Source organism: Dendropsophus ebraccatus, chromosome 10, assembly GCF_027789765.1.
Source record: "Dendropsophus ebraccatus isolate aDenEbr1 chromosome 10, aDenEbr1.pat, whole genome shotgun sequence".
NCBI classification, from domain to species: Eukaryota; Metazoa; Chordata; class Amphibia; order Anura; family Hylidae; genus Dendropsophus; species Dendropsophus ebraccatus.
Genome location: NC_091463.1, coordinates 83,964,182 through 84,035,871, shown reverse-complemented (window position 1 = coordinate 84,035,871; position 71,690 = coordinate 83,964,182). Strand labels below are relative to the sequence as shown.

Genomic DNA, 71,690 nt, shown 5'->3' with positions numbered 1-71,690 from the left:
GCAGCCAGACAGCACTGGCGGCAACTAATCTCTCCAAGAACAAAAGGGTAGGGCTGCAGAAATCCAGCACACCCAACCTTTTTCTCTATCATCTGTTTGTAGAGACTAGGTAGGCGGCCATTCACCTTATACTGTCGGCCAAACCCACTGGCTGTGGCGGGTTTAGGTGACTTTAGTATAAGGTGTATGGGGACCTAGAAACAGGTTCTGCATCTTCTATCCAACCACCACTAATCTTAGTTTTGTTGCCTCTCTGTGGTCGCAGTCCTTATCATTCTTCTTCAGTCCCCGGAAATGTCTCGGTATAGTGGTACTCCCACAAGTATTCCTTCATAGCCTTGGGTATGGGAAGTTGCCCGATTCTCTCATGTGGGATGGCAGCATTGATGGTCGCTCGGCAAAGTTCCTGGAGACTTAAGGGGTTGGTGCGATTTAAAGGCATAGACAAGAGCGGCTCGAAAAATGTGCAGGATCTGGGGTCATTGTAATGTTCCAGCAGGTGGCGGATGGAGGGAGAATGGAAGCTGCCCCAGTGGAAGCTGAAATGCTGGCCCCGGTACTGGACACGGGCATGACGGGTACGTCCTCGTCGGCGGAAAGTGACAGCAAAGGCGCAACCATCCTGGGAGGAGTTTCGTAGGAGGAACGTCCCGTCTGGGCGGCCCAGTAACAGGATATCTGCTTGGTACTTATTCAGTGCTCCCCAGTAATAGGGCAAACTGGTAGCCGCCAAGAGATCTGGGATGGTGGGGCACTTGAAATGGATCTTGAAACACGTGTAGAAGCCATCTTCTTCTTCTCCATCCTTCTCTCCATGCTGGACGGCTGCTGGAGGAGACATTCTGACAAGACTCGGTCACCAGTCAAGGTTATTATCCAGACAAATCACCATCCTCAGTGCAACCTGCGGCAGATTACACATTACAATGAGAAACCATGTATAGATCAACCATCGTGTTATCAGGAGCGCCACCTATAGGGGAACCCATGATAAGCAGAATAAAGGAGGAGGAGCGGTCATTGGCACCATGCATTAGTGACACCCTCATCCTTGTGGTTGTGCCTGGTACTACAGCTCAGCTCTGCCTATTTCATTCTAGACAGTGTCATGCATTAATGGGGTACTCCAGCAATTTTTCTTTTTTATTTAAAATTTTTTTATTTAAATTTTTATATATGAATAAAATTTTAAATATAAAAATATTTTTTTCTTTTAAATCAACTGGTTTCAGAAAGTTATATTGATTTGTAAATTACTTCTATTTAAAAGTCTCCAGTCTTCCAGCACTTATCAGCCACGGTATGTCCTGCAGGAAATGGCGGATTCTTTCCAGTGTGACAGAGTGATCTCTATCCCAGACAGAAACTGTCCAGAGCAGTACCAAATCCTTATAGAAAACCTCTCCTTCTCTGGACATTACCTGTCATGGACAGAGGTGTCAGCAGAGAGCACTGTGTCAGCCTGGAAAGAATACACCACTTCCTGCAAGACATGCAGCAGCTGATAAGTAATGGACGACTTGAGATTTTTAAGTAGAAGTAAAGTACAAATGTAAATAACTTACTTAAACCAGTTGATTTGAAAGAAAAAAAAAATTGCCAGAGTACCCCTTTAACGCATCATTGGGATACAGACACAGCGATGGAGCGTCTATACGGCTATTAATGTAAAATCCACAATATCAATCACCATATAATCAAAAGACGGGGACTTTCTATTATACGTTGTTTTTCCAAGATCTCTGCTTGCTTTAATGCTTTGTCTATACCCAAAAGTCTATGCAAACCCAGGGAGTTCTCGGATGAAGGTTTGCTACAATTGATTCTCCATCCTAGGGGATTGCCTGGACTGGATGATGCATCAGCAATCTCTCCTCTGCCCTTATATAGTGCTACAATGATACCATTCACTGACAGCAAGCAGGGAACTTTAAAGTGATCAGGAACTGAAATTCAAAGGAGGGAATTCTTTAAGGATCAGAGTATTATTGATCAGTGGTAATGTAATGATGTGCACCAGGTGTAATTACAGGGATTAGTCTCTTAATAATCTGGCACGTCTTTCACTGTCTGGAAGTCACACTCTAAATTTATAACTGGCATGGGTGGGTGCTCAAGTCCGATCGTTCGCCATTTGAATACTGGTGGCTGAAGTTGGAAGTTGGGAAAACATGGATACAGCCATAGGCCATAGGCTGCATCCCTGCATCCTCTGAAAAGATGATCTTTATGGCCGCAGAGTTCTGATGCGGGCGCATCCATGCGCGCCCGCATCAGAACTCCCCACAGCACACTATGGACTGGTTCCGGCCGCTCGCTTCACAGTGTGCACTGACACGGTTTTCTACGGCTGCTATTCAATGAATAGCGGCCGCAGAAAAGTGACATGTCGGTTGTTTGCGGCGCCGCTAGGAATCCCGGCCGGAGCGTATACTATGTGTATACGCTTCAGCCGGGATCTCAGAAGGAAAGGTAACGTATATTCTCGTAATAATCACGCCCGTTGTACAACGGCCATGGTTTTACGAAAATATACGTTGTGTGAACATAGCCATGGTTATACTCACCTGCCCTGATCCCCTGCCATATTCTTCCCCCATCCCTACTGAGCGCCATTTCCTGCTTTCATTTTATAGCAGCTTCACCCCAGACACAAATATATTGTGGGAGGAGACATCCCTTCAATAACTTTATTGATGTTCTTCTTAACATACCTTGTCTTCTGGTTCCTGATCATTCCAGAATACTTGTTAGCTGCAAAGAATAAGAACACACGTCTTATATGGAGAGCCTGAAAGCCATGCACATACTCTATATACAATCCACAATCCACACAACGCTCAGTAAGCTCATCAGCCTGGACTGATACATTGTAACAAAATACCAGAGAGGGATGAGTTCAGCTGATTAGCTTATTTATGATGAGTGTTCCTGTTGTCCTTAGCAACCAATCACAGCCGAGCTTTCACTTTATCAGAGCAGTAAAAAACATGAAAGCTGACTGGTTGCTATGGGTAACGAGGCCTAGATTTATTCTTGTGTTTACATAGGGGGCAGATTGTGTTGTGCAAAGCAACCAATCACAGCTCAGCTTATATTCTGTGTTCTGCTTTTGGAAAGTGAAAGCTGTTTTGTGATTGGTTGCTATGGACAACCAGTGTCTGTTGCTAGGGCTGCTAGTTGCGTTGGTAACCCTGACCTTAGGGGCCTATTCCACGGAGCAATAATCGGCCAAATCGAACCAATTCGGCCGATTATCGCTCAATGGAATAGAGACAACGATCCTCGGCTGATCGTTTATTTAGGTTCAAACCTAAAATCATCGGGCACCGACCACAGATCACTGCTTTGGAATAAGCACCATACTTTACCTACACATGTTGCAGGGCTTCTCCTGCGCTCCTTCTTCCTCCCGGTCCCGCGCGCAGCATCAGCTTTGGTGCGGCCTGTCTCAGCTGACCGCCGCGGCCAGTGATTGGCTGAGCGGTCTGTCAGCTCAGACAGGCCGCACCAAAGCTGCTGCTGCGCGCGGGACCGGGAGGAAGAAGGAGCGCAGGAGTAGCCCTGCAACTAGGTAAAGTATGGTGTAAGCGATTATCGGGCCGTGTAATAGACCCAGTAAACAAGCATTGATCTAGCAGATCGGACGCTCGTTTACATTATTGATCGGGCCCCCATCGGCCCGTGAAATAGGACCCTTAGTCGACGTAAATCAGGTTGTCAATCTCCGATCAATGATTCTGCAGACATGACTGACTGCTGCCCTGTGACCTTTGCACCCTAATATATTAATGTGTTTATTGCAGCACTAAACCCAGTACTTATGTTATCATTACATAAACTGTATACAGAGTACAGGTCTGGTCTTTGTTCAGCACAGTCTAAACCTTAGGTTTTGGTGGGTTTGGTTAACCATAGGCCTCCTCATAATAGGAGTCAGCCATTTTGGATTTTTAATTGCAGGTAAATGTGTCTGGCAACAGTTTTCTCTTCTCCCTCTCTATGAAGAACACATGCATGCGTGGTACAGATGGGCATACACATATATAAGGGGATCAGGAGAGAGTGAGAGTTTGGTGACAGTTATCTTATATGTATCGCAACCTTAAAGGGAACCAGTCGCTATAATATTGCTATCTAATTTATTGACATCATGTTATAGAGCAGGATGAGCAGAACAGATTGATATATATCCTTGTGGGAAAATAATTAATATACCCTGTAACTCTTTGATTGTAATCTGTATGTTTAGGAGTCCAGGGGGAGGAGAGAGCTTGGATTTGAATCAATAAGTTACAGGTTTTACTAAACATTTATGTACAAAGTTATATATCAATCTTCTCAGCTCCTCCTGCTCTATAACATGATGGCGATAGATTAGATGGTATTTTCATGGTGACCGGGTCCCTTTAACTTGTAGAAACACATAGTGCCAGTCACAGTGCCCTGCAAACCAGTGACAGCCCCAATGCTTCTTCTCTTCCCTGTGGCTATCATGATGCCATTGGTAATTTAGAAATGGCAGCAGGGAGTGGCATATATGTACACCAGGACAAATGCCAGCTCCTGTCGCCATAGGGGAACCCCCAATGGAACCTTTCAGACATTCCAGGAGACTAGACAGGAATATCTAGATTTGTCATTTAGACTAGACAGGAATATCTAGATTTGCCATTCAGTAGGTTAGAAAAGCAGGGTGACCATACTGCTGCCACTACATCTCCCGCAGTGTGTACCACCCAAATTTCCAAGAGTATAGATAAGTAAAATTAAAAACCTTACGGAATCTGTAAAAGGAAACAAGATCCTAAAAGGACATGGTGTTATCCTCTATATCCCCAGTGTACAGATATAGCAGAGATATAAATCCGTATATTCCAGTCATACATGAAAAACAACAGAGTACACATTAACCAGGTAACAAACCCAGCTCTGCTATGCTGACAGTGTCAGCCCTACTACATCTGTATATAAATCTATACTAATGAACACTCAGCGTCTGTGTAATATCCTATGGATGAAGCAGGGGTACTCACCAGCAGCCATGGAGCGGAGGACACATCTGAGCTGCTGACAGTCCTGCCTGGTAGTGAGCAGGTTGAGCTCTGCACTCAGCTTGTGGTGTAGTAATTATTATTATTATGACTAAACTGTCAGAGCAATGATAAAAATATACAGAGGGTGTGAGCGAGCGGCGTACCTGCAACATGTGATCAGCCTGTACCTGGACACTCTGTATCATACACACCTGGAAAGGGGAGAGGGAATCCATCTGTTTATGGACGTTGTTCCCAGGAGACACGTGGAGTATTCCGCCCATTCCCTTAGGAAGATAATATGAATTGACGTTTAACCCCTTCAGAACCAGGATATTGTTATGACCTTTAAGGCCATCCAAAAATGTTCTATTTCTATATTGCCATTTCAGACTGTTACCATTATTGCATCATTGTAGCAAGATGAAGTTTAGTTTTTTAATTTAGAATTTTTTTGGACCCAAAAAGAGATATTCATTTTACATTCATATTTTCATTTTTATATAGTAGCACACTTACGTATAACAGTATATTGTGCCTGTAAATAGAAATTTGTTAGGCCCTATTCACACATCCGTAGTTCTATCGTAATTGTGCACAGAAAATAGGACCAATAGATTTCAATGGCCCTGTTTACACGTCCGTACATGTCTATGGGGCCGTGATCAGTGCTGCAAAAAAAAAAAAAAAAAAAAAGGATTTCAGTTCCTAGTGTGGACCCAAAATTGCGGCATAGATCACTACCTTGTGTGCAGTGTTCAGATACACATCCATAGTGTGATCCGCAATAACGGATGTGTGAATAAGGCCTTAGGGTATACCACTGGGTGTCCAAACAAGATTGTTCAAGTGATATCCCTGGGGGAATTTGCTGAGTCCCAGGTTGTCTCCATTAATAAGGGTCGTAATAGGGTATAAACTGTGGAACATGTTAAAGGAGAACATAATAAACAACCAATGCTTACCTCTCTTCATGCCTGCGATGCGCCGCACGACAGGCTCCTGGGCCAGTGGATCAGTGACTGCAGCAGTGAGTCCCACCTCAGTAACGAAGTGGCAGAGCAGGCAATCCATCAACCTGGCTGTGATGTCGGCTCTGAAGAAGAGCCCGGCGAGGGTCCAGGAGCAGCAATCCAGCACTGCAAAGGCATGGGGAGAGGTAAGTAATGATTTTTTTATTATGTTCCCCCCTGTTCCCTGCCATTTAAACATTTTTTTCACAACACCTGACTTTTTCTTTAAAGGGATTAGTCAGCTGTATATCATACTTAGAGCTGCAGATATGGACAGATAGCTGAGGGGAAGAGAAAGCAAATCATACCTGATGGCTGTTTGCAAAGTTATAAAATCATGTTTTTCTTTTAAGCTCAAGAGTCAAAGAGTTTGTGCTGAGCCGTAGAATGCGTGCCTCCTACCTGCCCCACCTCTCTGTGCTTGGCTTCTTGCACTGAGCCCTGTACATCAATCATGCAGGCCAGGGAGTGGAGGCATGCATGCTGCAGCTCAGCACAACCTCTATGATACTTGAGTTTAGAGGAGAAACATGATTTTATAACTCTGCAAACAGCCATTAGCTAAAAGACGCATATCATTTGCTTTACCTCCCATGTCTGCAGCTCTGAGCATGATATAGATTCCTTGTATCTTACAGGTCCCACCTCTGAGACCACCATCTATTAAAAGAACCGGGACCTTGAATGCCACCTGCTAGTGTAAAACAGCCATCAACTGCAATGGCTTCAGTAGAGATGGAGACACATACATGACCCTCCATTGGAGAGTCTATGGGAGTAGGTTTTTTTTGGAGCCACACACAGCCAAAGCATCTGCCCCCCCCCCTCTTCCCTAGGCTCTAGTATGTCCTAACCATAAGCTGCTTGCTGGACCTCTGTAGTCATCATCATCATCATCAATCAATAAAGGGTCGATGTGGGTACCTGTAGTCAACATGGCAACCATGAACTGTGAGGACATTTGCTGTTGTCATAAAGATGGCTCTATAAAAGAAAGACATGCTTCCTGCATCAGTGCCATCTTGGATGTGCCAGAGGACTTTGATCTGGAGTGTCATAGAGGTCTGGCCAGGACATTGACACTTCAGAGCAGCGATGTAAAGTTTTTAGTTTTTTTTTAGGTGACTGCGGCCCTTTACAACGATAATAAAGGTACGTAAAGTCTCCCTCCTTACATAGCTATGTAGCAATGTAAGCAGTTTGATGCCAGTTTCCCTTTAATCTATGTTGTGTTTGTATTACCCTCTAAGCCTAAGAAAGGGGCAACTCATGGCTTTATCGAGGTTTCCTCCACAGGGGGTTCTTTCTCACCTGGGGGGGGGGGGGGGGGGAAGGGGGATGGGATTTTAAATAAAATTGTGACTATTTGACACCTGATTACAATGAATTGTGTCTTTATTTTGTGTTCTTTGGTTTGATTCATTTGGCTTGGGAGTTGCAAAGTCGTAAAGCAGGACATCCACCTGCTAAACGGAACCAGCACCTGCACAATGAGCACATTTTTGCCTTTTCAGGGCAGCAGGATGGAGCAGTGTACAGTACAACTCCTGTACATGCTTATTAAAGGGGCACTAAATTTTTGAATAATAAAAAATTGTGCTTTGTTGCAGCTCTTTAGTTCTGTAAGCATTATAGGAAACATAGTGCAGATCATATTGCGAGATTATGTCATGAACCGGCTCCGCTGCCAGAACCACGGGGAATTATTCTAATTGACTTTGATCCCCTTCCTTTTATGATGATGCCGATCCTGCTCGCCGTCCGCCGCACCTCCTTCCTCCACCTCCTCGCTATGTCTGATTCACACACAGCATTCTTTCTTTACAAGACAGTCATGGCCAATATAAATCTCCCCATACGCGTGTTCACCGTCCATAAAACGTTATATATCTCATCAGGATCACCCTCCAGCAGTGACATCTCCTGCCAGGATACGCCATGAGTGAATGCAAACAGCCGCAGATGTGTTTCTGCATACAGAGAGTCCCTGAACATAGCAGCCATTTATACAAGCTCCAAATGGATTATTCTTCTATACTCTCCATGGCTGCTTTCATTCAAAAACAGCACCACACCTGTCCTTAGGTTGTGTGTGGTATTGCAGCATTCAAAAGAACTGCAATACCTGGCACTGACTGAGAAGAGAAGTGGCGCTGTTTGAGGAAGAACAAGGCCATGTTGTGGTAATGTAACTTCTATGACCACCAAACACTGGAGAGGTGTCCTACATGTTGAGCAAACTTACCGAATGTTCAGGTTCGGAAAAACCTGTACGCTCACCCATAGTCTGTATCCATTTTTTGGCAGCTTTTTGGCCATCTTCTCCACATTCAGGTTCACTAGCCATAACTATCAGCCCTTATAGTCAGGTGCCATTATTTTTGAACCGCCAGGCAATTCAGAGATTGAATTACATTGGCCCACCATGGCTTCTATGTAAGACACTATGGGGCAGGGCTAGCTACTATATAAGAGACTATGGGGGAGGGCTGGCTACTATATAAGAGACTATGGGGGAGGGCTGGATACTATATAAGAGACTATGGGGGAGGGCTGGCTACTATATAAGAGACTATGGAGGAGGGCTGGCTACTATATAAGAGACTATGGGGGAGGGCTGGCTACTATATGAGACTATTGGGGAGGGCTGGCTACTATATAAGAGACTATGGGGGAGGGCTGGCTACTATATAAGAGACTATGGGGGAGGCTGGCTACTATATAAGAGACTATGGGGAGGGCTGGCTACTATATAAGAGACTATGGGGGGCTGGCTACTATATAAGAGACTATGGGGAGGGCTGGCTACTATATGAGACTACTGGGGAGGGCTGGCTACTATATAAGAGACTATTAGGGAGGGCTGGCTACTATATAAGAGACTATGGGGGAGGGCTAGCTACTATATAAGAGACTATAGGGAGGGCTGGCTACTATATAAGAGACTATGGGGGGCTGGCTACTATATAAGAGACTATGGGGGAGGGCTGGCTACTATATGAGACTATTGGGGAGGGCTGGCTACTATATAAGACTATGGGGGAGGGCTGGCAACTATATAAGAGACTATGGGGGAGGGCTGGCTACTATATAAGAGACTATGGGGGAGGGCTGGCTACTATATATGAGACTATGGGGGAGGGCTGGCTACTATATAAGAGACTATGGGGGAGGGCTGGCTACTATATAAGAGACTATGGCGGAGGGCTGGCTACTATATATGAGACTATGGGGGAGGGCTGGCTACTATATAAGAGACTATGGGGGAGGGCTGGCTACTATATAAGAGACTATGGCGGAGGGCTGGCTACTATATAAGAGACTATGGGGGAGGGCTGGCTACTATATAAGAGACTATGGGGGAGGGCTCGCTACTATATAAGAGACTATGGGGGAGGGCTGGCTACTATATAAGAGACTATGGGGAGGGCTGACTACTATATGAGACTATTAGGGAGGGCTGGCTACTATAATTATCTCGGGTTGTCTCCACCTTCCATACAGAACGGGAAGATAGCGGGAGTCAAATGCCGATGGTTCGTGTGAATGCGAACCTCGGCCCCATTCACTTATCTCTAGCAGCAACCAAACCTCATATGGAATCAGCACAAAGACTGTGCCCGCCGGGAGCTTCAGGGCATGGGTTTTCCATGGTTGAGCAGCTGCATGCAGGCCTTACATCACTAGCACGATGCCAGGTGCTGGATGGAGTGGTAAAAAGCCGCTGCCACTGGGGTCTGGAGCAAAGGACACGTCCTGTTGAGTGACTGATCACACTTCTCTATCTGGCGTCTGATGGATGAGGTTGGGTTTGGTGACACCAGGAGAACATTACCGGCCTGACTGCATTGTACCAGCTGTACAGTTTAAATGAAGAAAGATAATGCTATGCTGGTGTTTTTGAGGGGTGAACAGCTTACAACTTGGTCACTGTAGTACATGCATAGACATAGCCTACCAGGGTGACATCCGTGGTTGTTTATCAGTTCTTGGAGGGGCGCACTATTATTTCTGCAGGGGGGCATTGGGTAGCACAGTATTAGGGGTAGTGGCCTGAAGTAGAACAGAAGGTCACTATGCACCCTCAAAAGCTGTTGGTCCATTTTCCCCACATTCATATCATCTGCCAGGAGGTCTCCATACACAATACACAGTCAGCAGGTTGGTGGGCTCTTCTCTAACGTATATGAAGGCCTACAGATGGTGGAAGGGATAATGGAGAAGGAACCTAAGATGAGTCACTTTTATAAGCTGCATCATGACGGTCTAGGCCTATTGGAGAAGATGAGGAGGTTTGATGTATAATATCCGTCCAGGGCATCTTCCATTCCTCACAGTCCTATCACCTCTCAGGGTAGGCTAGATCTCATGATGGCGGTAGATCTCCAGATCTCTAAAGCTCAGGCCCATAGCCCAGTACTAAGTGACCTCAACAACACGAGGCTTTTATCGTCTCCGTTGGGCTTTATCCTAATAAAATATCAGCGAAGAGACAATGGTGTCCCTTCGGTTTGGTTACTGAAGTGTCGGACCATCCTCCGGGAATCCTACTCCGTGCTTTCCGCATGAGTCAGATCTGTGGTTAACCCAAAAAATGTGCAAAATGACACAGTGAGAATTTTAGGTCAAGAACACGTAGGGTGAGAGAATGAGGCCATTGTCTAAGAGCAGGGAAAGAAGCGAAAGAGAAAATTCTGGTGGCTCCAGAGGCCAAAGGGGAAGGAGAACTGGAGATGCCAGGAGGAACAGTCCAAGTCCTGGGAGGTGGGATGGGGAGAACAATAGAGCTGCCATAGACTCCTATTATCTCCACTGTCAGTTCTGTAAAGGAGTTTTTATTGGTGGACTATTACCAAAGTAAGATGTCTGTGACCAGAGTCGCAGCGCCCCCTTCCCCCCTCAAACGCACAGATAACAGAGCTGGAAGCAGTCATCTAGTACAGTGTGTAGTGGGGTCGATAGCAGCTAGGCTGCAGTAACTTAGAATGACCACTATACAATGCATGGAGCTCTCTGCTTCCTGCTCCGGCCTAAATAAACCATGAATAAAAAAAATAATAATAAAAAAAAAGTCCCAAAACCAAGTCGTTCAACAAACCAGCTATGACTACAAGGTGTGGTTGCAAGTTCTTTTGTCTCACTGCTCTTACAGCAAAGAACCCTTATCTAAATCACGGTGAAACTTTATTTCTTCTCAATGTACTGGCGCCCCTAATTGTACACAATGAAACCTGTGGTCGGCGACTAAACATGTGACTTATGTAACTGCTATAACCCTCTCCTCCTATAATGTCGGCACCTGTTCATCAGATCTGGCATCACCTCCGTGGCCTTACTGACCGGCCAGGAATGTACAGGGATATTTTATATGACAATTAAAGGGAGACTGTGGTGAAACCTATAATTTCCGAAGTCCAGTCTATAATCATCATGTCTGAGGTCACTGCTTGTAGGGTTTAATGGTTAAATATCAGAATCTGGCTGGGTCATTGCACCAGGTGACAGCTACGTACCTACGGCCATATCCATGTTTTCCAGACAGACTTGGGGTGCGTTTACAGAGAGAGATTTATCTGACAGATTTTTAAAGCCAAAGCCAGGAACAGACTATAAACAGAGATCAGGTCATAAAGGAAAGACTGAGATTTCTCCTCTCTTCAAATCCATTTCTGGCTTTGGCTTCAAAAATCTGTCAGATAAATCTCTGTGTAAAGGCATCCTTAGGGCTACATCCAACTTTTTCAGCTGTTGCTAATCGAATGTTGCTTGCTTGGGTTCGCTCATCCCTAATAACAAGTCATTAGGGTGGACCCCAGCAGCTTCTGCTCTCCCCGCCAGACTTGACTACCCTGAGGAGCACCCCCATAACCCTCAGTTCAGTCAGTATGAAAGTGATTAGATGTTCCCTTAGACGCAGCCCCCGTCATATACATACAGCCCGTATTAAAGGGTTACTCTGGCGAAAATCCTTTTATTTCAAATCAACTGGTGTCAGAAAGTTATACAGATTTGTAATTTACTTCCATTTTAAAATCTCAACTCTTCCCATACTTATCAGCTGCTGCATTTCCCGCAAGAAATGTTTTCTTTTCAGTCTGACACATTGCTTTCTGCTGCCAACTCTGTCCATAGCAGGAGAGGTTTTCTATGGGGATTTGCTGTTGTCATATACTCGGAGCAAATAGCGAAGAGTATATATGTGGGTGCATTGGCATTCGAAGGGTGTTTATATAGATTAATGGTTTGGTCCAGTCACCCCCACTCCTCACATAAATAATTACTATGGTTTCTACCTAGGCAGTTGTTCATTTACAGGTACAGGTAACCGTTAGTATCTGGGCAGATATTGGTAAGTATCTTCAGGATTAGCCAGATACCGGGATGACGTCAATAGCCAGTTCATTAAAACCGGACGCCGATGAAACAGTTATAACAGTTTCTTCAAGACACCGAAGAGATTCCCTCCCCCCCTTCCCTAATTTCTGTCACGGGCTTTATTCGTCAGTAATGTCACTTTGTGGACAGGTTTTTTTCTTTTGGTGGGTGGTCCCAACAGGATTAATTGGGTCGGACAATTTTATATATGTGGTTTTTGGTTTGGATTTATTAAAAGTTGAATATTTTAAGTAAAGAAAAGAGGACAAAGGTTTTAAGTATTCTAAAAAATTTTTAAAAGAGTAATATTTGCATATGTATATGTTTAAAGCTTATATGAGTAAATTGAGAATAAAGACCGTGGCCATAAGACTCCACACTTTAAATGAATATGACTCTGTTCATTATTTATTAAATAAGTTTTAGAGTAATTGCCATTTGCACCCACATGCTCTGGACAGTTCCTGTCTCGAAAAGAGGTGGCGGCAGAGAGCTGAAAAGAATACACCACTTCTTGCAGGGCATACAGCAGCTGACAAGTACTGGAATACTTGATATTTTTAAATAGAAGTACTGTAAATTTCAAATATATTATACCTTTCTGAAACCAGTTGATCTGAAAGTAAAAGATTTTCCCCGGAGTACCCCTTTAACCATCCATCCTTTTCTTTCACTGCAGCTTTAGGGACTGGACACACAGGCAGCTTTTGTTCCGCAGCCTGGGGGTCTCAACCAGCAGCGTTGCAGGCTATATCCAGCCTGTGGGCTGTGCACCCTGGTCTGTGTAACCCCATCGTACATGTACCGATCAGAGCCGCTGCCTGCAGACAGATTCCTACCATCAAGACACATAACTGGCCTATTATCTAAAAGGTAAGTAATGGATGGTATGGGGCAAAACAGATGTCTGGGGTGGTAGGAATGAATTTATATACCTGCTGCCACTTATCCTTCTGTAACCGACTGATACAGCATTATCCTATATATTACGCCTAATGCACAGCCATGTACACCAATGTATCTGAGGATCCTTCCATTGATACCAAGACCTGTAAGCTGAGGATTATTCCTCTCTCCCTTTACACCCAGTTCTATGCAGCAAAGTGATGGAGGAACCTAGGAGATCACCGATAGGACAGGACCTCATCATCCTCAGCCCCCATACATACATATATACACATATATACATACACAACCACTGGGCTCAACCCAAACTCCTGGAAAAATTTTATTCAACTAAAAGTATAATACAAACAAATATGTACAACGCGGCGGCGGCTCCCCGTCATGTGGGGGCTCAGTCACTGTCACTACCGTCACTAGATGCGGAGCCCTGCTCGCTGCCGCTCTGTTCTTCATTATCCTGCTGGGAGCGGTCACTCCCGAATGGACTACTGCTGGCGCTGCGGCTCCGGCTCCTTCTGGGTTTCTCCTCTTCCTCCTCCTCACTGCCGCTGTCCTCTGCCTCACCGCCGCTCTCATTCTGTGCATCGTCATCACTATCATCATCATCGCTACCAAAGATCTCCTCCTTATCTCGAGCAGCTCTGTCCTCCTCGCTGCTCTCCTTATCCTCTTCTTCATCTTTCTCCTCTTGTGCATCTTCCCGCTCACTTTCGCTGCCGGAAGCCTCACCGGCGCTTCCCTCCTTCTCGCTCTCACTGCCCTTGTCTCCATCTTCTGCATCTGTGAAAAGGTGAAGCAAATATCCAGTCAAGTCATGTTTGAGGGCAGCTCTGCAGCTTTACCTAGGATGTGCTGACCTATATCGCCCTCTTGTGGCAACAAGCTCTAACTGCAAGGCACATTCAGCAAACTCCAACAAGCTGCAGTGTCAGAGATATCCAGCATTAGGCAATGTTCACACAACAGCCGTTATTTCTGAATACGGCCTTTGTTTTTACAGTGTGAACATAGCCAAGGCTATGTTCACATGTTTTAGTTTTTTTTTTCAAAGAACGGACGCTGATCGCAATGAAATTAGTGTTCTTTTCAGCATCATTGCATTGAATTTAATGCAATGCCGCACGCTGTGTTCCCACTTCAGTATTTTAATATCCGATCTTCAGAATGGACATTAAAATAATAAACATGCCTATTATTTCCGGATGCAGTTTGCCGAACAGCAGCTATTCACACAATGTAAAGTACAGCCAGCGGTCATACTGTACATTGTATCGTTTGCATAATCGTTAACGATAAACGATCCAAACGACCGCTATTACGAAAGACTTGAAATCGTTCACCCATTTACATGGAAAGATAATCGTTACTTATGATGGTTCTTGCGGTCGTCTTGTCGTCGCTATTGTGGTCGTCACTACTGCGAACGACCAAACAACTTCTTATTCAATGCGAACGAGCAACGATAAAAATAGGTCTAGGTCTTATTAAACGTTCAACAATTTCTCGTTCGGTCATTAGTCGTTAACTGCTATTCAAACGAACGATCGTTTAGATTCAAATGATTTAACGATAATCTGAACGATAATCGTCCGGTGGAATAGGGCCCTTAGACTGCTGCTCATCTCTCCACCCCTTCTGAAACATGCCTGGCTGAACCAAACAGCTGACAGCATACAGTATTCACATCTTTATGGTCAGCTCAATACAAGGAGGATAAAAGGTAATATAGAAAGCTATGATAAGACTAGTCAATACAAATGCCAGACCGGAGAAAAGAGGGTTGTGTTGGGTTATAGCTTACCGGATCCTTGATTTTCATGATCCACCTCAATCTCCTCCTCTTCCTCCTCAGGCTCATGGTTCTCCAGCTGAGCTCGCCGGGCTTCCTGCAAGACAATCACAGCCCCAGAGTTATACAATTATTTTATCAGTTTTCTACAGCAGTGGTCTGTAATCTGTGCCAAATCTACAACTCCTAGCATGACCTGAACAGTCTATGGGTATTGATGCATGCTGGGAGTTGTAGTTTTCTTTCCAGCCTCATGCATACCTGAGCCTCCAGCTCCTTCTCATTCATGTCTCTGTGTTTCACCACCAGCACAGCATTTGTTCCAGACTGGACGCCGGCCTTCACCCTCCTCTTGCTGAGACGCACTCTGTAAAAAAGGAAGACACCTCCGGGGATTATAGTTACAGTCCGCAATCAAAGATGTCACACATACCAATACCTGAGCCATGAAGACTCAACAACAGATAAAGGGGATTAAACCTGAAGTTGGCCATACACATTGAAGCGCTTCCGATTTCAGACCATCTAATGTATATGGGCTCTCCTGCAACAGGAGATGTCAAGGGAATACAGGGGCAGCCATGGTGAAATTCAACATGCCCGATCCTTTTGTTCTCTGGGAGATTAGCTGTCAGAGGAGTGTCTGCTTATTCCAGAGTCTTTGGTGCTTATATGGAGGAGCTGTGGTTCGCTGGTATGTATCAGCATATACTTTCTACCATGTGAGAGGACCAGAGCTCTGACTGTTATCATGGTCTGTGGTAGAAACTATAACCTAAAGGAGCTGTACAGTTATGATTATAGAGCCGCGTAACCCATTATTTCCATCCTGGTGAATGATTTCCAAGAATAAGCAATTACACAGGATTGTCCGGCATTAGACAACTTGTAATATCTTGCTGCTGTTATGTAGAAAATAATAAAGAGCTTATTCTTATCCTTCCATGCTCCCCTGGTGTCCCCTGCTGACTGCATTGCCCAAAATGAGTTAGTCTCTGAAATGGGGACGCAGCAGTCAGCCGGGGACACCAGTGACACCGCAACAGGACACCAGGGGTTCGGAGGGATAACAACAAGCTCTTTATTGTATCCTACATAACAAGCAACTTTTAATACACTGCTGCTAACACCGGACAATCCTTTTGATGCAAATATCTGCGACTCTGTACTGGCGCTCACATCCTGCACCATTATAGCGGACCTCTCTTTTTCCAATTTACTACATACATTTTATATTCATCAAAAAATAAATCTGGAGCATCTTCACTTTGGAGCGGATTCACCCTGCATTATTGTTTCCATTAAGTCCTATATATTAAAAGGGGGAAAGGGGGGGGGGGGGGGGGACAGGCCTTAAAATGGAAGTAGTAAAAGTGGATGCTGTTGTAGGCCATACTGCAGGATCCATTTCCTATTGACCTATATTACATAAAAAAAAAATATATAAAAATACGGAAACAGATCAGTTTTTTCAGAGTAGTTGACCACATTTTTCTGTAGAATAAAATAAAATGTACAGAAACAGTAAAATGGTAAGAAAAAAAAATGCAGCATGAACAAAGCCATAGGACTCTGCATTGTACTTTTTCTCTTTTATCTATAATAGGTGTAACCAGGTAGGGGGGTTTGCCCCAGCACAGTCTAGTGGTGGTCAGTGACCTATCAAACATCACATCTCTCCTTCACCCTCCACATACACTGTGTGCTCTATGGGAAGTAGAGGCGTAGGCCGCAGCCAGACTGTACTGGTGGTGGCTTATTTCTCCTATTTATCTTGTTGACCACTGTGTAGGGATAAAACCCTCAGAGGACACCCAGTTATCTAGTTATACATTTCTAGGAGGAATGACTGAGGAAAAGAAAAGCTGAATTTTAGGCAATGATTGTCCAAAAGTTATTCCTTAGTAGAGGTGAGTGAACCTCAAGCATGCTCGGGTTTATCCGATACAAGCGTTCTGTTGCTGAAAAAAAAAATGGATGCAGCCCTAGGGAGACCTAAAAAAAAAAAAATGGATACAGCCTATGGCCATAGGTTATATATCCATTTTTTCCAGGAAGCCTTAGGGCTGCGTCCAACTTCTTCAGCCATCGGTAGTCAAATGCAGAGCGCTTGGGATCGGAAGAGGTTCCCTCATCTCTACAACTAGCTACTAAAACGGATCAGACGAGCAAGGAAAAAAAACAAAACAAAAAAAACCACAAATGTCCCGCACCTGGTCTCCAGCTCATTGTAGTAGACGCCGTCACCTTCACGGAAGATGAAGAAGTAGTTCTCCTCGTATCCTTTGCTGGCTTTGTTTTTGACGTTCCAGTTGTACTCTCTGGCGATCTTGTAATCATATCTGTAGAGAGAATGTTATCTGCTTAACAGGAGCTCTAACCATAAAGTAGACAATTCCTCCAAACAAGGACCGGGAGGAGAAGATTATCAGTGTAATACATGGAGGCTGGCAGTGATCAGCCTCTCATCACTTACATATCCTCCGCCATGTAGTCCAGACCCTCCTCCTGGTCTCTCTTCCTCTTCCGCATGGTGTCGTCACTTGGAAGAAAGTAGGCCACAAACTGGTTCCCTTCCTCATCCATCATACCCCTATGGACAGAGATAGATACATGAATGGTCTCACAATCTTCTTACCGGCAGCCATAGACATCTGCTGCATTATATGGGGAGATGTCTTCACCTGATCATGGCCTGTGACATCATCTCCAGAGCCGCCGAGCCCGTTGTTTCTTTAGGAGCAGGATCAGAGTCAAAGATGACCTGAGCGCAGGGATTGATCCACATCTGGAAACAGGGAGAAAGCATGAGTGACAGGTTCACGATGAACGGGGGGAAAACGGGGGGAATACTGAGAGTACCAAACCAAACATCTCCATACCTTGAAGTCAGGGAAGACTGGCATGACCTCCACAGGGGTGACACGTGGCTTGCTGTAATGTTGACTAATCTGAAGGAAGGAAATGAAGAGTTAATATGGACATAGTGTAGAGAGCCTTCAGGATCATCTTATGACAAACTTCTGGCCGTCCAGCTGCTGCAAAACTACAATTCCCATCATGCCTGGACAGCCGAAGCTAAAGCTTCGGCTGTCCAGGCATGATGGGAATTGTAGTTTTGCAACAGCTGGAAGGCCAGGAGTTGTACACCCCTGTTGTGTAATTCTGCTTTGCACTTACAGGTTTCTGAGCATCTTCAAAGGTTTTCTCGATAGCAGAGATCTGGCTGTCCCTGTCCTTGTAGATGTCCTCCTCTGTGAACTGCTGCTTGACAGAAACTCCGATCCTGAGTACAACAACACAGCATGCATGTAAGAAAAGCCGATCACTATCAAACCCCGCAAGATGGTGCCCAAAACCAGAGAGCGAGGATGTTAGTAGCATTACATGTTCTGATGGCTATAAAAGAATACTGTCAGGGGCAAATAGAAGGGAACGATGGTGGGGGGATACATTATTACAGTGTTAAAGGGGTACTCCTTTTCTTTCAAATAACTGGTTTCACAAAATTATATAGATTTGTAATTTACTTCCATTTAAAAATCTCAAGTCTTCCCATACTTATCAGCTGCTGTATGTCCTGCAGGAAGTGGTGTATTCTTTCCACTCTGACACAGTGTTCTCTGCTCCCACCTCTGTCCATGTCAGGAACTGTCCAGAGCAGTAACAAATGCCCATGGAAAACTTTTCCTGCTCTGGACAGTTCCTGACATGGACAGAGGTGGCAGTAGAGAGTACTATGTCAGAATGGAAAGAGTACACCACTTCCTGCAGGACATAAAGCAGTTGATAAGTATGGGAAGACTTGAGATTTTTAAATAGAATTAAAATTGCAAATCTATATAAATTCTGATATCAGCTGATTTGACAGAAAGATTTCCGCCGGAGTACCCCTTCAAAAGGACTGGCCTACTAATAGCATTTATTGAGCATGCACATGATAAAACCCCTCTGAATAAGAAAAAAGCATTCCACTGTGTGAGCACCATCAACACTATAGCTAACAATGCCCACAGCCGATAACAGAGCAGTGGTCACACTTTAAAGCGACTCTGTACCCACAATCTTACCCCCCAAAACCGCTTGTACCTTCTTATAGCTGTTTTTAATCCAAGATCTGTCCTGGGGTCCATTTGGCAGGTGATGCAGTTATTGTCCTAAAAACAACTTTTAAACTTGCAGCCCTGTGTCCAATTGGCGTGGCCTAGAGTGTGTGTGCCCTAGGATTGCGAAGCCCCTCCTCCCCATTAGGAATGCCCTCTTTACCATTTTCCCTATTCATCGCCACACGTCAGAACACTACACAGGTGCCTTAACGATCCAGCTCATGTGCAGTGTTCACACAGGTGAGGAATAGGAGAAAATGTTCCAGGGGCATTCCTAATGGGGAGGAGGGACGGAGGGGTGTTGCTATCCTAGGGCATACACACTCTAGGCCACACCAATTTGACACAGCGCTGCAAGTTTAAAAGTTGTTTTTAGGACAATAACTGCATCATCTGCCGAACAGACCCCAGGACAGATCTCGGATTAAAAGCAGCTATCCGAAGGTACAAGCAGTTTGGGGGGGAGGGGCAGATTTGGGGTATAGAGTCGCTTTAAGGGCTGTATTACATGGCCCACTTTTTTATGTAAACTTGCTTCCTGAGCCTATTACACAGCTCGATGATCATGCAGCCCTTGGGGACCCTCAGTTCTCCTGATCAGTAGCAGTCTTGGCAAGTGGACTTCCAAGAAGCAAACATTTGTGATCCTCTTAGGATACGTAATAAATGGAGTCAGTGGGCCAAACGCTTTACAATCGGACAGTACATACGTCAATTCCTTCACAATTACACACAGCATCCACTCGTTTTATGGTGAGCGTAGCGACCAATGTCTTTGAACAAAACCGCATGAGTTTACCATGAACTCTCATCGTGGTTTTGCACTAGCTGAGCTGCCATCGCGACAGCAGATGTACAGACGGAGGACCGACACACAACATATCCCGTGTCACTTACTTGACTTCAGGCTTCTCATTGGAGACACCGTATCTGTTGAACTCTGTGGAGATATACTCAGTCTTCCTCATCCAGGGGACCACTTTAGCATGCTGCTGAGATCTGCGAGAACAACACAGGGTTAACATGGAAAGGAGTATTGTTCCACTGGGAAATCTTCTAAATTTAAAGGGATGGAACAGTAGGATGAATAGGGACTCTACGTTTACTGTTCAAATAGGAAACAGGCCCCTGACTCTACATTAGGGGTATATGCACACTGAGGAAAAGGAAGAGGCTTGAAATTCCTCCCGTAAAATATGTGCAGAGCAAAGTCCCATTGTGTTCAATGGGTTTTCTGCTCTGTTGTTCACATTGCAGAATTTCCGAGCAGAATTTTCTGCTGTATATCTGCTAGAGGAATCCTATAGAAGTCAATGGGGGGCTTAAATTCTGCCTGAAAACTTTCTGCTTCAATTCCTTGAGAATGGCCCTTAGGGTATATGCCCACTGAGCAATTCTAGTGGAATTCCGCCATTAAAAGAGGGCGGAATCCACACGTGTAAATGTAACATTGCTCCTTTCCATAGAGAATAATGGGATTTCCGACTGCCCGTGCACACAGAGTAAATTTCCGTCCGGAATTCCAAGTTTCCGGCCAAAGAATTGACATGTCAATTCTTTGGGCGGATTCCGCTAGAGGAATCCTATAGAAGTCAAGGGGCTTGAAATTCCGCTTGAAATTCTACTTGAAATCCGCTTGCATTCCGCTTAAATTCTGCTCCAATTCTGCCAGAGCAGAATAGGCGAGGAATTTTAACCAGAAATCTTTTTAGCTACAATTCCTCGAGTATTGCTCAGCGTGCACATACCCTAGAAGTGCGAAAGCCAATTGTTATTGTCTTACTTCTACATTGAGCCATTGAAGTTACTGGCCCAACTGTGATTCTGATGACACAATTTCTGTTTATGATTCCGGCTACTGCTGTTAATGTGGATGGTGAACGGGAAACCAGTTAAAGGAGAAGTCCGGTAATTAAAAAAAAAAAAAAAGTCCGCCAGCAGGAGCCAGGGGAACATAATAAACACTATCCCCCTCTCCCTGTGCCTCTGCAGCACAGGCTTGCCCCTCCAGGATCTCCTTCAGCAACAGCTGGAGAGCCAAGGTTCCCTAGCCTAGAGATGGAGTACACCGGATAAAACATGGGAATGACCTATATATCACCACTAGCTGCAGTACTTACCTCTTGGAGCTGCTGGGGGCCTGAATTTCCTCCTCGAGAAGTTTCTCATCGGCGATATCCAGAAGACCTGAAATCAGAGAAGACATTATATTAGTCTATCACCCGACCGCCCCCATGAGACTCCAGCAGTGCTGCTCCCAGTCTCACCATTTGCGTCTATACGGTAAGTATCAGGGTTGATGAGGTCGATGGTGACCCCCAGGTCCGGCTCCGTCAGGAGGTCGTGTTTGTGCTGCTTCTCCAAGGAGGTGGCTTTATACTGTACAAACCTAAGAGACAAAGAAGTGGTGAGAGGAGAGAAGACGACCATTACCCAAAGTGCCCAACATCACCCGTACTTACCTGTTCTGGTCAAAGGGGTAAGTGATGAATTTGGGATCAAAGGGAATATCTGGAAGACTGTTACAATACTTCACTCGGCAGACCACTCCAGACCTGCGGGAACAGACAGCGAGAAGGTCAGGAGAAGAAGATAACCAGCTGATCACTGGGGGTCTGACCGCCGGGACCTCCACCAATCCTGAGAATAGGGACATATCTGCACTCCATTCGTTTCCTATAGGTGAAGTGGGATCAGCTACATTAGGGACCTGAGGCAAAGGGGGTCAAAGGCAGTGCTGAGGGTCTTAGGTTAGATGAAGAAAGGGGGGCATTGGGGGACTCCTGTAATGTGATGGGGGGGGGCCTTAGGCAATGCTTAAAGGGGAACTCCGGCAAAAATCTTTTTCTTTCAAATCAACTGGTGTCAGAAAGTTTTATAGATTTGTAATTTACTTCTTTTTAAAAATGCTCAGTCTTCCAGTACTTATAAGCTGATGTATGTCCTGCAGGAAGTGGTGTATTCTCTCCAGTCTGACACAGTGCTCTCTGCTGCCACCTCTGTCCATGTCAGGAACTGTCCAGAGCAGTAATAAATCTCCATAGAAAACCTCTCCTGCTCTGGACAGTTCTTGACATGGACAGAGGTGGCAGCAGAGAGCACTGTGTCAGACTGGAAAGACTACAGCACTTCCTGCAGGACATACAGCAGCTAAGTACTGGAAGACTGGAGATTTTTTAAATACAAGTAAATCACAAATCTTTATAACTTTCTGAAACCAGCTGACTTAAAAAAAAAGATTTTCACCAGAGTACCCCTTTAAATAGAAACGTTCATAAAAAAAAACTAACAAAAAAACTTTTGATGCGTCAAACTACTTGCACAGTCAGAACCCCTCCCTGTGATTTCTATTGTAAGTCTATGGGACCGCTGGATGTAGATGAATGACAGCTGGAAGCGATCTACCACATGCTTCTCCCCGCTCATTCTCCTAACAAGTCTCTGTGATATAGTTATGGGGTCACAGGGGCCTTTAGGTGACACTACAAGGTACAGCATAGCCAGGTTACACATGGGAGACAAGCCATGATGTTGCTGTGTGCTTTTAGATCAGGGGTAGGAAACCTCGGCTCTCCAGCTGTTGCAAAACTACAACTCCCATGATGCTTTGGTTGTCCAGGCATGATGGGAGTGGTAGTGGTGCAACAGCTGGAGAGCCAAGGATCCCTACCCCTGCCTTAGGTGTTGTAATGATCGGATACAACAGTATAAAGAAGGGGTGTCAAACTCAGGCCCTCCAGCTGTTACAAAACTACAATTCCCATCATGCCTAGACAGCCAAAGCTAAAGCTTTGGCTGTCCAGGCATGATGGGAATTGTAGTTTTGTAACAGCTGGAGGGCCTGAGTTTGACATGTGTGATATAAGGTGTCTGTAAGGCTCCTCCGCTGCCTATGAGGCCGCTATGATGTAGAATGATGCTATACTCACCGCTCAGGAACCGTGCGATGGGCATTCGACCTGGAAGACAGAAAGCGACAACATAAGACAATGGGAAACAAGCCGCAAACTGCTCTGTATGTAGAACTGATCACTAACTCATCCCTATTGGTGGAACTACAACTCCCAGCAGGCCCTGACGGCCTGCCTGGTGGAATTAAAGGGGTTGTCCAGTGACAATCTTTTTCTTTTAAATCAACTGGTGTCAGAAGGTCATATAGATTTGTAATTCACTTCTATTAAAAAAAAAAAAAAAAAACTCAAATCTTCCAGTACTTATCAGCTGCTGTATGTCCTGCAGGAAGTGGTGTATTCTTTCCAGTCTGACACAGTGCTCTCTGCTGCCACCTCTGTCCATGTCAGGAACTGTCCTGAGCAGTAGAAAATTCCCATAGAAAAACTCTCCTGCTCGCCAGACTGGAAAGAATACACCACTTCCTGCAGGACATACAGCAGCTGATAAGTACTGGAAGACTTGAGATTTTTTTAATAGAAGTAAATGACAAATCTATATAACTTTGACACCAGTTGATTTGAAAGAAAAAGATTTTCGCTGGTGTCAGAAAGTTATATAGATTTGTAATTCACTTCTATTAAAAAAAAAATCTCAAGTCTTCCAGTACTCATCAGCTGCTGTATGTCCTGCAGGAAGAGGTGTATTCTTTCCAGTCTGACACAGCGGTCTCTGCTGCCACCTCAGTCCATGTCAGGAACTGTCCCCATAGAAAACCTCTCTTGCTCTCCAGACTGGAAAGAATACACCACTTCCTGCAGGACATACAGCAGCTGATAAGTAATGGAAGACTGGAGATTTTTTAATAGAAGTAAATTACAAATCTCTGGTACTTTCTGGCATCAGTTCATTTAAAAGAAAACAGTTATTGATTAACTACACCTTTAAGAGCGAAAATCTGATAATCGGGCACACGGTTACTCTGATCTCGTGTCAGATTGTCAGAATTTCCTGTATATTGGACGTTGGATCAATAGACGCCCGGCGGAGAGGGCGTACAGGACAGCTAGCCATAGAGTATCCTATCCCGGGGTGACTACTCACCGGTGGCCCTCCTCCCGCTGGGCCTGCGTCTGTATAGTCGGCGCCATGTTGTGTTACGGCACGGAGCCACCAACCGTGCACTACTCCCGGATCTGGGGTCCTCGCTGGCTCCGCCCCCTGTCTCTATTTAGATCAGGCAAACGCCAAAGGCAGCCCCAAATGGCCCCTAACCCAGGAGCATGACGGGATATGTAGTTTGGGAAGAAGCGCGTACTCTATTGTAGTGTATAGAATAGCCTGGTACGGGAAGGGAGGGGCTATGTAAATAAGGGCGTGACTTTTGGCTAGTGGCTGAGCTGTTTGATTGACAGCGCGAACATCCTATCAGTTGCTGGCATTGTGAGTGTACGGAACCGTGGTTCCCTAATGGCGGCGTCCATGAATCAGCCACTAGGACCTCAAAATCCCGGGGCTAGCGGGGCCCCTGGGCCTCAACTTGGCCCCGGGCTTGGGCTCGCCCAGCAACAACAGGATTTCGATCCGGTCCAGAGATACCGGATGCTTATCCCGCAGCTGAAGGAAAGCCTGCAGGTAATGGACTGGTGCAGGGACTAGGGGGGATACTCAGGGCAGCCAATCAGCTCACTTCTTTAAAAACAAGCTGTAATCCTATTGGTTGCTATGAGAAACAGCACAGTGATGAGAAATCCGATGTTGTCCATAGCAACCAATCAGGGCGCAGCATCACTTTTGCTCAGGTGGCTTGAAAGTGAAAGCGGTGTTCTTATTGGATGAATGAAAGTTGGAAGCCGTGATCTGATTGGTTGTTATCAAAATGGTAAATGTGGTGTTTCCCATTACAACCAATCAGCTCTCAGTACTTCTTTTCCCGAGGCAGCTTCAAAATGAAAGCAGTATCCTCATTGGATGACCGCTATGGTTGCTATGGACAACTGTTTCTCCTGATTTCCATGTTTTTGGGCTTCTGGCTGTTGTAATATCATGGAGCACATGACGTAGTCACCGAAACTTGACTACATGGAAACTTTGTGTTCAGACCACGGTCGCAGTTTTCCATAGTAATAATTCTAGGAAAATGTTCTAGAACAGAGACTCTAGTGATAGTTCCCTTAAAGGGGCTTTCCACTTTTAGTCCTTAAAGGGGAAGTTCAGAAAAAACAATATTTTGAATCAGCTGTTGCCAGAGATTTGTAATTTACTTTTATTTAAAAAAAAAAACATCTCCAGTCTTCCAGTACTTATCAGCTGCTGTATGTCCTGCAGGAAGTGGTGTATTCTCTCCAGTCTGTCACAGTGCTCTCTGCTGCCACCTCTGTCCATGTCAGGAACTATCCAGAACAGTAACAAATCCCCATAGAAAACCTCTCCTACACTCTAGACTGGAAAGAATACATTAGGGGTGATGAGTGTTGGACCCTAATTAGTCATCCTGAGTATAGACCATCAATAAAAAAGTCCATTTATTATATTATATATTTTATTTTATTTTTTTACAGAATCTCATGAAAATTGCAGCTCTGAATCTGGCCCAGAACACCAATATTGATAATGGACAGTAAGTATTAAAACCCATCGGAGCCCAGTGATCAGTAGTGTCATGTGATCAGCAGTTGTAAAGAGCGTCCTTTATCCTGGAGGACTCGCAACCATTCATTGGCATAGGCACTGTGAGTCTGCTAGAGCCCTTTGCTCAATGACACCAACTACGGTGTTGGGTAGGGGGTTATCCAGCCTGTACAGACTGGAGCCGCCATCATTATGTAATTGGTGGGGGTTTGATTCCTGGCGACCCCTAACAGTCAGACGTAGCTCAAATCTTTGCGGTCTTAAGTCTATCAATTCTTTTATCCTAAGAAACCCTTTAAGAAAAACTTAAAGGAGTTGTGACAACTGGAGAAGATATAATTTGCTTACATAAATATAAGGGAATACAATTTCTAGCAGAGCGTAGCCATAAGGTGCAATTCTAACATTGTGGCTGCCACTAGGGGGAGCTCACCACCTGCTGACACAACTCCTAGTAACACATGGTAATTCCGCATTCATATCGTGAAAATATGGTTAGAGCTGTCTTCATGGGAAGGTTCCATTAGATGGCGCTGCAGACCAAAGAAGTTGTTAAATGTTAGTAGTAACCTGATCTGTGTGAACAGACGCTCAGTAAACATCACAGGCTGGGTTGCTTTATCAAGCTTTTAAAGGGACCAGGTCTAGCTAATGGAAGGGTTTGGTCAGCCCGGCCGTCGCATATCTTCATCTTGAGGGGATCTTGTGACCGCGAGGAAAGGAAAATTCCATTCTTATAGGAAAATAAGAAGCTGAATTGTCAAATATAGAGAGGAAATGTGGGTCACACCAGCGTCATAGTACAGTGTAACCCCATCTGCTGTCACTGACACCGGATACCACATTAAAGGACAACTCCGGGCAAAATGTATTTTTTAATATGTTATCACATAAGGAAAGTTAGACAAATTTCTAATATACACTAATTCTAGGAAATGCACATAAAGTGCTATTTCCCTCAATTTAGTAGATCAGGCAGAATTCAATTTTCCTAAAAAAATCGGTGACATCACGAATCAGAGCAGGGCTGGGTGCAATTCCTATGAGGCGTTCAGCAGGGGGCGCAGTGTATGGAGAAATTACATAGTAAGAATAACTGTATCACAAGTGCCAGCAGCCCCTTTCACTGCACATAGTATGGGGATGTTGGCACTTGTGGTGAGGCTCCCGCCTCTGAAAGGGGTGAGCTATGGAGTCCTTGGGGGGGGGGGGGGGGGGGGGGGGGGGTGTCACAGGTCTGAGGTCTGCTGACGTGGGGGGGAGGGGGGGCAGCAGCACTACTGTGACCCCCCCCCCCCCAGGACCCCATAGCTTACCCCAGCACACCCCCTTTCACCGGGTGCCCCCCGATCAGCACACAGAGGAGATGCATATCCTCCTGTGCTGCGGCGTGTCCCCGCTCTGTCTCTTCTCCCGTACAGCAGTGGCGGGAGAAGAGACAGAATGGGGACACGCCGCAGCACAGGAGGATATGCATCTCCTCTCTGTGTGGATCGGGGGGGGGGGGGGGGGGTAATCCTTTGTTCTCTGCTGGCGACTAATCTCCCTCCTCCCCCCTCCATAGATTACACAGGGCTCGACTGATGTGAAAGAGTCGAGATTTCCTGATAATGAGCAGTGAATGAGAGAGAGGGGGGGGGGGGGGACCTGGGGAAAGTCTTTTTGAATGCAGATAATGGCATATTTGCCTAATAAACCCAAATACAAAGTTTCTTAAAATCGCCTGGACTATTGATTTCTGCAAAAAAAAAAAAAAAAAAAAAAATGTAAACGACCGACCACTGGGACCCCAGCCGATCCTGGGAACAGCGTGGACTGTGCCGGAAATGATCGGTGACCCCTATAGACATTGAATAGATGGGCAGTCTGGGGCGTTCATTCTAAGCATAATTCCGTCCCCATTCTCAGGATAGATAGAGGGGGGCCCTTGGTCAGACCTCTACCAGTCTGCCTGTTATACCCTCATCTCAGATGGCCTGTTTAAGCTAGGACTACAGTGATTCCCGATCACACCGCAAGACCTCAGTGTGACCTCATTATGGGGGGGGGGCAGTTATGATTTTTTTATTAGGTTCATGGGAAATTTGTGCAGTACTCAATTGTACAAAAATGTACAACTTTTTGGGCAGGGGCATATATATAATATATAGACATGAAGTAAAATACTCCTAAAAAGATGTAGCCGTACAGTACAACGTATCCATTCTCTTGTATAGCACAACGTATGCCAAAGTGTGCCTCATGGGGGAGTTTTATCAAACATGGTGTACAGTAAAACTGGCTCAGTTGCCCCTAGCAACCAATCAGATTCCACTTTTCATTCCTCACAGACTCTTTGGAAAATGAAAGGTGGAATCTGATTGGTTGCTAGGGGCGACTGAGCCAGTTTTACTTTACACCATGCTTGATAAATCTTTATGCGTTATCGTTTTTTACAAAGTAAACAAAAGCGTAGTCGACCACAGATACAGATAGATGCAGTCTATGGGCAATGTCTACACAAGTAGTACATAATTTGGTGATTGAGGGTGGGTTCACACTGAGGAATTCTTGCGAATAAATTCTGCAGAATTCTGTCGCCTGTACACGCTCACGGCCACGTGCCTTCCCGCCGGCTCCATAGACGCCATTCTATGGGCCAGCTGATTCCGCATTCCGCCAAAAGAATTGTCACGTCAATGGAGCCGACAGAAAGGCACGTGGCCGTGAGCGCATACAGGCGACGGAATTCCACGGAATTTATCCGTGAGAATTCCGTAGTCTGAACCTGCCCTTAGAGTTAAAAAAAAAAAGAAATTATAAAAAAAAGAATTATACATATCAAGTAGCCATTAGTTTGTAATAAGTTGTAAAAAGCATACCAATTATACAGATATATACCCCCTTGGGACTGCACAAAAAAAAAACCATAAGACAAGGCCTTACAGAGCCTTATCAATAAGAGAATAGTTAAAGGGGTACTCCAGCAAAAATCTTTTTCTTTCAAATCAACTGGATACAGAAAGTTATGTAGATTTGTGATTTACGTCTTTTTTAAAATCTCAAATCTTCCCATACTTTTCAGCTGCTGTATGTCCTGCAGGGAGTGGTGTATTTTTTCCAGTCTTACACAGTGCTCTCTGCTGCCACCTCTGTCCATGTCAGGAACTGTCCAGAGCAACAGCAAATCGCCATAGAAAACAGTTCCTGTCATGGACAGAGGAGGCAGCAGAGAGCACTATGTCAGACTGAAATGAAAACCCTTCCTGCAGGACATACAGCAGCTGATAAGTATGGGAAGACATGAGATTTTTAAATAGAAGTAAATTACAAATCTATATAACTTTCTGAAGCCAGTTGATTTGAAAGAAAAAGGGATTTTCACTGTATAACCCCTTTAAATATTGGCTGCTGAAACTGAGAGGCAAAAACCAAGGGCCCTTACAGACCTGGTCATGAAGGGGTTAAAATAGGTTTTCTCATTTTTGCTGTTGTTTTTTTAACTAGAATTTCCTGCTAATTTCTGGGTTGTTAATTGTCATCTTGGTTATCTGCCGCACTCAGCAGGTGATCACATCTTCTGAGCGTCCGTCGTCGGCCTCTGAGTAACATGTATTTCTTTCCCCCAGGTGTAGATAAGTAGCCGGGGCACGGATGACTCCGCTTCCTAGGAGGTGGAATCTCTGCTCCCCAGTTTCTTGTGTAATCCGGGTTTAGTTTTCTAAAGAAAAGAGCAATTTGTGATGCAAGGAGAGTGAGCGGAGGAGTGACGCCACATCTGTATTACAGGGAGCAGGGAGACTTCTGGGAAATCTCTGCTGTTTGGTCCTTTAACATTGAACACAGAGGTTGCAGCTGAAACCATCCCTGTCAGTATATTAATAGGGCAAGATTAAAGGGGTACTCTGGAGAAAAGAAATGGTTTTCAAATCAGCTGGTACCAGAAAGTCATATAGATTTGTAACTTACTTTCATTTAAAAATTTCCAGTCTTCCCACACTTATCAGCTGCTGTATGTCCTGCAGGAAGTGGTGTATTCTTTCCAGTCTGACACAGTGCTCTCTGCTGCCACCTCTGTCCATGTCAGGAACTGTCCAGAGCAGGAAAGGTTTTCCACAAGTATTTGCTACTGCTCTGGACAGTTCCTGACATGGACAGACTCTGCTCCCTCTCCCTATAAAGCCAGAGGCATCATGGGAAATGTAGGAAGTGTTAGGAAATTACTTCAGTGAATTAAAATCGGTATGTCTGCCACCTGACACAAGATGCAAGCAGCTACTCCTACATTATTCTCACATCTCATACTTCTTAAGGGTATATTCACACGAACGGGCTCGCAGCGAGATTCTCGCTGCGAGCCCGGCAGGTCCTGGCAGTTCCCATACACTACATACTTGCTGCGGTCTAAACGACCGCAGCGAGTATGTAATTCTGCCGCGCTTAACCCCTTCTGCTCCCGGCCGGCTCCCCCGCTGTAAGCATACATTACCTCTCCTCGCTGCACGGGTCCGGCGTCCTGCTCTCCCGTCCGGCCAATTAGTGTGTTGCCCAGCCGCAGCCACTGATTGGCTGGACGGGAGAGCAGGACGCCGGACCCGTGCAGCGAGGACAGGTAAAGTATGCTTACAGCGGGGGAGCCGGCCGGGAGCAGAAGGGGTTAAGGGCGGCAGAATTACATACTCGCTGCGGTCGTTTAGACCGCAGCAAGTATGTGGTGTATGGGAACTGCCAGGACCTGCCGGGCTCGCAGCGAGAATGTCGCTGCGACCCGTTCGTGTGAATATACCCTAAAAGGGGAGCTTGCAGCAGGTTAGATAAATCTGTCTATTACCTTCATCCTCGGCACTGTAAACGTGAGTTAGTGATCTACTCCTCAGTCTAGTAAGACTGTTAGGAGCACTGCCCCGTCCCCATAGCACCAATCTGGCCGGCATGTTCCATTGATCATCATTAGAGGGAATGGCTGAACACTACGGGGGCGGGGCAGGGCTCCTAACGGTGCTCCATTGCTCCTAACAGTCTCACCAGACCGAGCAGTAAACCACCAACAGCAAGGGAACGGTGCAGAGGATGAAGAAAAGAGACATTCCTTCATCCGCGGCACCTCCTGCGCAATAGATTCGTCTAACCTGCTGATCCTTTTTAAGTCCATTGTTTTGTTTTTTTAACATATTCCTTGATAAAATCATCAGCTTGTGTGAACATACCCTGGACAGGCATCCACAAGATACATATCTATCTCATAGGATCATAAGAACAGTTCAGTCACCTTCCCTGTACCAGCACATACACTTGGTGACCCCTGTGTGTGTAGTAAGACTGTGGTGTAAATGTTGCAGTCAGTCAGCTTGCACTGTAGTGCAATGTTTACACCTAAGGCATGTTGGTATGTTACTACATATACCAGGGGTACTCAACAACTTTTAGTGAAGGTCCACTTACCGGGGTCTATTGTCAGGTGAAGGTCCGAGCTGAACATCATTAGTAAACGTGTTGCGCTCCCCCAGTAGTATATAGGTCCCCTGTATGCTCCCCCAGTAGTATATAGCCCTCCTGTGCGCTCCCTTAGTAGTGTATATAGCCCCCCCCCGTGCACTCCCCCAGTAGTATATAGCCCCCTGTGCACTCCCCCATTAGTATATAGCCCCCTGTTGCTCCCCCAATAGTATATAGTCCCCCTATGCGCTCCTCCAGTAGTATATAGTCCCCCTGTGCGCTCCTCCAGTAGTATATAGTCCCCCTGTGCGCTCCCTTAGTAGTATATAGACCCCTGTGCGCTCCCCCAGTAGTATATAGCCCCCTTGGGCATTCCCCAGTAGTATATAGCCCCCCTGTGCACTCCCACAGTAGTTTATAGACCCTCGCTGTGTGCTCCCCAGTAGTATATAGCCCCCTTGGGCATTCCCCAGTAGTATATAGCCCCCCTGTGCACTCCCCCAGTAGTTTATAGACCCCCGCTGTGTGCTCCCCAGTAGTATATAGCCCCCCGCTGTGTGCTCCTCCAGTAGTATATAGACGCCCGCTTTGTGCTCCCCAGTAGTATATAGCACCCCTGCTGTGTGTTCCTCAGTTATACAGCCCCCCCTGTGCTCCCCCTCCCATATAGCATATAACATAAAAACAAACTCTTATACTCACCTGGGTCTGTGCGTCTCCTCTTCTCTTCCCCTCTTGTGGCCGCACTTCAGCAGTCACAAGAGGCTGCTCTCCCCTTGTCCTGGCATTGGCACTCCAGTGACATCACTCGAGCGCCGAAACCAGAGACACGACAGAGCGACCTCTTGTGACCGCTGCGGCCACAAGAATGACTGACAGGGAGGAAGCCAATGGTACATGCATGTTTACATATGTGTACTGTATACACATGCAGGGCGCACATTATTTTTTCCATGCCTTTAATCTTGTCAAGGCATACATGCTTATAAAAGGTTTAATTTTTTCCTTTCATGTTTAAAGTGAATGTACCACTGGTAACATAGACTGGCGCCGGTGTGGGGATGCCAGTTGCCCCTGGCAACCAATCAGATTCCACTTTTCTTTCCTCACAGACTCTTTGGAAAATGAAAGGTGGAATCTGATTGGTTGCTAGGGGCAACTGAGCCAGGTTCACTTTACACCATGTTTGATTAGTCTCCCCCTATATCTTTATGTTTCACCCTTTTACCACAGTATACGTCTGCATAGGTTTTTGCCAGTAGGACAATATGGTGGTGTGCAGGAGGCCTTACTGTAATCTTGTATGTTACCGTAACTTCTGTGCATCATCTCAAATAGGAAAGTTACCAGTAGTTCATTGAAATTTTCTATTCACATTCTTAGTTGTGTTTCTGAGAACGCTTGGTGACAACCAGCGGGGCGGCCATTGAATGTCACTAGTTTTTGTAGCATAGCGGTGTATAACTGGGTGACAACACATCAGGCAGTGGTAACAAGGCCTTACTGGTTGTCACCCAGCTTTCCCAGAAACGGGCAAAGAAGAGTAGAAATGCAGCAAATAATTACCATCTGATATTACCAGTGAAATAGTGATGAGTCCCCGGTGGCGGCGGCAGTGACTGATGGGTGAATCAGCCGCAGTTTCATTATTCGTCAGGATGAAGATATCGTGTCTGACACTTAATATGTTTACCATCTCTTGACTCATTCCGCAACTACAACAGCGGCTTTCCTACACAGCCTGAGAAGGGGCTCCGTCCCACACGTGTTATGGGCTGATAGAGGTTGGCTGGGCTGCAGAGCTGACACTCACCCCACTCTCTCTTCTCTACATGCTATCCTTCGCGCACGTGCACAGTTTCCTTCCAGTCATCAGTAAAATGGTAATCTGGAAATTAAACAGAAATGTTGACGGGAGGCGTCAGTAGAATGTTACTGATCGCGGCCGGAGCCTCAGCATTTGGGGCGATGGTGGCCGTCTGATTATTTTAGATAGTTTGTTTTTTCTTTTCTATAGTAAAAATTGTGGCAAAAGTGATGCACGAATACTGGTGAAGGGACCATTAGATCTGAGCTTGCTTGCATTATACTGGTCCAGGTATACAGGTACTGCTATTCCATATGCCACCTGCACAGCGCTCACATCTGACCACTTGTCTCTTATAGGAAGATTGGCGATGGCAGCGTGCAGAGGTTTGATAAGAGTCTGGAGGAGTTCTATGCCCTGTGCGACCAGCTGGAGCTGTGCCTGGTAAGTATCATGATGGCAGCATCTGGCCATGACAGACTCCTATACGCTTGTATGCGAATACCCATGGCAGCCGCCATTGTCCTGATGATTGCCCATCACTCGCTCCTGGCAAGACCCATGAGTCGCATTACCGCGTCTCGATAGACAGGAAGGTCATAGGAGGGGATGCAAGTGACAACCATTTTTGTAGAACCAGAAGTGGTTTACTACTGTGTCTTTTCTAGTTCTCCTAAAAAATTTTTTAAAGGAATACTCCAAAACTGAGACTAGATGCATGGTACTGCTACTTTAGTCATAACACATCAGTTTTACATGGAGTGCTCCTTTTAAGAGTAACTATCATTCCGTTATGGCGGCAGAACATCATGTTATACAGAACCGCCAGAAATCCCATAGACTTGCATTGCATAGCGGGTTTACAGTTTTGTCTTGTATACTGCCACCGTGGGTAGAACACAATGGGGGAAATTTATCAAACATGGTGTAAAGTGAACCGGAATCCGGTGCTGGAACCGGGGGGGGGATAAGTGACCGGCGGCCTCTATTTCCACCCTTTCCCCCGGCCATACCCTAAAAATAACCCCTGCCCGGAGTACCTCTTTAAATACTATGAGAAATTGAACCACTGTGTGCCATAGAAAGTTCCAGAACATTGTCATCATTCTACTTCATTGGATTAAGATTTGTTAACATAGAACCAGAATCTCCCTTTTATAGTCTGAGTTTTCTTTGCTTTGTGCGTCTTTGTGCTGCTGTTTTATGGAGGAATCCTAGGAATGTAAATGTATGAAACGTTATCCAGCCGTAGGCCTCCATGGCCCTCTCTCCTAACAGCTGGAGTTAATATTGTGTGCCGGGCTGTGCTGACATGCTCTGGATTCCTGGTTGCTCACATCGGTGGGGAAGGGAGGTGCCGCAGTGGTAGCGGAGTCATAGGAGTGGGCTGCGAGCTCCGGAAGTCGGGGGTGTGAGAAGGATCGGCAGATTAGGGTTACAGGAATTTGGGCTCTTGCTGTGTGTGCTGACCTCTCTCTCTCTTTTACCCTTCCTCAGCGCCTCGCCTATGAGTGCCTGTCTCAGAGCTACGACAGCGCCAAACACTCCCCTACCCTGGTGCCCACAGCTACCAAACCAGATGCCGTACAGACCGAGAGCCTGCCTTACACCCAGTACCTGAGCATGATCAAGTCTCAGATATCTTGTGCTAAAGACATACATAACGCTCTGCTGGAGTGTTCCAAAAAGATCATGGGTAAGACGCCAACCACCCAAGGTGTCTTGTGACCCTCGCCAAGAACTCTGATCGTCTGGGATCTGTGGGCTGGCAACATCCATGACAAACTGTAAGGTGTGAATAGTGACAAGACACCTATACCTTTTTTTTTTTTTTTTTTTTTTTTTTTTACATCATGTTACTAGTGACTGAATCTCTTCATTCTGATCCCAGCACTCTCCATGGATGATGCCCACCTTCTCGGAGGGACTCTCCTCCATAAGTTTAGACTCCCTCAGGTGATGTATGAATGCTCTCGGACAGGATGGTTTATCAATCAGACTCCAGTTTCATCCACAGAGTCTGCTTTCCTCATTGCTCGCTTAAGCTTTCCAACAGGACCTGTGACTCCTCCCTATTATTTTTTTATGATCCCTGTTTGCTTTGAATGAAGTCGACCATTGTTCCCATTTGAAAATCAGAGATGAATGAAAATACGTATTAATCTACGAAAACCACGGCGAATGCATGGGGAGTGGGTTTCTTCTGTCTAATAAAAAATGTCCCGCTTTTTTAGCGCTTTTTCAACACTCCCTGGATAGTCACTCCAGACTTTCCCAGGGAATCGTAGTGTTTGGGAAAGCGCTCCTCTTTCTGGACAGAATGCGTCCACCGCCAACGCTTCAATTTCAGTTTTAGGGAATTGTCCTGTAGTTTCGCCCCTCCAAGGTCAGTAGTTTTTTAACTCTACAGCTACACTTTAATAACACAATACTCAAGATGTATTTACAAAACCTTTAATTTTTGTCACACTTTAATATGGCCAAAGGTCAACCACGTGACTATAAACCTGAATCGGGAAATCTAGTCATACAGATGACCTGTATCGGATTTGGACTGGACCCTAAAACAATTATTACAATGTTTCTAGTTGGACATATCCTCCTTTTGTATCTTGCTGAACACTTCTTGCTGTGGATTACATTTATGGGGGGGGGGGGTGGGGGGGGCACTCGTGTGTCGCAAATAAACACATGATCTGCTGGAGAAGAACATATGCTACTAGTGATAATTTTTCCTGCAAACAGCGCCACTTTTGTCCATTGGCTGTCTCTGGTATTGCAGCTCAGATACAGCCTCTAACATCCTCTTCAAGTAGAAGGCAGGTCAGCAATCTAACCCGATCCCAGGGAGAATGGACACGGTCAACAAATGTATTGTGCATTGCATAGGTGTGTGTGTGTATAATATATATACTGTATGACCCTGACTACTAAATAATCCAAGTTATTTGATTGCTTTTAGTACACTTACATGGCGCTCTGTATAATAAAACTGATGGCAGCTTCAGCTCTTGGGCTTCTTTACATTTTCCTTCCTATTTATAGATGGGAACTGCATTCCCCAATGATGATCTTGGCATCGCTGCCTTTGCATTTGGGAAGGAACCAATAATAACCATACATCGCTGCGGGGGGTTACAGTTCTTTGGAAGGCCAATTAGGATGTGTTCACAGTCATTTCATAGTTTGGTCTATGCAAAATGGGAGAGATTTATCAAACATGGTGTAAAGTGAAACTGGCTCAGTTGCCCCTAGCAACCAATCAGATCCCACCTTTCATTCCTCACAGACTCTTTGGAAAATGAAAGGTGGAATCTGATTGGTTGCTAGGGGCAACTGAGCCAGTTTCACTTTACACCATGTTTGATAAATCTTCTGTAATGTGTCTTTTAGAACCCTGTATATTATGGTCATTCTACCACAGTGAAGAGCCCATCAGAAGGTTCATTGTCGCTGAAATAAGTTGGGCGCACTTAGAAGCTGCTAAAAATGCGTGAATGATTAATTTGGCAATGTACAGCGCCCCCAAAAGGAATGGATGGAGTAATAGCTGCACACGATTCATTTCAAGGACAATTTTGTCCCGTTTTTTAAGATTGTGGTGGCGGTCCCTCTGGTCAGACCCCCACAGATCAGCTTGTTATCCTCTCTCCTATTTTACAGCAGAAATTCTATCGAACTCGATCGGGGTCAGTGTCAATAAAGTAATGGTTTTGTAATCAGGGTTTTTTCCACTTCTGCTTTAGGTCTTGTGTAATGTTACACTATATTGCAGCTTTGTGCTAGAAATAGGGGCCAAATTATGAGATTAAAAGTTTTTTTTTTTTATGGTACCTAGAAAACTACAGCCGGACCCTTTTACATGAAATACTATTCTACATGCCCCATGCTGACCGGTCTGTGCTTCATTCTCAGATGCTAAAAAGAAAGACAAGAGGGGCACCTTCTAGTGCAGTATGGTAGTGGAACCAAGCTAGACTCCAATGAGGCCTATGCAAACATACACTCACCTGGACGAGTTGTGCGGAACGGAAATATCCAAGGCGTAGAACATTAATGCAAACTTTCCAGCTAGGACCAACTGGATTGTGGGAAAAATCCATAAACCACTGTATCGCCATAATGCAATGTGAACAGCTTCATGCAGGGAACCTTTCACTCTGGTACCCAGGGCAGATCCCACCCGATACCTCTGGTAGAGCCCCTGATACTTACCTCCCACTCCCGATGCCAGTCCCGCTGCAGTGAAATCGCTGCACGCTCAGTATGCAAATGAGAAGAGATGAGTCCGATGTCCATAGGAAATCACTGCTCCTGACGCCTTAAGGGGTTATCCAGCGCTACAAAAACATGGCCACATTTCCCCCTCTCTTGTCTCCAGATTGGGTTTCAAACTCAGTTCCATTGAAGTAAATGGAGCTTAATTGCAAACCACACCTGAACTGGAGACAAGAGAGGGGCCATGTTTTTGTAGCGCTGGATAAACCCTTTACCTCTTGTTGTGTTAGGCAGGTGGGATTTATGGGCGGATTTAAATTATCTATAGTCCTGTAATTTGTTATAGGGTTTTCCTCTTTGAATACAGTATGTATATAGAATGTATTTAGTAGATTGGCCTTTTCCTCACTCCCCTTCACCATTTTACCCAGATTATTTCTGAGGGGACCAACATTTTCAGTTTAAAGTCTTATTATTTATATAAGTGAAGAACATCTCAGGATTCTTTTTACTTTGTGGCCATCCTTTTTTGTTTCAATTTTGTTAAAATTTTTGCTTTTTTTTTTTACACAGTTTTATCTTCTGCCTATAATTATTCGTTGCTTCCCCACTACCTTCTTGTTTTAGTAGTCGGAAGGCCTGTTTCTTATCATTTATTGCACCTTTTACAGCTGTAGTTAACCACTTTGGTTTTCTCCTATTCTACTACATTTATACCCGTGATGCTGTAAAAAAAAAAAAAAAAAAAAATGGCCCATTTCTCTTGTTTACTTTAACTTCTGTTCTCTTAAGCTTTTGGAAGCTTAATGACGTTTTTGTTGCCCACTTTATAACTAAAGGCCCTATTTCACGTCCCGTGGAATAGAGGGCAACGATCAGCCGACATTGTTCATGTCGACTGATCGATGCGTTGTTTGTCTTTCAAACATGTTGAAAAACAAACAACTGTGATAGCAGGGATATGCTGCCGTCGCTCCGCGGAACAGGAGCGGCGGCAGCAGACCGCCACTATACTCTATGGGCTGCCCGGACGATCTAACGATCACCCGGGCAGCCCTGCGGCCCCTCCCGTACTCACCCGCTTGCTGCCGACACGTGGAATAGCTGCGGCAGTGAGCGGGGATCGAGGAGCAAACGAGCACTAACAGCGCTCATTGGCTCCTCTGCATCGCCCCGTGGAATAGGGGCTTAAGATTAAGGGTCCATTTACACAGAAAGATTATCTGACATTATCTGCCAAAGATTTGAAGCCAAAGCCAGGAACATACTATAAACAGAGATCAGGTCATAAAGGAAAGCTGAAGATTTCTCCTCTTTTCTAATTCATTCCTGGCTTTGGCTTCAAATCTTTGGCAGATAATCTTTCTGTGTAAATGGACCCTAACACCAGTCACCGCTATCTGCCTTACTGCCTACAAGTATTCCTATGACAATTCTAACAGGGCCCTAAGACCTAGAGATGAGAGTGAAAAGAAATGTCCAAGCCCGTGATGGCGAACCTATGACACGTATGGCCGCATTCGCTGACACGAGGCCGCGTGCCGAGAATGACTCCGGCACAGCCAATAACTCCAGCAATGACAGCAGCCGCAGCCTCTGGCAGTGCTCCCTGGCCTGGCCTGCCCCACGTATCGCCGGACCCTTGCTCCATGTCACCTGTCACTTTTTGTTCATTGCATGTGTGCGCTGCAGCCTGCTCCTGCACACCTAGCATTCCCTTCTTAACAGACCGGACCAGACCTTACAAGTCGGTCAGTATGTGAGGGTGGGGGAGAGGTTTCCAGGTGAAGGGAAGAGGGGGCAGGGGGGGTGTGCTGGGGAAGGGAGGAGGGGGACTGGGGTGTGTGCTGGTGAAGGGATGAGGGGGCAGGGGGACTGGGGTGTGTGTTGGTGAAGGGATGGGGACTTGGGGGTGTGTGTTGGTGAAGGGATGAGGGGGCAGGGGGACTGGTGGTGTGCTGGTGAAGGGATGAGGGGGACTGGGGGATGTGCTGGTGAAGGCATGAGGGGACTGGGGGATGTGCTGGTGAAGGGTTGAGGGGGACTGGGGGATGTGCTGGTGAAGGGATGAGGGGGACTGGGGGATGTGCTGGTGAAGGGTTGAGGGGTACGGGGGGGTGCTGATGAAGGGATGAGGGAGACTGGGGGATGTGCTGGTAAAGGGATGAGGGGACGGGGATGTGCTGGTGAAGGGTTGAGGGGGATGGCGGGGGGGGGGTGCTGGTGAAGGCATGAGGGGACTGGGGGATGTGCTGGAGAAGGCATGAGGGGACTGGGGGATGTGCTGGAGAAGGGATGAGGGGGACGGGGGTGCTGGTGAAGGGATGAGGGGGACTGGGGGTGCTGGTGAAGGGATGAGGGGGACGGGGGTGCTGGGGAAGGGTTGAGGGAGACGGGGGGGGTGCTGGTGAAGGGATGAGGGGGGACTGTGGGGGTGCTGGGGAAGGGTTGAGGGGTACAGGGGGGTTCTGGTGAAGGGATGAGGGTTACGGGGGCTTCTGGTAAAGGGATGAGGGGTACCAGGGGTGCTGGTAAGGGATGAGGGGGACCGGGGTGTGCTGATGAAGGGATGAGGGGGACCGGGGGGTGCTAGTGAAGGGATGAGGACTGGGTTATATATTTTTGTTATTTAAACTATAAATATTGCAAAGTAATGTTTCTTTTTGTCCAAGTGACACATCACCCAAGTTCTGCTCGTTTTATTTTATTTTCGAACTTTGGCACACCAAGCTGAAAAGGTTGCCCATCACTGGTCTAAGCAATACTAGAGGCCAGTCCTATGATTTGTCTAGTTGTGATCAGGATGAAGCGTGCCGAAATCCTCAGTGTATTTAGAACCAATAATTTTCCCCTATAGTTTTTAATTATGGTCATGTAAGGAGAAGACCAGTTTATTTTGGCTGCAATGTTCATATTTGTGAAAAAGGAAGGAACAATTGTAACACCACTAACTTAAAAAGAAGAACCGGGAGCCGCTAAAAGAGAAATCATACAAAATATGGAAAAAAATCCCCTTAGTTATGATGCAGATGAAGAAATAAATATTTTGAGCATGTTCCCGTTTCCAGTGTTATTCTATGTCTAATTTCTTAATATGGGGGTGAGATAATAGGGTTGGGGGCGCTGTTGCATTGGTGTCTATAGAAAAGGCTGACACTGATTGTGGTGAAAAGTGGTACTGCACCTTACAAATAATACAGTTTTTTTATATTGAAAAGAAAATATAAAGATCAGAGCCCATATTTTCCATTTACACTTTTTTTTTGTCTTTTTTCGTCCTCCACCTGGAAGTTTCCATGTTCTGCATGGTGTCTGAATGTTTTGATCATGTGTTATAGACTTGAGTGACAGAGGTTTATTTACTGTAACCAAACACATAAGACTGAGTGACACGCAGGCAGATGACAGCATCAAACATGTTTTCTACCATGTAAAAAAATACAAATCCTGTTTATTTGTCAAAAGATAAAACCCCCTTTTTCATGTGTTTTTTTTTTTTTTTTGCTGTCTGTAAAGCCAAGACTGTGTCAGTTTTCAAAGCCGTTTATCATTCCAAAGCGCCTAAAATAATGGTTATAGAAATGTTGTAAATAGATGAATAAAAATGTCTTGTAGCTACGGATTCCATACAGACCTATGTGTTTCCATAGTAACAGACTACAAGCAAACTCTGTAGTCTTTTCCTGCAGTCACACTTCCATCTTCATCGTCCAAATGCTCATGTGCTCTTAATGGAGAGGGGATGGTTGAAAGGGTTATCCAGCCTTAGAAAAACATGGCCACTTTCTCCCAGAGACAACATAATTTTTTTTTCTCCAGTTCAGGTGTGGTTTGGCAATTAAGCTCCATTCACTTTAATGGAAATGAGTAGTAAAACCCCTAAAAACCGGAGACTTGAGTCATGTTGTCTCTGGAAGAAAGTGGCCATGTTTTTCTAACGCTAGATAACCCCTTTAAGCTGCTGCAAGACAGCTCTAAGGATTAATCTCTCTGAAAAAAAAAAAAAAAAAGTCAGGCATTTGAAATCCAACATGCCTAGTCCTTCTCTTCCTAATATCATGTCAGGGTAGAGTCAGTAGGCCGCCATAGACGTTAGACAGTCAACCAGCCCTGCTTAAGGTAATGGATTCAAGGGCAATATGACTACAGGATGAGACTGTTTGTAGTCTGTTACCATGGAGACACATTCAAATGTATAGGTTGTGTGCGTGATACAGGACAGGTCCTCCAACATAAGAGACGCTCTTTGTAACCACTCTAGAGATGAGGATCCTAAGCTGAGAGCCCCTTCCCATAAACTGAATTTACTTATAGTGGATATGGTCTTCTAAAGTAGACAGCCCCTTTAAGCAGCTTTGTCAGTGACTGTCCCTAAGCAGTGAAGGGTCATTCAGTAGACAGTATGCGGTGTCCTTGCTGCCCATGCTACAGATAAAAGGGGAACCATCGCATGTAACTTTGTATGATCGCTCAGCATTGTCTGTCATGTCACCCGACACTCTTCTGCTCATGGAACGCGGCCCGGGGATTTTCCATGCTTCACAGATTGTCTCTTTTTACACTTCTCTGTTCCAGCTGCAGTGATTCAGTCCTAGAACACTCAGTTCCTAGTACAAAACCGCGATGTGAGGGAAGGAAGAGACAAGTTGCTAAATAGTATGTCCCTTCAAGAACAAAAAAAACAAAAACACATAAACACACACAAACAATAGATCTGTACCCCCAGGGTCAACGTGTTACGATACACTGGAAGCATTACAGTGCTACTGCTGCATGCCTTCCGTCTTACTGTTCCCGGTGATCTTGGAGCACATCTTTGTTTATACTGGCCTGGACAGTACGTCTTTACTGTCTTAAAGGGATAGTCCACAAAATAGGCCATAAATGTTTGATGTGAGGACTGGTGGTCCTCTGGGCCTGAGAATCCAGGTGAAGAATGCTCCAGTAAATAAACATCTTCGTTAGATACATGTTCATAGAAACATAGAAACATAGAAGATTGTCGGCAGAAAAAGACCACTGGGTCCATCTAATCTGCCCTTTTAGTATTTTCTTTCTTATTATCTTAGGATAGATATATGTTTATCCCAGGCGTTTTTAAATTCTGTTATTGTAGATTTACCAACCACCTCTGCTGGAAGTTTGTTCCAGGTATCTACTACTCTTTCAGTAAAATAATATTTTATTACATTGCTTCTGATCTTTCCCCCAAATAACCTCTCACTGTATCCTCTTGAGCTCAGTTTTTTACTAAAAACACTTCCCTCTTGAACCTTATTTAGTCCCTTAACATACTTAAAGGTTTCAATCATGTCCCACCTTTCCCTTCTTTCCTCCAGACTATACAGATTCAAATCCTTAAGTCTTTCCTGATATGGTTTATGCCTCACACCCTCCACCATTTTTGTAGCCTGTCTTTGGACCCGTTCTATTTTATCAATGTCCTTTTTTAGGTGAGGTCTCCAGAACTGGACACAGTATACAGATGTGGCCTCACCAGAGCTCTATACAGTGGGATCACACTCTCTCTCTTCCTACTGGTTATACCTGTAGCTATACACCCCAGCATACAATTTGCTTTCCCCACCGCCTGGTTGCACTGGTGACTCATTTTAAGGCTGTCAGAAATCATTACCCCTAAATCCTTCTCTTCTGAAGTCTTTTCCAACACAGTACTGCTGATGTGATACTCGGATAGAGGATTCCTCCTCCCCAAGTGCATTATTTTACATTTGGAAACGTTGAACTTCAATTTCCACAGTTTGGACCACTTATCTAGCAAAGCTAAATCATTTTCCATATTACTGACACCCCCAGGAATATCAACCCTATTGCACACTTTTGTGTCGTCAGCAAACAGACAAACTTTACCTACCAAACCTTCTCCTATGTCTTTTACAAGCATATTAAAAAGAATAGGACCCAGAACAGACCCTTGTGGCACACCACTTGTAGCCAGTCTCTGCTCAGAATATACACCATTAACAACAACCTTTGTTCTTTGTAGGTAGTGTCCCCAATGAAGTAGGTTCCTAGTTTATTTCTCCCATTAGCCAGCTCTCCCCCATATGTAATTTCCCCTAGTAGCCAGGCAGCCTATAGGTAAGTTCCTCCATTAGCCAGGTCCCTCCTGTAGGTATCCTACTCCATTACAGAGGCCCCCTCTGTAGGTTGCAACCCCAGTTGCCAGGTAGCCCCTGTGGGTTGTATCCCCATTAGCCAGCTCTCCCCCATATGTAATTTCCCCCAGTAGTCAGGCCCCCCCTATAGGTAATTTCCTCCATTAGCCAGGTCCCTTCTGTAGGTAGCCTACTCCATTAAAAAGGCCCCCTCTGTAGGTAGCAACCCCAGTTGCCAGGTAGCCCCTGTGGGTTAAAAAGGCCCCCTCTGTAGGTAGCAACCCCAGTTGCCAGGTAGCCCCTGTGGGTTGTATCCCCAGTAGCCAGGTCTTCCCCTGTAGATAGGGCACAGGGGTAATGTCACCCTTTCCAGAATAGAGAATGAACAAGAGACACTTCCTGGCCCCCACTAGTCTGTTTTCTGCCTCCAGATGTGGTCAGGAAGCTAAAAAGACGTGCTGGAGTTACGCAATTTGTGTAACTCCCATCGACTTGAATGGCCTAGCCTCAGGAGCTACACAAACAGTGTAGGTCACAGAGTTGTTTGCTTAGGCTGTTTTTAGGTTCCCAACTATCTCTGGCAGGTGCAAACAGGCTGGAGGGGGCTGGGAAGCCATCTTTACCAGATGGAAATAACATTAAAGTCAATGGACTTCTCAATTAAGCCACACCCAAAGGCCAGTTGGTAACCCAAACTAGAATAATGTACCAACAGCCGTCATTGCACTAAGGGGAGGCCAGACAGCTAAATGATGTCCGTTATTTTAGACTCAAAATAACGGCCGCAATTTTAAATGGAGCTGAAAAAACGTGTGAATATAACCTGAGGGTGGAACTTCAGAATCATGTTCTTAAATCATGTTCTAAATGTACTCTGCATCCAATAACCACTGTACTGTGTATGTTCACCCTAGTTTCTGCGCATGACTACAGCACAGTACAGACTTAGGGGCCGTGACTGTTTCGAGCAGAAGAAGCACCCTGATGCCTACTTGGAGCTGATAAGCTATATTATAGCACAGGAGTTTATGAAATGATGTTTTCAGGGGATACGGGGAGAGGGAATCACATAAGTCTTCAAAGTTGGTGTTTAAGTTTATTAGTAATTAGTAATGCATGGTGTGCTGCTATTATAACTTATTATAACACTCCACAATGCTTTGCAGGGATCTTACATACACTGTACACTCAGCTTCAGACCTTGTTCGACAAGGGAGAGAGAAAAAAGCCAGGCAGCAGCGCCTCGTGTGATACCGTACAAACAAGTCAGTTAAAAATGCAAGGTGCTGATGGGGTGCTCACCTTCAAGCCCCTTGGGCTTTATGCATATCACCCAAATGGGTACCAGGTCTTCAGAAGATGCCAGGATATGATGCTTCGGTGGAGAGTGCAGGGCTGCAAGCCAACTAGGATAGCCCAAACAGGATGCTCCCAAGTAGGGGCCTGTGGGAATAAGGCTAGTCTAAGTACAAAAATGGTGCGTGGCTAATCCATAATTAGCGCTGCCCAAAAGACTCCAATTTGAGGCTGAATAAAGTAAAAACATTAAAAGTGCACAATATTTACGCGTTTCGAGGAACAGAGGTCCTCTTCATCAGAATAGCAGTGCATCTGCATACTGAGCTGCGCTGCTCCCCTCTGCACAGTAACTATGAGAGCTCGTAATGAGCGCTCATAGTTACTGTGCAGGAGCAGCACTGACAGAGAGGGAGCCATCGGCTCCCTTCCTGTCAGTCATTCTTGTGGCCGCAGCGGTTACAAAAGGCCACTCTGTCTCTGGTTTCGGTGCTCGAATGACGTCACTGGAGCGCCGACGCCAGGACAAGGGGAGAGCGGCCTCTTGTGACCGCTGCAGTGCGACCACTAGAGCAAAGAGAAGAGGAGTCACCCAGACCCAGGTGAGTATAAGTGTTTGTTTCTTTTATGGTATATACTACTGGGGAGCACACAGGGGGGCTATATACTACTGGGGGAGTGCACAGGGGGGCTATATACTACTGGAGGAGCGCACGGGGGGGCTATATACTACTAAGGGAGCGCACAGGGGGGCTATATACTACTGGAGGAGTGCACAGGGGGGGCTATATACTACTGGGGGAGCGCACAGGGGGCTATATACTACTGGGGGAGCGCACAGGGGGCTATATACTACTGGGGGAGCACACAGGGGGGCTATATACTACTGGCGGAGCACACGGGGGGCTATATACTACTGGAGGAGCGCACAGGGAGACTATATACTAGGGGGGAGTGCACAGGGGGCTATATACTAGGGCGGAGCAACAGGGGGGCTATATACTACTGGGGGAGTGCAACACGTTTACTAATGATGTTCAGTGGACCTTCACTAAAAGTTGTTGAGTAACCCTGTTCTATATTATACCATGGTGAGTAAGTATTACCTGGATAATTCTCATGATTATGATGTCCTGATAAAGGGGAATTACATTTTATATAATCCTAACCACCTGAAATGTAACTTTTTAGAACAGAGTTTTTACTATTTATTCTGTCCACCAGGGGGAGCAAAGCTGTAACTGTGTGTGCTGATATGGTGACTCCAAAAAAACAAACACAATACCAGCAACATACTGAAGAAGCGCGGCTTCCTTGTCCTATCCAAGTCAATGGAATAACGCTTTATAGATTGTAAGCCCTCGTGGGCAGGGTCCTCTTCCCCATGTCTGCCATCTGCCTTCACATAGCGGTGCTCTCTCCCTGTCAGGTAGAGAGCCATAACTAGTCCTGGGGGTCTCCCTGCCCAGATGACTAGTTGCCGCCCCTCTGCTGTCCTCATGCGGCGGAATAAAACTTCTTTCTCTGCTTACTAAAGCTACTGCTGCAGCCATGACTGGTACGTGCAACGAGCTGCACAGTATATCTATACGGTGCTGGAGGGATCCATTGGTGTTGATTGGTTCCCTTTAAGTAAAGCCCTATTACATGGGACAATTATTGTGCGAAAAATCGTTATATAGTTTGAATTTAAACGATAATCGTTCTGTGTAATTGCAGTCAACGATCGAAAAATCGTTCGTATGTCGTTGATCGTTGATTTAGATCTGAACGTAAAATTATTGTTAATCGCTCGCTTTAATTCCACATTTGTTCGCTCAAGTTCCGCATTTTTTCACTAATGGTTCAGTGTAATTGCACATTGTTCATTGTTTTGCAGATGGAGTAAACGATCATAGTAACGATTGCAATAACGATTGTAATAATGATCGTTACTAACGATTATCGTTTTGTGTAATATGGTGAACGATTTCAGGTTAACGATAAACAATCTCGTTTGCGATCGTTTATCGTTAGTCTTTAATCATTTAAAATCGCTCCGTGTAATAGGACCCTAATGCTGCGCTTACACGGAACGATTATCGTTCGAATTTTTGCGATAACGATCGCATTTGAGCGATAATCTTTTTGTGTAAACACAGCAAACGATCAAGCGACCAGCGAGAAATCGTTCATTTTGGTCTTTCAGCATGTTCTCAAATCGTCGTTGGTCCTTCGCTAAAAATTCCCAGATCGCTTCGTGTAAACAGTCTTTCAAAAATTCACCCCATGTGAAAGATGGGCTTAAGCTATCTTGAAAACGATCGAACTAACGATTTTTCTAACGATTTTTCTCCGTCTAAACGCTGATCGTTATAAAAACCAAATCGTTGCTTTGACATCGGGGACACCTACACATTCCACCTACAGTAGCTTATAGGACATAGCGCCCTATATCTATAGATATTAATATCAAGTTGCTCCCCATTAGGCTAGGTTCACACTGCGTTTTCAGCATCCGTTTAACGGATCCGTTTTTTTTAGCGGTCAAAAAAGTAGTGTCAACAGTACTTTATTGTGCGTAAAAAAAAACGCATCTGTTTTGATCCGTTTTTTTATAATGGAAGTCAATGGAAAAACGGATCAAAAACGGATGCACACAAATGCATCAGTTTTTTGCAAGCCGTTTTTTTGCAAAAAACGGATCCGTTAAACGGATGCTGAAAACGCAGTGTGAACCTAGCCTTAGCAGTATAACAGATTCCACTCTTCTGGGGAGACTTTCCCGTTCATCCACAATTTGTCAGGTCAGACGCTGATGTTGGGCACAGGCCGGGCTTCCTTTCTTCTTTCTAGTTCATTCCGATGGCATTGGATGGTCTTTTGTGGTCAGCTCACCGGTTCATCTAACAATCTGGTGCTCGGAAAGACCCGGAACATGGCCCATACACGAGAATCCAAGAAGAAGTCTAGCACCCAAGACAGAGTTAACGTGTATCAAATTTTTATTGCAAAACCATCACTATACATGAAAAGTAACTGTAGTAACTAGATCTAATTTTGAACAAGGCGTGTTGTACGCCGCAAAGCGTCAACTACAGTTACTTTTCCTGTATGGTGATGTGTATCAAATCTTTATTGCGAAACCGCTACCTCCGTCTTGGGTGCTGGAGTTCTTCTTGGATTCTCGTCAATGGCATTGGATGGTGTTGAGATAAGGGCTGACGTTCACCACACTCCCATCCACGTCTGTATGGAGCTCGCTGTGTCCACCGGGGCACAGTCATACTGGGATAGAAAAGACCCGAACCCAAACTGTAACCACAAAGTGGAAGCAATAATTGTCCATAATGTTTTGTGGCTGTAGCATTAGGATTTCCCTTTACATTCTCCTGGTGTCACCAAACCCAGACTCACCCATCAGACACAAGATACAGAAGTGTGATCCATCACTCTATAGTACACGTCGCCTCTTCTCTAGACCCCAGTGGCGGTGGTTTTCCACCCCTCCATCCAGCGCTTGGCATTGTGTTAGTGATATAAGGACTGCATGCAGCTGCTCAGCCATGGACACCCATGCCAGGAAGCTTACAATGGACACAGTTTTTGTGCTGATTTTATCCCCAGCTGAAGTTTGGTCTCTGCAGTTATGAAGTCATCAGGGTGTTAGTGACCCCACTAGGGGAAGAACAAGAAGAAGAGAAGAAATGTCAGGAACTGAGATGTCTAATATTAGTGAGCTCTACCGAACGACTCGCTCTATCACAAATGTTTGTAAGATGACTGCAGTGGTCGGGGCCGGATGTTATATACATGTGACTATGAAACACACGATGGTGGAGACCGCCATACATAGCCAGATCCATGACATGGTGGATATCCCTGGTGCCTGATGGACTGTATTGATTTACATTGGGATCTGTACAGCTCCATCATGGTTTCCATTGTTATGATGGTTAGAACAACACTTCTTTAATTCCTTTAAATCCTTTAAATTTATAGATGACTTATAAGGTGACTCAGGGTCGTCCTACAGAACGTTTCTTCTATTTCTTCTCTACATATCGTTTTCCGTATGTTCAGGCCTATGCTGCCCTATTTTCCCAGCATGCCCTTTGTTGCCGATTCTGCAGTAGTAATCAGATTTTTCATGACCTACCACAGCACCACATGCAGACGCACCATGTATGGAGGACACCAGCCCACAATAGACATTGAGCAATAACTAGAGTGACTCACTTGCCAAGTCAAATGGGGTGAAAGTGGGACACTGTTATTCTTTTGTTTTTTTTAACGTCTAGAACATAAGTTCATCTAAACCACAAGCTGGTGGCGGGTCATTAACATAGGTGGGACGTCTGAGGATGTGAATGTCACCGCTCTGGTCTTTTGCATACCTGTGATGACACTTGTTCCAGTGGGTGATTTCAATGAGAGAAATAATTTAGGTGGAAAAAAATACAAACTGACATGTAAAAACAAGAAAAAAATAAAAACAACTCAATATATTTTATGGAAAAATCTAAATATTAATGAAGATTTAGACTTGACACATATGGCCATTATTAGGTTCATGGGTGTTACTATAACTATATGCCTCAGGCCTTCAGCTCAAAGCGAAATGATGGAGGGAAAAGGAGTGTGATGTTGTATCCTGTCCTGCAGGTTTCTCTGGTCCTAGACAGCTTCCTCAGGGGTTCATAAATAATAATGACTCAGTTACAGGTAGTCAGCTGGTGTTTTTTATTTTCAGTTTTCTTATGTTAAGGATCTTTTACACTGATCAATTACTGGCTAATCATTGCCCCAATTAAAAAAACCAAGCAATCAACCAATGAATGAGAAGCTGCTTGTTCGTCAGCTGAATGATGGTATTGTGCCATATATCTCCCTTTGTGAAGGGAAATGTGACTAACAGTAATACAAGTGAAGGGCAGCACCAATGATCCAAGGAACCTAGCCTTACAGTCATTAAGTCATTTAAAAGATCTGCTATATTGGTGATTGAATCAGGTATGGGTCTTCCTATATAAAATGACCCTAAGATGCCGAGGCAGTTAGTATGCACCCCATGTATACATTTTTAAAGGGGAACTCCAGCGATCTCATAAAAAAATTTAATTCACAAGAAAGGCATATAGATGCCCTGCACTCACTGATCCCTCACTGATTGTTCCAAGGGGTTATCCAGCGCTACAAAAACATGGCCACTTTCCCCCTACTGTTGTCTCCAGTTTGGGTGGGGTTTTGAAACTCAGTTCCATTGAAGTAAATGGAGCTCAATTGCAAACTGCACCTGAACTGGAGACAACAGTAGGGGGAAAAGTGGCTATGTTTTTGTAGCACTGGATAACCCCTTTAACACCTTTACCATTTGCCTATGCTGCTCCTAGCCCTAGATTCAAATCTTTACAAATAATCCCAGTTTTACATGATGGCACCTGGTTGCCGAATACCTGCCCCTGTCTCGTAGTATTTGCCCACCGCTGGCACCGCTATCTATCTATCTATCTATCTATCTATCTATCTATCTATCTATCTATCTATCTATCTATCTATCTCTCTGTCTGTCTGTTCATCGACATAGATAGATTAGAGAAAGAGAGAGATGAAACAACAGTGTCTCCTTTCCCCTATACTACTCAGGAGAGGCTTGGCCCTTGGCCAGGTGATCACTGTCTGCTGTCAGTAGTGGGCGGGGTTACTGATTAGGTATTACAGCTTGCCTGGCAACAGAAGAGACAGAACATGTGATCTCTGTCTCAGAAGGGAGGGGGAGGACAGAGGAGTGGAGACAGTTTGGAACAGGAAGAGAGGATTTTTAGCAGTTTCAGGATGTCAGAATGTTCTGGAGACAAACGGACCAATTCATGTTATAGAAACCTTTTACAAACAAGCGTAGCTTATGAGTGTGAATTGAAAAGGGTTAAATCTTTCTTAACTGGAGTTCTCCTTTAATGCATTTGTTTTTCTGGATCAAGTCTATAGAGGCCCTTTAGTGGCCTATCCATAGGCTGCTTAGACCCCCGCTGATCAGGAAAACAATCAGTTAAATGTCTGTGCCCATTTGAAGGAATTATCCAGGAGTAGAAAAAGTACAGCTACTTTTTTTTTTTTTTTGCAAAATCAGCGCCACCCCTGTCCTCAGGTTGTGTGTGGTATTGCAATTCAACTCCATTCACTTCAATGGTACTGAGCTGCAAAACCCGCACCCAAACTGAGGACAGAAGTGGTGCTGTTTCTGGAAGAAAGCGGCCATGTTTGTGTAAGCATGGACAGGTTATTGCTAGTCCGATCATTTTATAAAAATGTAAGATTCTTTATGTAACATTATCAGATTATTATTATGGTTTATTATCTTCTCATCATACAGATTACACTTGTAACCCCTTAGCTTCCTGAGTCTATAGTTCTAAGATTTACAAAAGAGATTTCCTCTAAACGCTCTCGATTCCCAGAACACAAGTGGCGACTATGATAACAGCCGAAGGATCTGTGGAATCTCCAGGCGGACTGTGCGGATCTGGATGAAGGATTTCTTTGTATACATGGATTAGGATGATTGTAATGTTCCCACATTGCAGCTGCTTGTACACTTTGTCTTCTATCATATAATTTAATGGATGGTGTAAATGTCACAGGGAAAGCCCAAGCATTTCCTGTAAGTAAGCGATTTCCTGAATGGATGTGTGGAGGGCGGAGGCAGAGCTGCAGGCACGGGAGGCAGAACATGCTCAATTACATGTGTCAGAAGGAAGGGATTCAGTGCCAGGGCCCAGGACCTATATATGCAGGGGTTTTCCCTCCTAATTCTGGGGATATCCCATGACGGATCCTCACAAGTCCTCAGAACCCTTGGAGTATTTCGAGGCACAATAATATATGTCAGTCAGGGTCACATGAATACATTATTTGCACGTCAAGATATCAAGACTCATCCTCATATCCATGGTTGGAGATGCGCGCTACTTGAGCATGTTTGAGTATGATCGTTCAACATTTGATTACCAATGGCTAAAGAAGTTGTATTCTAGAGAGCCCGGGAAAACATGGATACGGCCTACGGACTATGGCTATATACATGATTTCCAGGACTCCTTAGAGCTGCATCCAACTTCTTCAGGCACTGGTATTCAAATGCCAAAACGATTGGACTTGACTATGTTCAAGTTGCACTCATCTCTAATGACTAGGACCTATAAAAGATGCCTATAGTTGAAGTTCTTGTCCTCCTGACTTAGGGTGGTATTACACGGGCCGATGGGGGCCCGCTAATAACTGTGAATGAGGGCCGATCTGCTAGATCGGCGCTCGTTTACTGGGCCTATTACACGGCCCGATTATCGTTTAACAAGGGCTGCTGGGACATCGTTACCGTTTAAGCCCTTGCTAAAACCTTATACATTATCTGTCCAGGCTGCAGGGCTCCTCTTGCGGTCTTCTCCTCCCCGGGTCCCTCGTGCTCTAGCTTCAGAGCGGCCTGTCCCAGCTGACAGGCTGCACAGCCAATCACTGGCCGCGGCGGTCCCGGCTCGGACAGGCCGCTCTAAAGCTGGAGCACGCGGGACCCGGGGAGAAGAAGATCGCAAGAGGAGCCTTGCAGCCTGGATAGGTAATGTAAATCGTCAGCTGCCGGCCGCGCACAGTTATTACACGTAGCGATACGCAGTTGGCGCCCAACAATTATAGATTCAAACCTATATCAACGATCAGCCGATGATTGGTGTCATTGGCTGATCGTTGTATTTATTACACGGAGCGATAATCGTCCGATTCAGCCGATTATCGTTCCATGTAATAGTACCCTTAGTCTAAAGGCTTGAACCCCTCATCGACTGACCTCATGCAATGGCAGGGTGGACTCCATGGGCCATAGCAACTATAAAAAAAAAACGAATAAATAGGAAAAAAAACCCTCTGTTATCACCTTAGCCTACCTACGAATGACATAATGTGCACAGCAACAATGTTGAGTACTCAAAACAATGTGTGGTTTATTAGTGCGAGCCCAACAACACGGAGCAGCTCAGAGTGAATCTAGGTCAGGACACCGCAAGACCAATTATTATTGCTGTATTTTTTTTTCTTTTGGAAATCTGCCTGACATTGGTATATAGATTTCTTCAGAGTTGTCAGGCCCTACCTGCTCAGTCTTACTCACAGTAGCATCATACCTGATGTCTCATGTGTAATAGTGATGATTAAGTGTGTGTGGCACCGCTCGCTGGCACATCTCCAGAAGGGCTTTTCTCCTGCCGCTGTTGAAATCCAGCCCCTTTACGTTGTAGATTCCCCATATGGTTCAATATCATCATGACTTGTCACTACATACAAGGATTGTAGGAAACCATTGTAGCCTGAAGTTAATGACTTTCAGCCTTGACTCATATCGATAGACAGACAGGAGAGATATGCCTTGGTGACATAATAAAGAGCTTAAAAACAAGTTATTGCTTGCTGAAAATAGACAAAGAGATCCGAGAAAAGCGATCTACCTCTCTGCAGTGTCCTGGTACCATCCAGCTGCTGTTGTACGAGTCAGAAGAGGTAAAAGATGTACAAGTGCTCTCCTGCTACCTCTCTGCAGTGTCCTGGTACCATCCAGCTACTGTTGTATGAGTCAGAAGAGGTAAAAGATGTACAAGTGCTCTCCTGCTACCTCTCTGCAGTGTCCTGGTACCATCCAGCTGCTGTTGTACGAGTCAGAAGAGGTAAAAGATGTACAAGTGCTCTCCTGCTACCTCTCTGCAGTGTCCTGGTACCATCCAGCTGCTGTTGTACGAGTCAGAAGAGGTAAAAGATGTACAAGTGCTCTTCTGCTACCACTGGACTCTTTCTAAGCTTCTGTCCAGAGTCCTTGCCACAGGGTTCATATGTCACAATGTTTTTTTGCCATATACTCTGTGATACAAAATCGTATAATTCTTTGTCTATTGATTGGTGTCTGCAAGGGTTTTAGTGGGCACCAGCGCAATAGTTGTAGGGTTATAATAAAAGAGTTTTATTGTCTGCAAGGGCTTATAATCTACAAGGTGGGAGGGGGAGATAGCAGGTGAGGGGAGCAACTGATCACTGTGCGATGAGCAGGTAGCAGAGATATTGTAGGTTGTAGCCTAGCCTGAGTTTTCAAGAGATGAGTTTTCTAGTTGCTTTTGAAGGTTGTGATGGTGGGTGAGAGCTGCATTTGTTGGGGTAGTGTGTACCAGAATATGGGATCTAGTCTGATTCCTGACCTTTTTCAGAATCATCTTTACCCCACGGGGCGAGATCTTGCATAGAGCACCAGACTGAGGAAGACTGACAGTCTTCTTATGTTTCTTCCATTTTCTAATTCCATAATTGTGCCAACAGTTGTTGCCTTCTTACCAAATTCTTGCCTATTATCCTGTAAGCCATCCCAGCCTTGTGCAGGTCTACAATTTTGTCCCTGGTATCATTGGAATGTCTTTGTCAGGCCTATAGAATTAAGTAGTACAGCAAAGTGCATGTTCGACCAACATTCTTTTAATCATTGAAGACAAGAGACCCCTGTTCTCATGATTGGTGGGACTTTCAAGTGGTCCAATGATCCAATGATTGGCTATTTGTTAAGTATCCTTCATTGGATTTCAATATAAATGTAGTGGAAAGTGTAACAATACAGATGCCACAGGAGTAATGGTCCTCATTGAGGAGGAGATGTGTGGAGACTTATAGGTCATTCATGCTCCATTGTGCATGGTGAATGATATAGGCCTCCTTGTAGAAATATTAGAGAGTTGGAATATAATGAAGTCTAATGGTATCAAAGCAATATATTCCACCAGCGGATGGGTACAGCATGGGAGAATACCTGAAGATGGGAGTAAGGAAGATGAGAGTCATCAGACACTTTAATCTTGGAGACAGTTGTGAAATGAAGAATGAGGAGAGCACAGCCAGAGGTCTTGGGAGGATCAGAGGTTTCCTATTTATAATTTATCATTTCTATATTAACTTCTCTATACGACTCAAACCCCTAGACTAGTGTCCCCCTGAGAACACTGTCATTATAGGTAGAAGAAACACGTAGGGTAGTTAGGGTATCCAATGCGTAGTAGCAATACGTTCCTTTGTGGGTCATGCGACTTTTACCAGAAAGGGTATAAGGCCCCGTTCCCACTGAGGAAAGGTAGCGGAATTCCGCGACGGAATTGTCCGCCGCGGAATGCCGTTAGCCTCCCGCTCATAATGGGAGTCTATGGGAGGCGCTCGCTCCTGCCCTGTCCGCGCTGAAGAATGAACATGTTCATCGCGGAATGAACATGTTCCGTCGCGGAATTCCGCTACCTTTCCTCAGTGGGAACGGGGCCTAACAGAGTAAGAAACCAGGAAAAGGTCAAACTTGTCACCTGTTAGTGACTCCACACAGCTATACCTCATTAACCAATTATATAGAGCGTTTTGGTGGTACTTAATGCTTAGTCATATTGGTTTTGTCCACATCAACTTTCGAAAACATCTGATTTACCGTAATTTTAGACAAGGAGCGTCTGTCATTGGTCGTTGTTATGTCTTACCCAATGAAAGATTGTTTTGGTTATATTAATTTCACTTCATCAGCGTAAATGTGTGGTATGCAGCATGCCACCCTCACAGGATATGGTGTGTGATCTTGGCTTCCCTTATCGTTTGTTCCATCTCCTGAATGTTTTTGTTTCCCGCAGTAGAACCTTCTATCTGCTCCTCATAACATTTCGGTTGTATAAATAGCATTCCGGCGCTTCCTTTTTGCTCGGGCTGTGTATTTCTAGTAAAGAATGTTTTAATCGTATATCTTTGCTTTTTTTCCTTTTAAGAAGTCACATTATAAGCGGATTAGTTGCAGTTTCATATAGAATAATCAGGGGACCATTCATCATTTTAGAACCAAGCACAGTCTTGAAACAAATCCCTTAATAATTATAGCGTCAGCATATTTCAAATTTTTTTTTTTTATGATTGGGGAAGTAACAAAGATGTAAAATCACAAGTAATCAGAGTAAATAAACAAGCAATAATATGTTCTCAAGGAGAACTTCTGCCTATAAAGATGTCCATACACCCAAAAAATCTGGTCCACAGTTACAGAGGTGAGATGTTTCCTGGAGTTATTGACCAGGTTTGAAGACACTGCAGCAGGGATTGTGTCCCGCTCCTCCATACAGGTCTTCTACCGATTTTTAAGGTTTTGGGGCTGTCACTGGACAACTGTTCTCTCCAAAGACTTTCTATAAGGTCCAGGTCTAGGCCACTCCAGGACCATGAAATGCTTCTTACTAAAGGCCCTATTCCACCAACAGATCTGACGACAGATTATCTGCCAAAGATTTGAAGCCAAACCCAGGAGTGGATTTGAAAAGAGGAAAAATCCAATCTTTCTTTTATGACCTGTTCTCCGATTATAGTCTGTTCCTGGGTTTGGCTTCAAATCTTTGGCAGATAATCTGTCGTCAGATCTGTTGGTGGAATAGGGCCTTTAGCCTCTACTTAATTGCCTTGGATGTGTGTTTTGGGTCATTGTCATGCTGGAAGACTCAACTATGACCTATTTTCCATGCTGTAACTGAAAATATGATGTTTCCACCCCCATGTTTCCCAGTTGGGACTTGGTTCTTGTATTCTCACCTTCTTCTTCTTCTTCTTCCAAACACAGCGAGTGGAGTTGATACCAAAAAGTTCTATTTTGGTCTCATCTAACCATCATGACCTTCTCCCCTGCCTCCTCTAGATCATCCACATGGTCATTAGTGAACTTTAAATGGGCCTGGACATGTGCTGGCGTCAACAGGGGGACCTTGTGTGCCCTGCAGGATTTTAAAGAGTACTGTGGTCCCAGCACTCTTCAGGTCATTGAACAGGTCTCCCATGTAGTTCTGGGATGATTCCTGACCTTTTTCAGAATCATCCTTACCCCATGAGGCGAGATCTTGCATAGAGCACCAGACCAAGGAAGAGTGACAGTCACCTTGCGTTTCTTTCATTTTCTTATTCCATAACTGTGCCAACGGTTGTTGCCCTTTCACCAAGCTCTTGCCTATTGTCATGTAGGCCATCACAGCCTTGTGCAGGTCTACAATTTGTCCTTGGTGTCATTAGAATATCTTTGTCAAGCGCAATAGAGTTGAGTAGTACAGCAAAGTGCATGTCCGAATACCATTCTTCCAATCATTGAAGACAAGAGACCCCTGTTCTCATGATTGGTGGGACTTTCAAGTGGTCAGACCTTCATTGATGAGTCTATCATTTGGCTATTTGGTAAGTATTCCTCATTGGAAAAGTTACAATATTAATCTTGTGGAACAGATGCCAGAGGAGTAATGTTGCTTCTTAAGGATAAGGTGTGTGGAGACTTATAGGTAAATCATGCTCCATAGTGCATTATATATTATATAGGCCTCCTTGTAGAAATGTTAGAGAGTCGTAATGTTATGAAGTCAAAAGTCAAAGCAATAAATTCAACCACAGGATGGTTACAGCATAGGAGAAGACCCGCAGATGGGAATAAGGAAGGTGAGAGTCATCGGACACTTTAATCTTATATCAAATACCAACCTATGTGACAATGAGACTCATACATATTGCAGGACACATTACCGTATTCTGCTTTTTACAAAATTTCTCAGTTTAAAAGGGGAAGTTCAGTCAAAATGCTCTTTGGATATGTCACAGATTCATTATAGAAGATGGCATTGGTAAAGTCTGGGATCTCTGACTAAGCTAATTCCCAGAACTAAAGGGATCTGTATCTAGATTAAGTTAACACTACCCAGAATTACTGGAAAACTTACAGAACCATATGAGCAAAAGACCGTCCAAATCGATGTCACGTCTGAGAAGTCTAAACATCCCATACGTGTGATCTCCTCATATGATAAGTGACACATTAGAAGATTATATTTACTGAATGTCCCCTTTAAGTCTTCATGGCCAGCTGAATAACAATGGGTAGTCCCTCCAGGTAAGGGACAGAACAAGATTTATTAGGGTAGCAATTTTTAATATGGTATTTGGATGGGAAAGAAGGTTGGGTTTCGACGGATTGTTTAATATGTCTCTGTCATGCTCAGACCCCCCACCAATTGCTTGAACAAGCTAGACATCTAGGGGGAGATTTATCAAACATGGTGTAAAGTGAAACTGGCTCAGTTGCCCCTAGCAACCAATCAGATTCCACCTTTCATTTTCCAAAGAGTCTGTGCTGAATGAAAAGTGGAATCTGATTGGTTGCTAGGGGCAACTGAGCCAGTTCCACTTTACACCATGTTTGATAAATCTCCCCCTAGAGTCTTTCTATAGAATCTCCTGCAGAGTAGAGAGAGACGAAGAGAGTAGTGCTTAGCCCAGTGCTTCTCCCACCTTGTTCTAGCGTTTGTCTCTATGACATAGCAGCTACAGAGAAGTCCTATACTATATATAGGTGGAAATTATAGGCGTGGGTCAGAAATGTAATGGAGAGGTCAAGGGAGCCTCTTTTGGGGAGATGGACATAGTCAGTGTTAGGACTGGTTGCTCAGACAGACAAGATGGCCGACACAGTGGACCCTAAGGGCCCTATTCCACCGGACAATTATCGTTTAGCTTATCGTTAAATCGTTCGAATCTAAACGATAATTGTTCGGTTGAAATGCAGTTAACAATTAATGACCGAACGAGAAATCATTGATCGCTTTATAAGACCTGGACCTATTTTAATCGTTGCTCGTTCGCAAATCGTTCGCATTGAATAAGACGTCGTTCAGTCGTTCGCAGTAGATACGAACGCAATAGCGAAGAAAGAACGATCGCAAATACGATCATAAGTAACGATTATCGTTCCATGGAAATGAGTGAACGTTTTCAGGTCTTTCGCAATAGAGGTAGTTTGAGATCGTTAATCGTTAACGATTATGCGAACGATAATCGGCCGGTGGAATAGGGCCCTAAGCTGAACCCCGCGCACTGTCCCTACCTACTTGCCTCAGTCGATCCTAGGTGACAGCGAGCAACTGGGCGGAAACCCCTGCACTGGCTAGGTGGAACACAAAACAAGAAAAACAAACACTACAAAGAAGAGTTGACAGTCCGGGTCACAACAATCGGGCAGCGCAGTACAAATGACAATCCAATAAGCAAAGTCAATAAACAGGTAATATGGTCAGGGGCAGACAGCTAGCAGGGATGGTCAGAATACAAGGCAGAAGGGTCAGAATAAACACAGAGAAAAGCAGAAACAGAAGCAGGCAGAGACACCTCAATAACCGGCAGTGAGAGGCAGGCTGGCACACACTATATAGGAAACCAGAGGTCCAGTGCAGAAGCTAATTGGACCAGACCCCTAATCCCCTCAGAACACCTGGGGCAAGAGCAACCTGACTGGCAGGGAGAACCAGGGCCGGATTAAAGGGAGGGCACCAGGGGCACTTGCCCAGGGGCCTCCACCACTAGGGGGCCTCCACCAGCCCAAACCCGGAAGTGGTGTCTGGGAGCCAGTCCCACGCGCAAAAAGCATGTGGAAACCCTAACTGGACACAGCACTGGGCACACTGCATGCTGTCCAGGGAGGGAGGGAGGTGTAGGGTTAATCCTGTGTAAACATCTCCCTCCCGGCAGGCTCAGACTCCCCCCTGGTTGGTCTTTGAATGGATTCTTCCTGTCAAGCTTCCGGGTGCCTGTCTCCTGCAGAGGTCCTCACTCCCCCCTTGCCCCTCCCCCTCACTGAGGAGAGGACAGCGTGGGACCTCAGCAAGGACACCTGATCTCTCCAGCAGGGATGTGATATCATGGAGCATGCTGGAGGATCTGTCACAGTGGCTTTCAGGCTGAAGGAACAGAGAAGAGCCAGAAGAGAAAAGACCTGTCATCTGCCCAGATCAGGTGAGTATGAGGCTTTGTTTTGTATTGGCACATCAGAGCAGTGATATATACTATAAGGGCATATATCAGAGCAGGGATATATACTATAGGGGCATATATCAGAGCAGGGATATATACTATAGGGGCATATATCAGAGCAGGGATATATACTATAGGGGCATATATCAGAGAAGGGGGCATATACTATGGGGGCATATATCAGAGCAGGGGTATATACTATGGGGACATAGTATATACATAGTATATACATATATAGTACATATAGTATATATATATATATATATACATATAGTATATACAGTATATATAGCCTGTGTGCAGCATATGATATATAGCCTGTGTGCAGTGTATGATATATAGCCTGTGTGCAGTGTATGATATATAGCCTGTGTGCAGTGTTTGATATACAACCTGTGTACAGTGTATAGTATATAGCCTGTATGCAGAGTATGATATATAGCCTGTGTGCAGCATATGACATGTAGCCTGTGTGCAGCTATATATGCCATGATCCTTAGGGTATATTCACATGTACCATATCCGCTATAGATTCTGCACAGCCTTTAAGTACTTTCTGGGTGCTCTTTACTGCTTCAGGTAGTTTATATGGTTGGAGAACTGAAGATAGGACTTTCTGGGAAATCCAGGTTCTGCCTGCAATTCACAACTGCACATGCTAGCTGTGGTGGCTAACATTGTGGGCAAGAGCGCACAGAAAGTGCTAAAGTGCTGTGTTCTCGCATTGAATTAAGTGGGATCACACCGCGATACTCACCCCTCCCCATCCTGTCTCTAGGGCCTGCCATCTTCCTCTGGACTGCAGCCTCTAGTGACCATCATATGCAGAACAGAGGAGGATGCTGAGCCATACAGCCAGGAGTGAGGAGGGGTAGGTGCTAAGTCCCCTACAGTAATCAGTCACCTATATAGATTGCTGTAGATTGCTGTATGGTTTACTTGTGTAGGAAGAAAATGGGGGGGGGGGGGCAACAAAATTGTTGCCCAGGGCCTCCACCAACCTTAATCCGGCCCTGGGGAGAACAGTCTGTCAGACTAGCTAAACAGCATCAGAGTTAACTCCGGAGTAGCCAGGAGTATCTCAGGCAAGCCCAGAAGGAAATAGAGCAGTGTTCAGACAGGGTTCAGGACACTGCACCAACATGCAAAAATACTGAATATCAGCGCCATCTCTGCCGAACAGCTCGAACCGAGGGGAGCGCAGAACAGCACAGGCATATTCATGACACTTCGATTTAGTTGTAGTATACATCAGCATACTAGCAGAGGCATATGTCGACATATAGCAGGGTGTATCCACGTATCCCATTTACTTTATAGCAGGGAAAGGGAGCCTTCACCCCTCCAGCTGTTGCAAAATTACATTTCCCATTAGGCCCGAGTGGTAAATGCTTCGGCTGTTCAGACATGATGGGATCTGTCGTTTTGCAGCAGCTGGAGGGCTAAACGTTCTCCATCCCTGTTTTATGGTCATATTGTAGTAGACTAGTGACTATTTCGGTATACTTTTATATTGCAACACCCCCAAAACACAGTAGACCTTGTTTTTGAATCCCTACCAAGAAAACTTATATTCAGGAAATGAACCAAAAGTAATCACTAGTAGACTCATCAGTCCATTAAGGTAAATGGACCTGCTATGGGTACACTACACGTTGACAAACATTTACCACAGATGTACAGACTTTTCTGATTCCGTAGTCCTGCCCATAGCTGTGGACTTTCAACTACACACAAGACTACGGATGTGCAACCGTAACCGTCTGCAGGCTCTCCACACTTGCACGGACCCCTTCATTCACTATAGGCGATTTGTGCAGCAACTATGGGTCGCACAATATCTTTCCCATTTTACGTGGCATGGGCCACGGCCCCAACACACATCCATCACACATATGTACGAGTGTATGCAGTTATAGAAATCAATGGGTCTGCGTCCACATTTAGGGGTTTAAGAAACCAAGCACATAACTCCCTATACTCGTGATTGGTGGAGGTCCCAGTAGTCAGACCCCACTTGATCATGCATCACCTGTCCCGCAGGCAGGTGATATATGTCTGATTGTAAAAGCCAAGTGAGGAAGTTTCCCTTTCAGACTTATAGTTGTGAATGTCAAGCCTTGTTTTTCCCTCTTTTGAATACACACTTTCCTTCCTTTTCTCCCTCACGTTAGTGAATTATCTTTCATTTCTATAAATGAGGCTCCTCCAATTTCCCATCGAGCTTCCTCTTTCCTTTCTGCAGCCCCATGGTCTGGTTCTTCCAGTAAGCGGCCCCCAGGAATCTGTGTCTGTCTCTCCCAGGCTGATGGCCCTATGTGCAGTCAGCTCTTAGTTTCCTTCTTACAGATGAGTCACATGTTTTGCATCTCAGGCCTGGGTTCTTGTGCTCTAGAACGCTTTTCTTTCCTGGGTGGAAATGTCAGTTCTCGTCATAGGCGTATACAATGCGGCCGAGGCTTTTACTGTTCCCCGTCCCGTGAGTTTGTGGAATCGACACCGATTGTTACTGTAACCCTACAATGACTCTGCAGATTCTTGCACCTGCTTCTTCTTCTGTGACTTCACTTAAGGGAACTCATCCTCAGCCGCTTTCCTGGAGGCCTGGGTATGATTCTGAAACTGAAATCTCAGCGTGTTTCATCATGTCACCTGAAGGCATTGAAGTCTACATTTTCCGCTATTACTGATGAGAGACCACAACTAATAATTTTCTGCCTCCGTCACGTTTGCCGTCACACGAAAACTTGTTGTTGTTTCAACCAAAGACGTAATTTCAGGAGTCATGAGTTGTCCGTACGAGGCCTGAAATTACAGCCACAGACAAAGTGAGCTCAGAGGTGTAGGTGGGACACCATGACGGCTTCCATCCACCAACTATTGTATGATACACAAGTGGAAATCATGTACTATGCAAGTAAGGAAGGATGCTGCCCTTTTTGTTCTAGAAAACACATGTAATGGCCATGAAATATGAATTCTGGATGACCTATTCCTATATCTGTGTGATATGCCGTTTCTCTGTTATTCCAACTAGAAATGTATGACTAATTAACCAAGTGGGTGTTACCAGTTGGGGGCGGGTCCCTGCACTGTCTGACACTATCCAATCAGAACTGACAGCATTAGACTATGTAGGGACACGCCCCCATCTGGTAACACCCACTTCAACTGCCCAATTCTCTTGTTCTCAGAGAGATAAGCTGCCACTAGGGGTGTCTAACCGTCCTTTTCCCAGTTCAGGTGTTCATATATATGACGTGAATGGGAGAGAGACAGCTCTTGAATTTAAAGGGGTTATCCAGTGCTACAAAAACATGGCTACTTTCTTCCAGAGACAACACAACTCATTTTCTCCAGTTCAGGTGCAGTTTGCAATTAAGCTCCATTCACTTCAATGGAAATGAGCAGCAAAACCCCACCCAAGCTAGAGACAAGAGTGAGGCTGTCTCTGGAGGAAAGTGGCCATGTTTTTGTAGCGCTGGATAACCCCTTTAAGATTCCAAAGGACCAATATGAACCTTCTCGGCCAAGGGGCTGAAACGCGAACGATCAGCCCAGCAACGACCTGCTGCTGTCGCCTTGGGCAATAGGAGTGGCTATCTCTGACAATCTGAGGATCGGTGCACTGAAGGTGATAGCCCCGCCCCCAGTGCACCAAACTGACTCATTTACATATCTAACAAACTACAAAATTCCTGAAAACTGCACCAGGGATCAAGGTAGTAAAATCATCTTCATCCTCAGCACCCTGTGCCCTATAGATTAGATGCTTCTCTCCTGCTGGTAGTTTCCCTTTAAGCCATGGATGTTATATGGTCTGTTTACACGAAGCAATAAGTCACCAAATTGATCGTTTAACGATATTGAAGCAACGATTTGATTTTTATAACGATCAGCGTTTAGACGAATAAATCGTTAGAAAAATCGTTAGACAATCATTAGAAAAATTGTTATTGCGATCGTTTTTAAGATCGCATAAGCCCCTCTCACACATAGGGTGAATCTTTGAAAGACTGTTTACACGAAGCGATCTGCGAATTTTTAGCGAACGACCAACGACGATTTGAGAACATGTTGAAAGATCACCATGAACGATTTCTTGCTTGTCGCTTGATCGTTCGCTGTGTTTACACGAGCCGATTATCGCTCGAATGCGACCGTTATCGAGAAGATTCCAACGATAATCGTTCGGTGTAAACGCACCAACAGATTAATTTATATAGTGAGATGGTGTTTTATATGTTGTGTTTTATTAAGCCTTGTCCATTAATGTTTTTTTATTATGGTGACTACTATAATGTTATTATGCTAATTTTCTATCATTTAGATAGTAATTATAATACTTACCAGTCGTACAACTTATCCGCAGGTCCAGTCACTTCACTTGTTGTATAAAGTTTAGATGTTTCTTATGTGCTGTCACCATGTGATGATATTTCTCACTCTTTTATGACATCCTCGCTCCTCCTACCCCCCAGTGGGAATCCTACCATCTGGCCATTTTCCCATGACCGGTTGTCTTTATCCGTCTATACCATCACTCTCTATGGATTTAGTGTGATGCCAGCTCATGCTGGTAATTGTTAGCACGTGTGTATATATTGCTGTGAGGTCACATCTCAGCCACAGAACCTGTATTAATTACACACGTGCCAGGGATTACATATACTATATGTTATTAGACAGCAGCTACCATCCTCCTATGCTGCACTGTTTACATGGTGGCTTCCTGTTGTTGTTATTGCTACTCTTCTTGTGTTATCGTCGTACTTTGTGGCTGATGTTGGTTAGATAGAATTTGCTGTGCGGTTGTGCTTTTCTTGTGTTAGTTTCATTTTTTGTTGTGCGGCATCCTTTAGATAAAAAATATCTTTAGCTCTGCTTTATATATAACATACCCGCTTATTCTCTTTTTCTTTCAAATCAACTGGTTTCAGAAAGTTATATAAATTTGTTATTTACTTCTGTTTAAAAATCTCAAGTCTTCCAGTACTTATCAGCTGCTGTATGTCCTGCAGGAAGTGGTGTATTCTTTCCCAGTCTTACACAGTGCTCTCTGCTGCCACCTCTGTCCATGTCAGGAACTGTCCAGAGCAGGAGAGGTTATCTATGGGGATTTGCTACTGTTCTGGACAGTTCCTGACATGGACAGAGGTGGCAGCAGAGAGCACTGGACACTGAACCCAGAGTCAGACTGGAAAGAATACACCACTTCCTGCAGGGCATATAGCAGCTGATAGGGACTGGAAGAATTGAGATTTTTAAATAGAAGTAAATTACAAACCTATATAACTTTCTGACACCAGGTAATTTGGAAGAAAACAGATTTTCGCCGGAGTACCCCTTTAACCCACTGTGTCACAGTACTAGACCACCCAGGCCACAGAAGTCAGAGGAATTTTTGCTATATTATGGACCTAAATTCTTTCCTGGCCTTTTCTCAGAGTTGAAGCCTACCGTACCCCCCAAGCTTCTTTAGTACCCCTCCAGGCTGACATCCTCACAGTCACCAGCTAAATTTTTAGAACTGACCCATCCAAAGACTAGCGGCGACTCCAGCACATGCTGCTTTAGAGATAGTTCACATAGAGCCCTTCAAGCTGCCTCTTTCTTATCATACTACACTAAAATGACAGTGACTGCTTATGACAGCTCATTTGCCGCTCCCCAGAGATATTTTCCAGGTCCAGGTTCCAGTGCTCCAGCTGACTCACTATGCAGGCTTTTCGCGACTTAGGCCTCATGCACATGTTCTGAATATATATATGGACGGTGTGCAACAAAATGCAGTGGCTGTGTCAGTACAGTACCGCAAAGATTCAAAGTGATTCGGAGCTCCCAGCATCATGTATAATTATTATGCCGGGAGTACCGAATCAGTTTAAATGGTATGTGAATCTGGTCCGTAGCATATTTTCCATGCACGGACCGTATTCAAGGAACTTGGTAATAAGGCCTTACTCTGGCCTTCAGCCAACTAACACTCCCCCATTGAACAAGCCAATATAGATAGATAGATAGATAGATAGATAGATAGATAGAGAGAGACTACTCATTCGAGAGAGAGCCAAGTAAGCAAAAAGAGTGCTTACTCAACTCTGGACAAAAAGAGAAAGGAGCACTGCACCTCACACCTATGGCTGACACTAATGCATCTCGGCTACATTTAAAACCCAACGCCAGGATGTTGGTATATAATTTGATCAAACCATATTGCCTAATGTACCTACACTAGCACCACACTGTGTCGGTCAGCGACCGCTAACCCAACAAAGTGTGCGCAAGCAGGGAAGGGAGGCCATAGAATGGCCCTGCAACCCCAATGTCACAGGATCAAACCCCAAGTGCCCCCCCAAACCCAGCAGGCGCCGCCGGCAGAGAAAGGGGCCACCAAGCAACACAAGTGTGAACAAGATCTAACCACTCACCATTGCTCCTGCAGGTAGAATGGGAAGAATAGGAGGTACTTGCCATGTGTGCACAGGTGCTTCCTGCTAATTGGGGTCACATGGGTCTTACAAGGAGGAGTGCTAGCCACTCAGAAAAGGTAAGTACCTCCTTTGTTTCTCTCATTCTACCTGCAGGAGCAATGGTGAGAGTTAACAGCTTGTTCACACTTGTGTTGCTTGGTGGTAACTTTCTCCGCTGGCGGCGCTTGCGGGGTTTGGTCCTGTGACGTTGGGGTTGCAGGGCCATTCTATGGCCTCCCTTCCCTGCTTGCGCGCACTTTGCAGGGATTGCGCCCACTGAACGGCACAGTGTTGTTTGGTTAGGGACTCTGTGTATCAGAGACCTGCACGTGGTACCTGAGGCAATATGGTTTGATCAAATTATATAATAACTTCTGATGTTGGTTTTTAATGTAGCTAAAAAAAAAGCTTTCGTATCAACCATGGGTACGATGTGCAGCCATGTCCTTTAGGCTTGTGCTTACTCAACTCTCACTCAACTCTCTCTGGCACCTCCATAGGAATGAATAGAGCCCACAGCTCTATTCATAACACAGAAGCCGAGGGCCAATACAGAGATTGACGGGGGGTTGCCGTGCTCTCTTATTTGTGGGCTTACTTTAAGTGTGCACTGTCTGGCGAAACCACTAGAAGGTGGGAGATCCTTTCTCAAACCCAGGGAGAGGAGTTCCTGCTACATCTAGTTAGAATAGAGAGAGCTAGGTAGGTGTGAAGAATTGAATGGAGCAGCCTGTCTCCCTCATTCCCTAGTCTACTAGTCTAGTCAAGGGTTTACAGAAACCCTGCAAAATACTGGATGTACCCTGGTGATTTCATGCCTTATACTCTACTATAGGCAACACAGAAGAGGAGAGGGAAAAATGGAGGATTCTTCTGGCCACGGGAAAAAGTTGTTCAAGTATCCCATTGCCACTCTATGACCCATTGGGTTTCAGGCCTGGCCTAGTTATACATGTGACTAATGGAGCTCTGCCTTGCAGAGAACCCCACTGGATCCAAACACCATGAAAACCTCTTTAGTGAAGCAGCTCCATGGGGTACAGGTGACTTGAGTCGCAGCTCCATTTGTCCCATGTAAAACTAGGCCTGGTCTGAAGCCCAATCGGTTCAATAGGATACTTGAACATACCAGAACCTACAGAGGCTTGAGCAAACTAAGAGACGGACCCCATCTTTATACTGTAGGATCGACATTGCGTTTGGACGTGGTTTGGCCCGCACCCTCCCGTTTCAGAGGTAAGGTAGTACCAAGAAACCCTAGTTTGCCAATCTAAAAGCTACCCAGACTGTATATGACTGTGTTCAGACCCCTGATCCCAGTGATACACCAGTACTAACCACTGAGCCAGGCTGTACTCTTTGCATACGTTTATTCCCAGCCTCATGCTTCCGACGTGGTAAATTTTTCAGGCAATTTACATTAATAACTTGTTAAGTGGTTTTGGTTGCGTAACGATTCACATCTGCCTACTCATTGCAAAATGTAGACAGTGAACCTATTGACTGTCTCTTATATAAAGAAGTGCAGATGAGTGGGCCCTGAAGCACACCAGTAACTTCCAGTATAGAGGCATTAGTGTGACTCTCGGTTTAATAACACATTACACACAAGCCATTGCAACACACACATATAACAATGGCACTTTATTGTCTCGTTATGCCTCATTAGCTTTCGAACGCAGTGACAAAGATCTTCATATAAAAGCTTTTGGCCGAGTTCACAAGACGCAGTTTATTTCCAAAAGGTGTTAAATGAAATTTTAAGCCAAAAACAGCAAGTAATAGAACAGTTTGGGAACAACAGCTAGAACAGTGCATTCTAATGCATATCACATGTAGGAGAACGTGTAATAATAGGTAACAAACACACAAGGTACTGTAGGTAGTAGGGACACCATTATAATGCCTGTAGATGGACTTAGGGCCCTATTCCACCGGACGATTATCGTTCAGATTATCGTTAAATCGTTCGAATCTAAACGTTAATCGTTCGGTTGAATAGCAGTTAACGATTAACGACCGAACGAGAGATTGTTGATCGCTTTATAAGACCTGGATCTACTATTTTTATTGTTGCTCGTTCGAAAAAGGTTCGCAAATCGTTCGCATTGAATAAGACGTCGTTCGGTCGTTCTCAGTAGATACAAACGCAACTGCAAAGAAATAGCGAAGAAAAATCGATCGCAGTAACGATTATCGTTCCATGGAAATGAGTGAACGTTTTCCGGTCTTTTGCAATAACGGTTGCTTGAGAATGTTAATCATTAACGATTATGCGAGCGATAATCGCCCGGTGGAATAGGGCCCTTACTGTATGTACTATATACTATACTATGTACTATACTATACTGTACGTACTATATACTATACTATATACTATACTATGTACTATACTGTACGTACTATATAGATGGAGAATTGTACCTTAGAATGGTTTGGTGTGTCCAAAGAACCCTAGTTCAATGTCGATGAAGTCTAAATTTGGTTGTGCACTCATGCTTAATGTTGGCTGGAGATGAGTGCAAGTTGAGCATGCGCAAGTCCAATTGTTCACATTTGAATAACGGTGGCTGAAGAACCTGGATGCAGCCCTAGAAAGTCCGGGAATGCAGACTTCCCAGGCAGCCCTAGGGATGCATCCAACTTCTTCAGTTACTGCTATTCAAATGCAGAATGTTGGGATTCGAGCATGCTTGAGTTACGCTTATCTCTAATGTTGGCTCATTCGGATGGTTATTGCTATCGTTCCCTTTGCCATAAACTTGCACTTTCCGCCCAGCAAGCATACATGTTTTTTTTTACGGCACAAGGGGTTGAACAAACCCAATCCTTCTTTTCCCTGACATCTATCATTAGAGGAGAATCATAGTCAGTAAGTCCCACTAAAATTAACCATAGTACAACATAGGAATAGATAACAAGCCTGTCCTCTTAGCAGGGGCGTAACTAGAAATGGCTGGGCCCCATAGCAAACTTTTGATTGGGCCCCCCCCCCCTCCTCGACCAACCACTATGCCATCAACACACCCAGCTCTACACAGGTTCTATACACCATATAAATTACACTGCAGTTATATTAAGTGACTCACAGGGGACGCCTTCTCTCATTAGAGTTGTTTCCTTTTCATTTTCTTCTCCATCTGTCCTGGGCCATTATAAGAACTCCGAGCCACGAATCCACAGAATCTGCCAGACAGACAAATTAGGCTCTGTGTAGACAGCTTATAGATTGCCCCTTGTTCAGTCCTCCATATAGATGGCCCCATGTGCATCTACTATAGTAGAGATCCCCCTCTGTGTAATCCATTTATAGTAGATGACACCCTCTGTGCATCACCTATATCAGGGGTAGGGAATCTCGGCTCTCCAGCTTCTGCAAAACTACAACTCCCATCATGTATGGACAGTCAAAAATAAAGCTATAGTTTTGCAATAGCTGGAGAGCCAAGGTTCCCTATCCCTGCCCTACAATATATGGTCCCCTCTGTGTAGTCCTCTTAGATGACTCCTCTGTGTCAACCCCCCCAGTGTAGTTCCCCTTATAGATGCCCCCTAGTCCCCTTCATAAATGGCCCCTCTGTGTAGTTCCCCTTTTAGATGGCCCACATTCCCCATAAAGGTTGCCCCCAATGTTGTCCATCCCCGTCCCGCATATAGGTAGCCCCCAGTGTTGTCCATCCCGGTCCCGCATATAGGTAGCCCCCAGTGTTGTCCATCCCCCATATAGGTAGCCCCCAGTGTTGTGCATTCCCATCCCCCATATAGCCCCCAGTATTGTGCATCCCCCCATATAGCCCCCAGTATTGTGCATCCCCCATATAGCCCCCAGTATTGTGCATCCCCCATGTAGCCCCCAGTATTGTGCATCCCCCATATAGCCCCCAGTGTTGTCCATCCTTAGCCCCCAGTGTTGTCTATCCTTAGCCCCCAGTACTGTGCATCCCCATCCCCACATAGCCCCCAGTATTGTGCATCCCCTTCCCCACATAGCCCCCAGTATTGTGCATCCCCTTCCCCACATAGCCCCCAGTATTGTGCATCCCCTCCCCCACATAGCCCCCAGTATTGTGCATCCCCTCCCCCACATAGCCCCAGTATTGTGCATCCCCTTCCCCACATAGCCCCCAGTATTGTGCATCCCTTTCCCCACATAGCCCCCAGTATTGTGCATCCCCTTCCCCACATAGCCCCCAGTATTGTGCATCCCCTTCCCCACATAGCCCGCAGTGTTGTGCATCCCCTTCCCCACATAGCCCGCAGTGTTGTGCATCCCCTTCCCCACATAGCCCGCAGTGTTGCCCCTCTGATTAAAAAAACAAACAAACACATAACTCACCTAACCCCACGCTCCCCCGTCGGTCGCCGGTCTCCTCTTCTCTCTGCCTCCGCCCGATGAGCAGCCCTCTGGTGAAGTCCCGGCAGCGTCATCGCTGAGCGCTCAGTGTGCGCCGCGGCGGCTGGGACTTCCGGTTTGTGTTCTTAGTACCGGAAGTCCCAGCCGCGGCGGTGCACACTGAGTGCTCAGCGATGACGCTGCCGGGACTTCACCAAAGAGCTGCTCATTGGGTGGGACACTCTTGTGATCGCAAGCGGAATGCTTGCTTGCGGTTACAAGAATGATTGACAGGGCGGGAAGCCTATGGCTTCTCGCGCTGTCAGTCAGAACACTGAACACCCGGGAGGCCCGCTCGGCCGCCGGGTGTTGCAAGCGGTCATCTTGGGGGGGCCGAGGCCACGGGCCCCCTGATGTTAGGGGCCCCGTGGCAGCCGCTACGGCTGCTACGGCGGTAGTTCCGCCCCTGCCTCTTAGCAATTTGTGGACGCTAACCAGTGCTGCAATTTTTTTTGTGCTAGGCTGCTTCTGGGTTTACTCGGTTTATAATTTTACCTACTATACTTAGGGCCGTATTACACGAGACGATTATCGTTAGATCGTTTGGATTTAAATCATAATCGTTTCGTGTAATAGCAGACAACGATTAAACGACCAATGAGAAATCGTTGGTCGTTTGATAGAATTCAGACCTATTTTTATCGTTTGATCGTTCGCACATCGTTCGGTGTAATAAGTCATAGCTGAAACGTACGCAATAGCGACGTCAAAACGGCCGCAAGAACGATCATAAGTAACGATCATCGTTCCGTGTAATTGGGCCAACCATTCCAGGTCGTTTGCCATAGCGGTTGTTTGAGATCGTTGATCGTTATTCGTCAAAAAATCGCTGGGTGTAATAGTACCCTAACACTGGTGTTCACCATTGCTCAGCTGGATCGATCTCTGTAGCTACTCCAGTAGCTCCTATGGAGCACTGGGCTTTTGGGGGCCATAAGTATTCTCTTCACTTCGAAATTCGGCCATAGATACATTACTCACAAAAAGTTAGGGACATCTGGCTTGTGGGTAAAATTTATACAAATCATGAAAAGTTCCAGCTCTAGTGATATTATATAATGGGGCATTAGGTAGAAGCGGCAATCAATACAAACAACGTATTGAAAAAGAAAGCCAACACCAGTGGGTGTGTATATCCCAACAAAAAGTGTCAATGTCTCAATACATTGTCATGTGCTCTTGAGCATCAATAACAGTCTGGCAACAATGTCTCATGCTGCCGACGTATTGTCAGCTGAGGCACGGCAACCCACTCTTCTCGAAAGGTGGCCCTGAGGTCATTGAGACTCTGGGTAGGGTTGTGAGTCTCTACACAGAAACTCAGATGATCCTGTAGGTTTTCTATGGGATTCGGGTCTGGATAGAGTCCAGC

At 45.2% G+C, this 71,690-nt stretch overlaps 3 protein-coding genes across 5 annotated transcripts in view; 1 reads left to right on the top strand and 2 right to left on the bottom strand.

The window, feature by feature from the left end:
• LOC138765655 (suppressor of cytokine signaling 4-like) overlaps window positions 1–5,132 on the bottom strand; it is a 5,337-nt gene extending 205 nt beyond the window's left edge. Inside the window, exons 1-3 of one of the 2 annotated variants that reach the window (XM_069942611.1) lie at window positions 5,037–5,132; window positions 2,715–2,754; window positions 1–904 (exon numbers count right to left, since the gene is read on the bottom strand). The exon at window positions 1–904 is cut by the window's left edge and continues 205 nt beyond it. In XM_069942611.1, the coding sequence (XP_069798712.1) occupies window positions 272–841 (570 nt within the window). In that variant the 5' untranslated portion in view covers window positions 842–904; window positions 2,715–2,754; window positions 5,037–5,132 and the 3' untranslated portion in view covers window positions 1–271. Of the gene's footprint in view, window positions 905–2,714; window positions 2,755–2,884; window positions 2,934–5,036 lie in introns of those variants that run through there. The other variant, XM_069942612.1, reaches the window with a different exon arrangement.
• An 8,496-nt stretch (window positions 5,133–13,628) lies between these two features.
• On the bottom strand, window positions 13,629–24,727 carry PAF1 (PAF1 homolog, Paf1/RNA polymerase II complex component). Its single transcript, XM_069943664.1, has 14 exons — window positions 24,221–24,727; window positions 23,155–23,184; window positions 21,688–21,780; window positions 21,493–21,614; window positions 21,346–21,412; window positions 20,123–20,224; window positions 18,300–18,405; window positions 18,002–18,070; window positions 17,804–17,907; window positions 17,596–17,712; window positions 17,333–17,461; window positions 15,381–15,486; window positions 15,132–15,216; window positions 13,629–14,110 (listed from the first exon to the last, which is right to left on the bottom strand). The coding sequence occupies exons 1-14, from the start codon at window positions 24,265–24,267 to the stop codon at window positions 13,722–13,724; spliced, it is 1,566 nt and encodes a 521-aa protein (XP_069799765.1). The 5' UTR covers window positions 24,268–24,727; the 3' UTR covers window positions 13,629–13,721.
• On the top strand, window positions 24,494–35,627 carry MED29 (mediator complex subunit 29). 2 transcript variants are annotated; one of them, XR_011358710.1, is made up of 5 exons: window positions 24,494–24,751; window positions 25,678–25,736; window positions 33,329–33,413; window positions 34,467–34,761; window positions 34,861–35,627. XR_011358710.1 is itself a non-coding variant. In XM_069943665.1 (4 exons), exons 1-4 carry the CDS (start codon window positions 24,587–24,589, stop codon window positions 34,695–34,697), a joined length of 540 nt encoding a protein of 179 aa, XP_069799766.1. In that variant the 5' UTR covers window positions 24,497–24,586; the 3' UTR covers window positions 34,698–34,776. The 2 variants fall into 2 exon arrangements, 1 of the variants encoding a protein (XP_069799766.1); XM_069943665.1 differs by lacking the exon at window positions 34,861–35,627 and having other exon boundaries at window positions 24,497–24,751; window positions 34,467–34,776.
• Window positions 35,628–71,690: the final 36,063 nt, after the last annotated feature.

Bases quoted from the DNA above. Each gene is read 5' to 3' on its own strand.
- PAF1 (XM_069943664.1), bottom strand. From the start codon at position 24,267: ATGGCGCCGACTATACAGACGCAGGCCCAGCGGGAGGAGGGCCACCG. The intron at 20,225-21,345 runs GTAAGTACTGCA...TTGTTCTCGCAG, and splicing joins GCCCCCAGCAGCTCCAAGAG to ATCTCAGCAGCATGCTAAAG. The intron at 14,111-15,131 runs GTAAGCTATAAC...ACCTTTTCACAG, and splicing joins TCATGAAAATCAAGGATCCG to ATGCAGAAGATGGAGACAAG.
- MED29 (XM_069943665.1), top strand. From the start codon at position 24,587: ATGGCGGCGTCCATGAATCAGCCACTAGGACCTCAAAATCCCGGGGCT. The intron at 24,752-25,677 runs GTAATGGACTGG...ATTTTTTTACAG, and splicing joins AGCTGAAGGAAAGCCTGCAG to AATCTCATGAAAATTGCAGC. The intron at 33,414-34,466 runs GTAAGTATCATG...ACCCTTCCTCAG, and splicing joins ACCAGCTGGAGCTGTGCCTG to CGCCTCGCCTATGAGTGCCT.